General features: G+C 38.5%; 1 protein-coding gene across 1 annotated transcript; it reads left to right on the top strand.

Annotated features, from left to right (window-relative positions):
- The first annotated feature begins 29312 nt into the window (after positions 1 to 29312).
- Positions 29313 to 52931, top strand: LOC5574523 (cholesterol 7-desaturase). The gene is made up of 6 exons (XM_021838793.1): positions 29313 to 29544; positions 30008 to 30384; positions 51354 to 51558; positions 51659 to 52163; positions 52221 to 52512; positions 52574 to 52931. The coding sequence occupies exons 2-6, from the start codon at positions 30139 to 30141 to the stop codon at positions 52733 to 52735; spliced, it is 1410 nt and encodes a 469-aa protein (XP_021694485.1). The 5' UTR covers positions 29313 to 29544; positions 30008 to 30138; the 3' UTR covers positions 52736 to 52931.
- The last annotated feature ends 348 nt before the right edge of the window (positions 52932 to 53279 follow it).

The following is a 53279-nucleotide window of genomic DNA, read 5'->3' as shown; positions in this document are numbered from 1 at the left end:
TGATAAACTCTCAAGAATAATTATTCATAACCAAGGGAACTTCCGATTAAATTGAAATCTGGTTGAAAATAAAACAATGCACAGGTCAGCTATTGCCTGACAAGCATGGTTTTAAAACAATATCCTAGAGGAATTAGCTGTGGAGGGTTTTTTTTTTAAGATATTCCTCAACAATAATGTCAAACATAATAAAGAAGAGCCTAATTTTTTGACTAACCAGACTTAACTAAAAATGGAGCAAATGTCACAACTGAAAGAGCAATTTTCTCCGTTAAAATAAACAAATTAAAAAAAAAACACACACATAAGTTTGAACTTTATAAAGTAACCATGATAATTGAAAAGTTTTAAGAGGAAGACATTTTTCCATGCAATTGGAAGACATTGGAAAAAATCACCTGGCATCCCTGACTATAGGCCTATTCAAATGACGTCTGAAATCAGTTGATCGGGAAGCACTTTGACATTTCTTCTATGAAAATAACAGGCCCGTGTTAGCACCGGTCCTCCACTGATGTAAACAAATACATAGACGGATCTGTCACATGAAAAGGCCTATGTGTTGCGATCAGGGTGGACATAAGGAATGAAAGGGTTTACCATCGATGGTTTACTACACTTCGTTCTACTGCAAAACAGTGTTGCTTTGAAAGTAATTGAATGATCATCTTTAGGATAGTAAATGGCCCTCTTTCAAAGCCTTGAATTTCATCAAGTAGGCTATGTTTCGTACATGCATTTTCTAAATCAGTAGTGTGCAAAAATATCTTCGAAATCATTCAAACTTAAGTCTGATTTGCTGCTGAAAAGAAATCGCTAAAAAAAATGTCTCGCCGATTCCTCGAAGAAGTTTTCTACAGCGACTCCCGTTAGAACTGTCATTTTCTTTTCAAATGCGTACTGCGATCAGAAAAAAACGCTTTCTTGATCGTTTTCTTCTAGATCGAGATAGGTTAAGAAATTACTTGCCAGCAGTAAATCAGACTTTAGGAAGGATATATTTATTATAATTGACATCGTTTAAACGTCATAAGGCAATATTAATAAATAGCGATCCGTAAAAAAAAGCGCATCGGAAGATGAAAATGTGGCTTAGATATTGGTGAAAAATAAGGCAAACAAAGAGAGGTTCGCAATCTAAAACAGGTCGTTTAGAAAAGTTCAACGAGAAATCATTACTGGTAAGAAGACTTAGGGCAACTTGACAGATGGTCCATTTGTTGGTGTAAATTTATACCAGAAATAGACCTGTCAAAAATAGATAGATCAGTAGAAATATACCAAACCACACGCGCTATCGGTTGATGTATTTTTTTTTTTTTTCAACAATCCGTTTCGAATGTGATCAACAAAAACAAATAAATGATGATGGATGAACCCCAACGGGATTCCCGGAGAAATGCCGATACAATTTGCGGCGTAGCTCCGAAGGAATACTCGGAGATCTGGAGACTTTCCCGGAAGAACTGCTGAGAAATTTCCGGTGCATCTCCTGAGGAGCTTCGGAGGAATTCCTAGAAGGAGTGTTGAAGAATTCCTCGTTAAAATCTGGAGAAAGTCGTGAATAAACTCTGGAAGAACTCCCAGATCAACTTTGGAGGAATTGCTTAAGATATTCTGAAGGATTTCCTGGAGGAAGTCTAAAAAAATTCTTAAAGAAATTCAAAAAAAATCCTGGAAAAACCCCGGAAGAAATTCGAGAGAAACTCCGAAGGAATTCCTAGAGAAGCTCCAAAGGAATTACTAGAGGAACTCCAGAGGAATTGCTTTAGGAACCATGAAGAAAATCTGAGAGTACTACCGGTGGTGCTCTAAAGGACTTCTAGAACGAACTCTAAAGGAATTCTTGCAGGATATCTGAAAAAAAATCCTTAGCAACTCCGGAGGAATCTGTAGAGCACTGTTTCTCAACCCTGGTAACGGTGAAAAAACGGCTCGCATTGAGGTGTTCGTTTCAGCGTGCTTTTTACATGGTCGGTGGTCTGCGGAACCCCTGTTGAGAAACGTGGCGATAGAGAAACTTTGGAGCCATTCCTAAATAGCTCCAGAGGCGTTCCTGTACGAACTCAAAGGTAATTACTTAAGGAACTCCGGTTAAATTCCTGGAGAAACTATGGAGGAACCCCGAAGGAATTCTTGGTGGAGCTCCAAAGAAACTACCGGGGAATCGATGGATCAAATCCAGAGTAATTTCAGGGAAAATTCCGGAAGAATTTCTGGAAGAGCTTTGAAGCAGTTTCCGGTGAAACTCCGGAGGATCTTCCGAGGAATTGCTTTGAAGGAACTGCGGAGGAATTCTAGGCGAAATTCCCGGAGGAATTCTAGAGGATTTCCCGGAGGAAATCTAGGGGAATTCTAGGATGAACTCCTAATGGAACTCGGTAGAGATTACTGGAGGAACTCTAAAAATATTCTAGAGAAATTCCGATAAAATTCCTGGAAGATCTATGGCGGAAATCCGAAGGAAGTTTCGGTGGAGCTCCAAACGAATTTCTGCTTCCTGAGATATTATGAAGAAACTCTGGTAGGACCTCCAAAAGAATTCTTGGAGAAACTCCGAAACTCTGAACGATTTCCTAGACAATCTACAAAGGAAATCCTGAAGGAAAGTCGGAGGCGTTCTTTGAAAAACTCCGGATGTGTTTCTGGAAGAACTGCGGAGGCGTTCCTAGAAGAACTTCGAGGTAATTGCTTGATGAACTTCGGAGAAACTCCTGAAGAAACTAAGGAAGAAATTCGAAGCAATTCCCGATGGAGCTCCAGAGGATCTTTCCAGGAATTACTAGATGAAATCCAGAGGAATCGCTGTAGGAACTCCAGAGAAATTTCTGGCAGAACTTCGAAGCAATTCCCGGTGAAACTCCGAAGGATCTTCCAATGAATTGCTGAAGAGCTCCGGAGGAATTTCTGAATGAAACAAATTCCTGGAAGAACTCCGGAAGGATTCCAGAAGGAACTCTGGAGGAATTCTACTACAACTTTTTGAGAAATTCCCGGAGGAATTCTGGAGGATTTCTTGGAGCAGCTCTAGAGGATATCCTGGAAGAAACCTAGAGGAATTCTCGGAGTAACTCCAGATGAACTTCTAGTGGAACTCCGATGAATTACTGGAGGAACTCTAAAGAGTTCTTTGAGAAACTCCAATAAAATTCCTAGAGGAACTATGGCGGACCTCCGAAGGAATTCTCGGTGGAGCTCCAGAGTAATTTCAGGAGGATCTCCGAAAAAACCCATGAGGAATTATGATGAAACTCTGGGAGGACCTCGAAAAGAATTCCTGGAGGAACTCCGAAAATTTGAAAGATTTCCTAGATAATCCACAAAGAAAAACCTGAAGGAACTCTGGAGACGTTCCTTGAAAAATTCCGCATGTGTTCAGGAGGAACTTCGGAGGCGTTTCTAGAAGAACTCCGGCTTGATGAACTCCGGAGAAATTCCTGGAGAAACTAAGAAAGAAATTCGAAGGAATTGCCGATGGAGCTCCGGAGGAACTTTCCAGGAATTATTAGATGAAATCCAGAGGAATCGCTGTAGGAACTCCATAGAAATTTCTGGAAGAACTTCGAAGCAATTCCCGGTGAATCTCCGAAGGATATTCCAATGAATTGCTGGAAGAACTCCGGAGGAATTTCTGAAAGAAACAAATTCCTGGAAGATCTCCGGAGGGATTCCAGGAGGAACTCTGAAGGAACTCCGGAGGAATTCTACTTGAGCAATTCCCGGAGGAATTCTGGAGGATTTCTCGGAGCAACTCTAGAGGATATACCGGAAGAAATCTAGGGGAATTCTCGGAGTAACTCCAGATGAACTCCTAGTGGAACTTCGAAGAATTGCTGGAGGAACTCTGAAGGAAGTCTCAGTGGAGCACCAGAGGAAGTCTCAGTGGAGCTCCAGAGGAAATCTGAAAGAATTGCTGAAGGAACTCCAAAGAAATTCCATGAGGAAGTATGATGAAACTCTGGTAGGACCTCCAAAAGAGTTCCTTGGGGAACTCCGAAACTCTGAAATATTCCTTTGAGAATCCTGAAAGAAATCTGGAGGCGTTCCTTGGAAAACTCTGGATATGTTTCCGGAGGTACTCCGGAGGCGTTTCTAGAAGAACTCCGGGGTAATTGCTTGACGAACTTCGGAGAAATTCCTGGAGAAACTAAGGAAAAAATTCTAAGCAATTCCCGATGGAGCTCCGGAGGAACTTTCCAGGAATTCCTTGATGAAATCCAGAGGAATCGCTGTAGGAACTCCAGAGAAATTTCTGGAAGAACTTTGAAGCAATTCCCGGTGAAACTCCGAAGGATATTCCAATGAATTGCTGGAAGAACTCCGGAGGAGTTTTCGAAAGAAACAAATTCCTGGAGGAACTCCACAGGGATTCCAGGAGGAACTCTGAAGGAACTCCGGAGAAATTCTAGGAGAAATACTTGAGAAATTCCTGGAGGAATTCTGGAGGATTTCTCGGAGCAACTCTAGAGGATTTCCCGGAGGACATCTAGGGGAATACTCGAAGTAACTCCAGATGAACTCCAAAAAGAACTCATTAGAAATTGCTGGAGGAACTCTAATGAATTCCTTGAGAAACTCCGAAGGAATTCTCGGTAAAGCTCCAGAGGAATTGCAGGAGGAACTCTGAAGGAAGTCTCAGTGGAGCTCCAGAGGAAGTCTCAGTGGAGCTCCAGAGGAAATCTGAAAGAATTGCGGAAGGAACTCCGAAGAAATTCCATGAGGAAGTATAATGAAACTCTTGTAGGGCTTCCAAAAGAATTCCTGGAGGAACTCCGAAACCCTGAAAGATTTCTTTGAGAATCTATAAAGGAAATCCTGAAAGAAATTCGGAGGCGTTCCTTGTAAAACTCCGGATGTGTTTCTGGAGGAACTCTGGAGGCATTTCTAGATAAACTCCGGGGTAATTGCTTGACGAATTCTGGAGAAATTCCTGGAGAAACTAAGGAACAAATTCTAAGGAATTCCCGATGGAGCTCCGGGGGAACTTTCCAGGAATTCCTTTAAAAAAATCCAGAGAAATCGTTATAGCAACTCCAGAGAAATTTCTGGAAGAACTTCCAAGCAATTCCCGGTGAAACTCCGAAGGATCTTCCAATGAATTGCTGGAAGAACTCCGGAGAAATTTCTGAAAGAAATAAATTCCTGGAGGAACTCCATAGGGATTCCAGGAGGAACTCTGAAGGAACTCCAGAGGATTTCTCGGGGAAACTCTAGAGGATTTCCCGGAGGACGTCTAGGGGAATTCTTGGAGTAACTCCAGATGAACTCCTAGTGAAACTCCATTGAAATCACTGGAGAACTCTAAAGAATTCCTTGAGAAACTCCAATTAAATTCCTGGAGGAACTATGGCGGAAATCCGAAGGAATTCTCGGTGGAGCTCCAGAGGAATTGCAGGATGATCTCTAAAGAAATTTCATAAGGAATTACGAAGAAATTCTGGGAGGACCTCCAAAAGAATTCCTGGAGGAACTCCGAAACTCTGAAAAATTTCCTAGAGCTATAAAGGAAATTCTGAACGAACTCCGGAAGCGTTCACTGTAAAACTCCAAATCTGTTTCTGGAAGAACTCCGGAGGCGTTTCTAGAGGAACTCCGGGGTAATTGCTTGATGATCCGAAGGACCTTCCAATGAATTTCTGGAAGAACTCCGGAGGAATTTCTGAAAGAAACAAATTCCTGGAAAAACTCCACAGGGATTCCCGGGGGAATTCTTGTTGGAAAAAATCATTTCTGGAGGAAATCCCTGAAGATACTCCTCGGCCCCAAAGGGAATCCTTGTGAAAACCATTAGAGGAGTTCCTGGGAGAAATCCCTGGATTGATTCCTGGAGAAAATCCTTAACGCAGTTCCTAGAGGGAATCTCCAGATGAATTTCTGAAGTAAATCCCTGGAGGAAATCTCCAGAACAGTTCTTAGAGGGATTCCCGGAGGAATTTCTGTAAGAACTCCCTGCAGAAATTTATGGAGAAATCCCTGGAGGAAATCCCCGGACTAATTTCTGAAAGAAATTTTCGAGGGAGTTTATGGTGTTTTCCAGGAGGAACTCTGAAGTATTTTCCGAAGGAAATTTGAATGAATTCTTAGATAAACTTCTGAGTTATTCCTGGAGTAACTCCGCAAGAATTGCTGGAGGAATTTCAAAGGAATTTCTGGATGATCTCCGCAATAATTCCAGGAGGAACTCCTAGAGGAGCTCCCGAGGAATTTCTGGAGAAACCATGAAGAAAATCTGAGGGTACTTCCCGGAGGAACTCTGAAGGAATTCCTGGAGGATATCTGAAAAAAATCCTGGAGGAACTCCTGAGTATTCGGTGTAGAAAATCAAGAGGGACTTCAGAGTAACTTGCAAAAAAATTCTGGGTGCCAGAGGAATTGCTGGATGAAATCCAAAGGAATTGCTGTAGGAACTCCGGAGGGAGTCCATGAAGAACTCTGAAGAAACTACGGAGGAATTCTAGAAGAAACTCTTGAGAAATTCCCGACGACACTCTCTAGGATTTCTCGAAGGAACTCTGGAGGATTTACCGAAGGAAATCTGGAGAAATCTCGGAGTAACTCCAGAAGAATTCTTAGTGAAACTCCAGAGGTTTTCCGAGGAATTACTGTAGGAACTCTGAAGAATTCCTGGAGGAATCCCGAGGAATTCCTGGGGGAACCATAAAGAAAATCTGAGGGAACTACCGGTGGGGCTCCAAAGGACTTTCCGTAGGAACTCTGAAGAAGTTCCTGGAAGACTTCAGCAAAAAATCTTGGAGGAATTTTGGAGACGTTTCTGTAGGAACTCCAAGGTAATTGCTTGACGAAGTCCGGAAATATTCCTGGAGAAACTATAGAGGAAACTCAAAGGAATTGCCAGTGGAGCTCCAACGGAACTTCCGAGGTAGTGCCGAAGAATATTCAAAAGAATTGCCGGATAAACTCACAAAGAATTGATGGAAGAATTTTAGATGCAACTCCAGCGGAAAATTGCTGGATGCCAGAGGGATTGCTGTAGGAGCTTCGGAGGGATTCTATGCAAAACTCTGAAGGCACTCCGGAGAAAACCTAAAAGAAACTCTTGAGAAATTCCAGAAGGAACTTTGTAGGATGTCTCGAAGGAACTGGAGGATTTCCATAAGGAAATCTAGGAGAATCCTCGGAGTAACTCCAATAGAATTCTTAGTGGAACTCCGGAGGATTTCCGAAGAATTACTGTAGGAACTTTAAAGAATTCCTGGAGAAACTCCGATAAAATTCCTCAAGGAATTCCTGGAAGAACTATGACGGAATTCCTATTGGAGCTGCGAAAGAATTTCTGTAGTAAATCTGAAGGGATTCCAGGAGAAACTATGGAGGAAATCCAAAGGAATTCCGAATGGAGCTCCAAAGGTAGAATTACCGAGGAATTGCTAGATCAAACCCAAAGGAATCGCCAGAGGAACTCCTGAAGGATTTGTGGAAGAACAATTCTTCGTGGGACTCCGGAGGAGCTTCCGAGGAATAGCTGGATGCCAGAGGAATTGCTGGATGCCAGAGGAGTTGCTGGATGAAATCCAGAGGAATTGCGGGAAGAACTCAAGTGGAATTTCTGGAAGAAAGATTCCATGAGGAACTCTGAAGGCACTCCGGAGGAATTCTGGAAGGAACTCTGGAGAAATTCCAGAAGGAACTCTGGAGAATTTCCCGGAGGAAATCTATGGGAATTCTCGGAGTAACTCCAGAAGAATTCTTAGTGAAACCCCGGAGGTTTTTCTCGAAATTACTGTAGGAACTCTGAAGAATTCCTGGAGAAACTCCGATAAAATTCCTCGAAGAGTTCCAGGAGGAAAACCAGGAAAACCGAAGGAAATCCCCGTAGAGCCCCAAACTCCACCAACGAACTCAGAAGAAATTCCATGAGGAACTCTGAAAAAAATCTTTGAGGACCTCCATAGGAATTCCTGGAGGAACTCCGAAGGATTTGCTGGAGGAATTGCCGAATATTTTTTTAAAGAAACTACGGAGAAATTCCTATGGTGGAAATTCCGGAGGAACTCGGAAGAAATTTCTGGAGGTTTTCGGAAGGAACTCCTGAAGGAATTCCGAGGAACTTCTGGAGGAACTCCGAGAGAATTCCAGGAGAATCCGAAGGAATTCCTGGAGGAGCTCTTAAGGAATTCCTGGAGGAATTCTTAAGAAATTCCTGGAGGGGTTCTTAAGGAATTCTTGGAGGAACTCCGAAAAACTTGCTGAAGGAACTCCCGAGGAATTCATGCGAGAAATCCGTAAAATTCTTGGAGGAACTCTGGAGTAGTTCCTGAAGGAACTATGGTGGAAATTCCGGAGGAACTCGGAAGAAATTTCTGGAGGTTCTCGAAAGGAGCTCCTGGAGGAATTCCGAGGAACTTCTGGAGAAACTCCGAGAGAATTCCAGGAGAATCTGAAGGAATTCCTGGAGGAGTTCTTGAGGATTTCCTGGAGGAACTCCGGAAAACTTGCTGAAGGAACTCCCAAAGAATTCATGCGAGAAATCCGTAAAATTCTTGGAGAAACTCTGGAGTAATTCCTTAAAGAAGTACCTAGTTCCAAAAGGAACTACGGAGGAAATCCAAACTAATTCCCGATGGAGCACTGGAGAAACTTCGGAAGAGATGCTGGATAAAATCTTGAAGAATTGATGAAAGAACTCCGGAAGAATACCCGCAAGAACTCAGGAGTAACTACCAGTTAAGATGCGAAGAATCTCCCGGAGGAACTTCCAAGGGATTTCCGGAGAAACTCAGAAGGAGGATTTCCGAAAGTGGAATTCTTGGACGAGTTCCTGCAGAAATTCCGAAAGGATTCCCCGGAAAATAACCTGATGCTTGCCTTCCTTCTTAAAGCTATTAACTTTTGCATCTTCAATTTCAAGACTACCATGCTTCCCATAGGAATAAATAATGTTTAAATACTGGTTAAAGCGATGGAATATTGTCCCTGTTTAACCGCGTTCAACATTAACTAGCTCTCTAGATAATGGCTGCCGCAAACAGGCTCGCTTTCTGGTAGGGATCAGTCGATTTGACATTTGGTTCGGGTCATTTGATAGCTGATCGATGATGATCGAGCTAATCGATTTGCTGCCAAACGACCCAAGCCAAATGTCAGATCGATTGATCCCTACCAGAAAATCAGCTTGTTTGTGGCAGTCATTTCACGAGATGTTTCAAATCAGCTGATTCGGAAACGCTTTGACAGTTTTTCTATGGAAACGACAGACCCGTGTTTGCACCGGTCCTCCACCGATGTAAACAAATGCAAACACGGACCTGTCACATGAAAAGGCCTATCGAACGCATCCACGTCACCTGTGTTGGTAGACTAACACTTACATCTTGATCATTATTGTGGTTGCGATACTTTATTGTTGATTGATCGATTTAAGTAAAAATCTGATGATGGTTATATATCAGTAGGCCCAAACGTCATGTAAAAATGATATCTAATGTGTATAAATATTCGAAGGTGACCCAAGCCAAATGAAGTTCTCGTGAGTAAACTTGTTGAGATCTGCTTCGCAAAAATCCCGCATGAAATTTTGATGAAAAATCACTTGCTCACGCTGTCAAAAATGATCATGAAATCCGTGTGAATTCTGTCAAAACGCAATATTATTGTTTACATTAAAATTATTTGTTGTATTTCTAGCAGAAAAGCAAATAATTAGCGCTAAAAATAAACAAAAGAAAATTGATGCAGAATACCAAATTAGGGTACAAGATAATTTTCAATACTTACCACCTTAATAAGTTATAAAAGAGCCCTGAATAATAGGTAAACTAACTGAAATAATATTCCATGCATATCAGCATAATCTACAAACACCAAACTGAGAGTTGCATCAGGTATATCAGGTACGAACTCCAGAGCATTAATATTGACAGAAATCATGATCTCGTGCTTTATATCATGATGTATGAGCAGCAGATCAAAGAAGATAATAAACTAGAACTATTTTAATTTCCATGATGTTTGTCACGAAAAACTGTAACAGTAGACAATATATCCTGAACTGTTCAGCTTTATATACTATAGCAGCACTCCCAAGGTATGGTTAGTGTATATTATTCATCAAAAACAAACGACGGTTCTCCAAATAGTCTGCATATTCTGCGTAGACTGACAAACTTGTGACAGACTTGTAACTGCTTTCTTCAGTTGACATATGAATCACGTTTCGTAGGAACTCAAAGACAACAGACTTATCTGCATCTGCTTGATAACTTCCACAGTCTTGATACGTGAGTAGTATCCCCAAGTCTTTCGGCACAATTAGTAGGTACGTTGAATTGCTTTCCATAGAACGATAGCGTTGTGAACCATGTGCTTCCAACAACCGGTGAACGAATCATGATAGTTTGTGGTCGTGTGATCAGAGTGTTGTGAATCATTCCGAAGCTGTTTGTGTTCGATTCCCGCTGCCGTCAAGGATTTCTTTATTTAAGATTGTGTGTGTTTTCATATGTTATCTATAGTATTAAGAGGTAATTCTTTTTCAACCGAGATAAAAAATGCTTCTCAGCATAGTGTTCTCTATGAACACTTTCACAGTTATAATCTTGCCAGAATTTCTTTGCCAGAATTTAACAGCATCTATTGTGAAATTATTATTTCACCGCTGACCACATTAAAACAAATTCGTCATCCACTACCGATTGTGAAAAGACACATTTCGAAACGTCTGCCGACTAGCAACTCATGAACCACTCCAAACAAATCCTATGAATGAACAGCAAAACCCCAACAACCAAAAGGCCCTTCCAAAACAAGTGCATACTAAATAGACCAAAACACGACAAACCGCCAAACAGTGCGTATACCTGCCGACCTGCATGCGTGAGTAACGAAGTCGCAGTCGGCGGCGATTCACCGAGCAACCAACACCCGAAACCAAAACACAACATTGAACTTGAGCGCCGCGCGGCAACGGCATAAGCGCGGACATTCCACACGCAGCATGCGTGTGCGAGCGCGCGATGAAGCCAAAGCCCGATCGGCGTTGCCATTCCTTCATAGTAGGCGTTGATCGAGAGAGAGAGAGAGGAGGGAAGCCGCGGCGATGATGTTCGATTACGCCACCGCTAGTGATCGCTTTTTTACCTACGACCACGCCGACAGCGAAAGTTGCGCGAAAATCTGCTTGACGGGGAGGGGCTGCTCTCGAGAAGAAAGTTCTAGGAGCGGTTGTTTACACCTATCCGAAGGAATGGGCGAAAAACAAAAACCCGCTTGCCGCTGCTGCTCGGAAGGCAGGTGGGTGTGTGGGTGCCTGGAGAAAGTGAGAAGCAAAAGTACCGTACGAATCTCGAGAGGGTTTTTTTTTTCCGCGAGCACATTCTTGGCAATGTTTGGCGCTATGTAGCCGCGAAAAAAACAACTGGACTTGGCACTGTGGGCCAGAAATTTGAAATTCGCGTCAAAAGTCCAGACTCTTTTTTTTATAAAAACGAATTACAGCCACTCTCCATAATTCGATATTAAAGTGGCCATTGAGTTAGGGAGGTTACGAGTTATGGAACACAAAACCAGTGCAAATGCGATATGTACAAGGAACCATCAAGGTAGCCATGAAAACAAACTTTTACTATGGTTCTCTAACTCGATATCCTACCTACCTTGATACCTTGATGGCTACAGCGTAGCATCACGCCATTGCCGGGCGTATTGTAGAGCTCCATCTTCGTCGGTCTTGGGCCGCGAACGTTTAGGGTCGCCAGGTCCTCTTCCACTGCGTACAGCCAGCGTATTCGTGGTCTTCCCCGAAGCCGCCGACCTCTACCTGGTTCCCTGCTGAATATTATTTTCGCAATTCTTTTTTCCGACATTCGCACTAAGTGACCAGCCCACTGAAGTCTGCCGTATTTTACACGCTTGATAATATTCGCATCTTTGTACACTTGATATAACTCGTGATTCATGCGTTTGCGCCACTCACCATTTTCGAGTTTCCCACCGAGTATTGTCTGCAGCACTTTACGCTCGAAAACACCGAGAGCTTTCCGGTCTGACTCTTTCAACGTCCACGCTTCGTGCTCGTTGAGAGCCACCGGAAGAATCAATGTTTTATACAGGGCGAATTTTGTTTCCGTTTGCAAGCTGCGGGACCTAAGCTGGTTACGTAGTCCGTAAAAGGCCCTATTCGCAGCCGCAACACGTCTTTTCACTTCGCGGGAAACGTCGTTGTCACATGTAAACAAATTCTTCAACAACTTCAAACACATCCCCATCAAACACTACCTCAGCACCTACACCACCATGCCTGACTCTATCTCTACCTGCAACCATGTACTTCGTTTTGGTAGAACTAATGGTCAGGCCTATCCTCGCTGTCTCCCTCTTCAGAGGTACGATGGCCTCTTCCACTGACCTGCGATCGATTCCAATCAGGTCTATATCGTCCGCAAAGCCAAGGAGCATGTGCGACCTTGTGATAATAGTGCCATTTCTTTGCACGCCAGATCTCCTAATAGTACCCTCAAGTGCAATGTTGAACAGTAAATTCGAAAGTGCGCCTCCCTGATTCAATCCGTCTAACGTCACGAACTAGGTTGACACCTCGTCTGCGATCCGAACACTTGATTTCGAACCATCCAGCGTAGCACGTATCAGCCTAATTAGTTTCGCCGGAAAACCATTTTCAGACATTATCTGCCAAAGCTCATTTCTTTTCACTGAGTCGTACGCCGCTTTGAAATCAATAAACAGATGGTGAGTCTGTAAGTTATACTCCCGGAATTTGTCTAGGATCATTCGCAAGCTAAACATCTGGTCCGTTGTCGAACGGCCCTCACGAAAACCAGCTTGGTATTCGCCGACGAAGGACTCCTCGAGCGGTCTCAGTCTGTTGAACAGGATGCGCGACAGAATTTTGTACGCCAAATTCAGCAGGGTAATTCCTCTGTAATTGACACACTCCAGTCTGTGCCCTTGTAGATAGGGCGGATGAGGCCATCCAACCAGCCGGTGGGCAATTCTTCGTCCTCCCATATTTTCAGTAGTACTCGGTGGATCGACTGGTAAAGCTGCTCGCTTCCATGCTTGAGAAGCTCGACCGGGGTCTCGTCCTTCCCAGCAGCCTTACAGTTCTTCAGCTCGCTGACAGCCTTTTTAACCTTTCCTATGGTCGGTGGGTCCACAGCTAGATCGTCATCATCTATGTTCATCCTGTTCCTCGCTACATTTCCATTCTCACCGTTCAACAATTGCTGGAAGTGCTCCTTCCACCTGGCAGCCACCGCCGTTTTATCGGTCAGCAAATTCCCTTCTCGGTCATTGCACATGGCGGGCACTGATACGGTATTGTGCCGCGCACCATTGACCGTTGCATAAAATCTCCGCATATCATTCCGGTTCATGCTTTCTTGAGCGTCAGCTACCACACTTTCTTCGTGCTGCCTTTTCTTTCTGCGGTAGACAGTGCTGTAAAACGGTGAACAGAGTCTGTTCATGCACACCAGAAAAATGCCACCGCATCGGTGGTTCATTTTGTGCGATTGCGTTCTTGCTTTCTTTGCTCACGATCGCCCGAACACATATGCTGTAAAGGGCATCGCATCATTTTATTTTGACATGCAATCACGCGTCCGATTCCCTGTGATATTTCTACAATAACACCACATATCGGTCAATTTTCTCAATACTGTCGTACATTAGTTTGTAATCTATCTATTATAATCATAATCCATCCAATTATTCACAAAATTAGCTATGAAAGGAAAAAAGAACGGCTGTGAGCAGACTCTGCTCATCCAGCTATCACGCTCTTTTTACATTTGTTTTGTTCTGGTTCTCCGATGCAAGAATCTGTGACCAAATCGGTCGCTGTTGGTTCGTGAGCGTGTGAGCGTGGATCCTGCTTAATATTGGTTCATTTTGCGTAAACGGCATGATTCTTTCCACCACTGGCGGTAGATTCGCTTTTCTTCGGCTCTCGCTGTTCTGTCGAGTACTGGCCACAAGCATACGGCTTCTGGCGACATTCTTCATGTCTGTCACTCTCTGGCACTCTTCATCGAACCAGTCGTTTCGTCTTCGTCGTTGACCAGTGCCGATCACTTCCCGCGCCGTTGTGTGCTTCGTGGATAGGGTCCCACAGGCTGTCGACGTCCCCAGCAACGTTGATTCTTCCCAACTGCTCGTCTAGTTGCTGACGGTACTGCGCAGCTACCCCATCAGTCGACAAGCGTTGTATATTGAAGCGCAGCGTTATGTGTGGTGCGAAACTCGTGAAACTAGACTCGATATCACAATACAAAATATCGAGTAAAGGAGAGTTGAGTATATATGACATGAATTCCCTATTACTGAGAACATGTATGATTGTACGTAATTTTCTTATTTTTTTTAGAAAACTTCATTGCTCTTCATTGAGTGAAACCTTGGTAAAGGGAAGAGTTGGTTTATTTTCAACCTATCATGGTTTGCGGTAAAAATGGCAATAATAAACAGTTGAATACATTTTTGGAAAGCCCACTTAGTGTATTTTACATCACCGATAAAAAAAATAATTATAATAATGATAATAAAATCTACCAATAATTTCTATTTTTTTTAGTATTTATCCTTGAAAGTACTTCGCCGTATTTCAACTAAGGACTGTTCATTTTATAAAGTGGACACTTCTTTTATGCTATATCTTTTTTACTTATTGATAAAATCGAAATCGGTTTTCTGTGCATCATTCAACTATTATTCTACAATGCTATGAAAATATAAAATCTTAGAAAATGCTCTTGGTTGAAGAGCTAAATAGTTTTTCAAAAAACTCGTAAGAAAAACTGTTCGTCAAAGTTTAGCATTATTTTTCGCAAAACAAAAATCCTATTTTTTATGAACAAATTGTATGTTTGCATTCTTTACTATTCTACTAAAGGAGTAACTTTAAAAAAATCAATTATATTCCACCATTCTCTGCCATTAGGTAACTTTAGTGATTTACCCATTTATGGTCATACTTGCTGATACACCATCCTTTCACTCCCAGCAAAAGAGAAAAGTATGAAGCGTGTTAAAAACTAGTTTGGTTTACTAAAGAAACTATATTTGTACAAACGACAGCTAAATCGTGCGTTTAAACCGTGCGTTTATGGGCCTCGTGGCCGTGCGGTTAGTGTCGTCAGGCACTTAATCGCATCGTGTCATGGGGTGCGGGTTCGATTCCCGCTTCAGCCTTTGAAACTTTTCGCCAGAAATGTTTCACGGTTGTGCCACTGGAGCATGCTTGTCCGTTGTCTAGTGTTAAGTTACAGTCTGTGCAGCTAAATGGCTGAAGACGGTGTCCGTGTCTTTTTTTTTTTAAACCATAGCCTTAAGTAGAAATTTTACGGTTTATGGTAGTTTTATTAAAAAGTCTCATACTTTTAAAATCGTGTACGCATATTTATCGATCTACAGCTAATTGTAAATGGTTTTCTCCAAATATTTTAATTGGTTATCTCTGAATAATATATTATGAAAATAATATGTGGAAAATTAAATCGATTTTATTACAGCAGTGTTGCCAATTTTGATGATTGTCAATATACTTTGAAAGGTCTTCTAAGAATGAAGCAATTGTGTTTCTATTGTGCTTTCAATGTGACGTGGGGACTAAATAAGTAACTTTATGAAAGCGGAAGTTATGTTTAATATTAATACTATATTAGGACTTCCGTCAGGACTAGGGACGTTCCAATACTTCCGATATATCGGAATATCGATATTTCGCTTTCGATATTCGATATTTTGGTATCGATATTTTCTATTCAATATATCGGTGATATCGATATTTCCTTCCGATATATCGTAAACTAATATATAGAAAACAATTGTAGGGTTAAAGCATTAGCACTAGCATAAGCATAAAGCATTCGTCGGTCGTACAGCCCTAGACCGCTCTATGAGGATTGCCTCCTTCTCGTCAGTTGTCATAGGCAATGATTTGAGACAAATCTGCCTCTCAGACGAAATTGATGCATCCTTCATCAGTTAAGAATTGCCTTGGCCATGTCCTTGCGAAAGCTGAGGCATAGGAAATGATAATTGACCGGATACCTATTTACACTCAGCAGAAAACACGCCTGATTGTTACGCAAAATCTGCGTACCGTAAAACGGGGTAACTTTGATAATGCGGGTAACTTTGATAGTGCGTAACCCACCGCATACTAAATGAAATATCATAATTTCTGTTAATCAGTTAAGCAAAACTTATGCAAAACTAAAGAATATTAGTATGACACTTCATGTAAGAGCAGTTTTCATCTTAATCAAGATTATTTTAGGCATTTGATACGAATTTAAAAAAAATTACACAATTTTAGCATTTTCAAAACGCTTACAAACAATCTGTTCTACGATCACTATTTGATGTAGTTTTGAATAGTTGGCCACTTATCTTTGATAGCCTAGTTATCATAGAACTTGAATACGGTCTCAAATATCTTAGCGAAAAGCATATTCACAAACTGGGACCATTTTTGTAATCTAAGTCAGAAATTTCCATATAACGTTAAACGCCTAGAGGTATGCAATGCCCTACAAATGTTCGTTATTCATTCAATTTTGTTCGAATCATACTCCATTATCAAAGTTACCCCAAAACAGAAAACAAACTTTCGATTATATGAAAAATTATATATCCATTCAAAATGAATATTTTGCCAATTTATCGACTGAAATCGATAGCTAGGATGCCAGTACTTGTTTTAAAAATATAAATTGCAAATCTTTGAAACAGCATGCAAAAATATTCAAGTTTTCTTCGAAAAAACTATCAAAGTTACCCCGTTTTACGGTACATAAAATTTGTTTAACGATTTGACATTCTTTGAAAACGTGGACGAGACTAGCAGAGACCTCTACATGCTCTAAGTGAAAAACAATTGTATGGTTTTCTCCAAATATAATTTATTTCTTAGTACAAGAAATACAAGAAATACAAGAAATCAATTAGATTTGGAGAAAACCCAAAGTACCCGTTCGAAATTTACTAGAATGTATGTTGACTAAAGATATTTATGTAAATGTCAGTCAAAACAATAGGAAACTAAATGGCAGGTCACTAAGTGATATAGGAATTTTGCTCCATTGAAATATATTATATGATATTCCGATATATCGATATTTTGAATCAATATATCGGTGGTATCGATACTTTGTTTCGATAATCGTATCGAATCAAATATCGATACTTTGCAATATCGGAACGTCCCTAGTCAGGACATACTTTTGAACAAAACATTCTACTCATATCAGTTCCCTTTAAATTTAAAATAGTTTTCTCTAAGAAATATAGGGGGAAAATGATTTTACTATATCTGTAAAATTGTTGTTTCAAAAATAACTAGATTTTTCCCATCAGGCTTCTGATTGATGATGCTTTCGAAGAATAAGCCTTTTTTGAAAATAAAATATATAAATTGTCGAATTTCCCAGCCATTTTCTAACAATCATTGATTTTGATAACCTCCAAAAATCGATCCTTCTAATCGTTGTTCCATATTCGTGTGAAATATAATTATTTTGCAGAATTTTTATTATCACAACAATGTACAATACTAGTCGAACGATGTGCAGAAAACCGATTGAAATTCCATTGATAAATTAAAAAGATACTGCATGCACAAAGTGTCCACTTTATAAAATGAACAGTCCTTACAGGGTAGGAAGCGAGTAACTTTTTAGTGAATTTGTCATTGTTATCGATCTGTAAAAGGCAACGATAATCGGGTTCAGCCTACCAAACTCAAATAGCAGAACAGTCATGTTTTTCAGATTTGTGTTATTATAATACAAACATTTTCTTCGATTTAAACTTCAAAGTTACGAGAAAAGAAAAGATTTTTTGCTAACATTCTGGAAGAACCCAGTTTAATGTTTTGCAAACATTTCATACGGTGATGATATATAATTGTTGAATTATGGGAGAAGTTGATGATAATAATTCTGGTTAAATTTTGGAATTGTAATGTCGGCTGAAGTTACCAGCGAAGGTACATGAAAGCAGTTTGACAGAAAACCAGGACGAATTCCTGACACACATGTTGATTGAATTTATGGTAAAATCTTTGAATGGAATCTTAACAAAAGCCTTTCCAAACATGAAATTTGTTCATGAATGATACCTAGTATTTCACCAAGAAACTAGTTCAGAAATTGCATGGACTCAAGGGTTTAACAGAAATTTTAACAAATACAAAAAAATTAAGGATCCTATTCCAAACAGGTGATTTCTAAAAGAGATGTTAAACAGGCATTCGAAATCAATTTAAAATAAGTGATAGTAATGGTTGGTTTGGGTACTTCGGGTACTGAATCATATCTAGTTTTTTTCCCAGAATGTTCTGATGATTATGCACAATATTCATCCGATTCAGTTTTCTCGAGTTAATCGGATATAAAGTTTTGGAGCTACATTTGGGAAGTTAAGGCTAAATTTATCAAAAATCCTCACAGGATTTTTTTCGTCCTCAATTTTTGAATTCTCGATTCATCCAGTAGAAGCATTAGCCGTAGAAGGCCAATGTCGGGACTGTTCGTGTGACCTACATCTAGTTTGCCACGCTCTGACAGACTGAGTACCGAGTCTATAAGTGTCAAATCAAATTTTTCAACCATAATAAAACATTCTCTATAACATGGCACAAAACAAATAATCAATATCTTTAATAGTAAGTATTAATATAATAATTCTATTTTGTGATAACAGCGCCACTAGCGTTCTACTACTTATATTTCTATTATTCATCCAGGAGTACCACAAGAATGTTCAATTTATCAGATTTTAACATATTTTGAGTTTTTTTGAAAACATTATTAGTTTAATTAGTAGTAAAATATTGCATTGTCTTTAAATCAGTATGAAATATTGCAGTGTTTTTAAATTGTCAGTTGAACTAGTAATGGCCGCAAGACATTCTTCAGTTTACATTGAAGGCTTTTTATGAACTTAAAAAATTATCGGTTTATATGAATGTGCAGGTAAGATGTCTGGGTCTTTCAAGATTCTTCATTTTGCGTAGAAAATTATTCAGATTTGGAGAATTTTGAGACCTGCAAAGCACACAAGACAACGATCACCTGGTCTGGATTTTTTCACTTATTCGTTTATTTGGTAGGCTCAAACGCCATAAGGCATAACGGAGCCAAATTCATTTTATTTGGTTTACAAAATCTTGTTTGCATCCTTAAACATCTATGTTAGTATTGGGAAACTATAACAATCGCGGTTTGCTCGAGGTTAGGGAATACAATTATCTTTGGGTAATGATGGGATTTGAGGGTTTGATTGAGCACAGTTAGCAGCAAAGTGGCAGTATGATGCTGTTTGTCAATCATGCAGCAGACTTAAACGACCTGTAACGATATAACAAAAGGGTCTCAAGGGAAACTAGTCGGACAAGCGGCATGACAGACGTGGGTAATCAAGCAAAAACGTCAATTTTCCTCAAAAATTTGAAGAGGAACATGTAACCCAAATCTAACCTACCCAACACATCTCTAATGTCTTCCTTATCTGGTTTTCCTTGGGCCCTGAGGGATGCACATAAATTTGTTCTGGCAATTTCGTATTCGGGACAATACCAAACAATCCTGGTCTGGATTAACAAACTTTCATTATTAACAACACATGCAAAATTGAACTAAAGTGTATCGTAGAAATTGGTATGTGTCATACTCTGCTACATCAGAACTTATGATATCTACAAGACGAACATGGAATTGATAATAAAATGAAAAGGAATCTTGCTCCTCGGTTTAGAATCGGGGACTTTCAATGTTTAAGTAAATAGCGGGATTAGGGGCATAATGGACACATTAAGCAAATGCTTGTTTTAAGACCCTAAATTGGCAATATTTTTCAGTTATCCTCGGCTGGTTTCCTAGTTCGTGATTAGTGAGACGTGCTGCATTCACTCATGGTGAGAAAAAATCATATCAAATTTCAGAATAACAAGATAGAAAATTGTGTCGAAAACAAGGCTGGTAAAAAGGTATCGGGGCAAAATGAACACTTTCGTTTAATTTTGTGAAAACTTCATTATTGATGGGTGTCAATCGTTCTAAAAGATAAAAGGGATCCCCCTGTATCATATTAGCAAGAAAAATCTTCTCTAGGTTAGTTACTTTGCTAAAAAATAAGATTATTTCACAGCCTTGCATATAAGTAAATCGATTTGAAGTTAAGAAAAAAATAAAGTCAAACTTTAGAGGATAACACAGTGTAACAAAAATGACATTTTTGCGTGTCTCAAGGATCAAATTATGTGTCTCTAATAGATTTGGGGTTGCTGAATCTGATGCCAATCTCAAAAATGTTCCAGCACGTCACAATTTTTAGCTGCAGGTCACCAAAGTTGTATAAAGCGCTGATTTTATTGATGTTTACATGTAAATTAAAGTACGATTCATCAATCTTTTTTGTTATACAACTTAAACTTTCATTTCAGATACAATTTGATTGAAATTGCATGATAAAATTTTGATTAGGCCGATTTTTTAAACATGCTTGCAATCTCCATACAAAGCTCTTCGTTCCTCTTATATGGCAAAATACAATAATTCTCTAAACCTTCAAAATAGTTATTTAAGCAACAAGTTGCAAAATGATGACTTTTTCAGTACCAGTTGTACATTTACGTTTGTACATTGGATAAATACAACGAGTGCTGAAAAAATCGAGTTTTGCAACGAGTTGCCTACAACATTTTTTGCTATTTCGAAAAATGCTATTTCAGCTGGATGAATTCTAAAAGCACAAACAAACATTTCAAGAGAACCCACATGGGCACACATCCATGCTTTGTATCAATTCAGTATTTATCAATCACGTAGGCTGTGATACAGTAGTATCTACCCATGAATGTCACAAGTTTTCACGATCCCACCGATATCAGGTAAGACAGCATAGCATAAATGTTGGGCTTTTCGATTCCAAATCAGAATCGTCAGCCTGTGTGGGGTCGTCCATAAATCACATGATCATTCATGGGGAGTGGGAAGCTCTGGCCAATGATCATATATGGACAAATGACCACGAGGTGGAGGGGAGTGGCCTGGAATCCCAAAAAACTTATCACGTTGTTAATGGACAGCCCCTGTCGGAATCAGATCACTCAACGGATCTAGAACAAGATGCAATTATGCTTATTCTGCGCGGCAGTTGTCGACTCGCTTCCATTGGATTAACATTAGTCGCCTCACATCACCCGAGGTGAGAACGACTCGTCTCCACTCACACGCCGCGCAAATAAGCACAAATGACATGAAGAGACTGGGTTGTTCGGTTGATGCCTACCAAAACAGTACTGAAAAGTGCTACTTTTCAGCACCGAAAAGAGTGTTGAAAAGTAGCACTTTTCAGCACTGTTTTTTTAGTAGGAAAAGTAGGCCGTTATGTTGATCAACTTCTCAATGAAAAGTTGATTGATTTGCAACGGAATTGCAAAAATAAGTTTTCCGCATTGAAAGTATTATAAACTTTGATGATAAGTATTGTTATACATATAAAGTTTGAATTCTATGGCAAATTAAGCAAATAAATTGCCTCACAAGCTGGCAAACTTGCATGCAAGTTGGCTGAAATAGTCATTGTTTGCATTTTCAACAGTCAATATCTCAAAAACTAGACGTGCTATGATATTTCTGGAAACGGCAATGGATTCAGTAATCCTTAATTAAGTGAACAGCGGTACTTTGGTTCTGGAGACAAAAAAGTGTTCCGCAGTGTAATTGAAGCAAACCGTAAAATGTTGTACCGTAAAACAGTTCATATACAATACCTATTTCATACAGTGTACACAATACCCCTTTTCATGTGACAGGTCTGTTTTTGCATTTGTTTACATCATGAGAGGACCCTGGCATACACGGGGCTGTCATCATTTTTACGTGCCATACAAATTATTTTAAGTTTTCATACAAAAAATCTTACCATGGGGGAGGGGGGTTTGCAAAAGCACCAAAATTGACTTACCTAATTAATGGACCGCCCCATAATTGCTATCATTGTTGTTGTGACTTGATGGATCCTTTGAAGCTTTTCCTCTGTAACACACCGCGGTAAGGCGTGAGTAGTCACGAAGTCACGAAGTAATCGGCCAAACATAAGCGAAGAAGGTGCTACTCCAGTTGTACTATGGGGCGTAGAGTTGTATACTAATAAGAAGAACCTCAAATCCAATCAGCGCTGTCAGATTCTTGGCTTATTTGCAAATGCTTGAGTGGTCTTGTTAGCACGCTTCGTTTCTCCGTTTGCTTGAGACTAATAAGATGTATACATAAGCTTTTAAGCTGGACGATTCTATACTTTTCGCAATATCTCTTGATTTCTTCGCTAATAAACTGTGGTTCATTGTGCGACTTGATTGTCTCGGAATATCGAAATCTGCAGAACGTCTCGTGTAGAACTTCTACTTACGCTTGGCCGTAGTCTATCTTATGATTACAGCTTCTGTGAACCTGCTAAAATAAAAGATACAATACCAAATACAAAAAGAGAGTGTCCTGATGGCAAGGGATCCATAAAATCTACCACAATACCTGTACCGGTTTTGATCATTGGTCATCTGGATTCAGAGATATTCCAAAATTGCTTGAGGGACCGACGCGTAACTAAAACCCACGTAAATATCTCGGGCTACAGATTTTTCTCATACTGGGTTACTAGCCTCTCAAAATCATACTTTAAGTTGAGTCTTTTGTGAAAAAATATACAAATCGGGGCAACCGTATTTGAGTAATGAGCTTTTCTATTTTTGGGACCACTTCGGCCGTAATAAGATCTTGAATACTTCAAAAATATAAAGTAATTTTGAGATTTCTCGGACACAACTCAAGCGATGTATATGATTTTTTCAGAGAAACTCCTTATTACTCATATTTCTAGCCCATACTTATTTTAGTTTTTAAATAAATTCTCAAGAAACAAAATAGTGGGAAAAATGAAGCTGCCGGTAGAGGAGTTAATGAGACTTGTTATCAATTTGATACCATCCGGTAATCTGACTTTGCACGAGGCCTCTCTGATGTGTACTTCATAATCATTTCAAACACTACTTTTGTATGTATTTTTGAGTTTGTATTACCTTTAGATTGATGTTTGTTCATTATGAGTGCTTAAAATACTGTCGCAAAATTTTTATTTCTGTCCCATAGTGCTTGGGAACACTTCACGGCGAGAGAATTCGAGCGAACGAGTGTTTCGGATTACGTTTAAGCTCTGCGTTCAATGAGATACGGGGAGGAGGAGCGCGGCCATGGAGTCGGGTCGCTTGCGCTATGTGTCCGTCCGCTATCTGGTGGTGCTTTCTTCTGGAGTGTTTTTACGGGTTTAAGCGTTTCCTTCCTGCAACCGCCCAGCTCCTGACCCGACGAATCGTCGTCGCGCGATGCCATGCGATACCCGCTGGTCATGGGCTATTACGATCTGCTCTGCGTGGAAGGTATGAAGCGTATTAGCTGTTGGGTACCATCATCAATCGCAGCAAGCGGTTTACATACGAAAGTAAAATGGGTTACTGCGTTGTATGTTTTGAATATGTTGTTGTTTACTCCGCGAAAGAAGCGAATGGTAAACCGTTTTCGCTAAATTGAATTCTTGAGCAGCTTTGATTGATGTCTTCAAGTTAAGAGAGTGTCTTTTACGGGGTTTCTCGTCGTGTTCTTCGGCTCAGGAAGATGGGTTATTTTTAGCCACGGGGAGAATGGAGCCGGTAAAGAGAATCGTTCTGTTACTTACGATAACGGGATCTGTTTTGGAGTTGTTCCGTCTTGTGAGATGGAAGTTTACTATTCTGATGCACAGCATACAGATCATGAAACTGTATCTTTCGGCAAGTCAAAACAAAGAACATTATCTAATATTGTTGAATCATTATTTAATATTTTTACATGTCTACAAGAATTCGACTAAAAACACCTCGAAAGGATCAAGTCCAGAGATTCGACAGAATCTCGTCTAGAGATTCGAAAGAATCTTCTCTAGAGATTCGAAAGAATCTCGTCTAGAGATTCGAAAGAATCTCGTCTAGAGATTCGAAAGAATCTCGTCTAGAGATTCGAAAGAATCTCGTCTAGAGATTCGAAAGAATCTCGTCTAGAGATTCGAAAGAATCTCGTCTAGAGATTCGAAAGAATCTCGTCTAGAGATTCGAAAGAATCTCGTCTAGAGATTCGAAAGAATCTCGTCTAGAGATTCGAAAGAATCTCGTCTAGAGATTCGAAAGAATGTCGTCTAGAGATTCGAAAGAATCTCGTCTAGAGATTCGAAAGAATCTCGTCTAGAGATTCGAAAGAATCTCGTCTAGAGATTCGATAGAATCTCGTCTAGAGATTCGATAGAATCTCGTCTAGAGATTCGACAGAATCTCGTCTAGAGATTCGACAGAATCTCGTCATGAGATTCGACAGAATCTCGTCATGAGATTCGACAGAATCTCGACTAGAGATTCGACAGAATCTCGACTAGAGATTCGACAGAATCTCGACTAGAGATTCGACAGAATCTCGTCTAAAGATGCGACATAATCTCGTTTAAAGATGTGACAGAATCTCGTCTAGGGATGCGACAGAATCTCGTCTAGGGATTCGACAGAATCTCGTCTAGAGATTCGACAGAATCTCGTCTAGAGATTCGACAGAATCTCGTCTAGAGATTCGACATAATCTCGTCCAGAGATTCGACAGAATCTCGTCCAGAGATTCGACAGAATCTCGTCCAGAGATTCAACAGAATCTCGTCCAGAGATTCGACAGAATCTCGTCCAGAGATTCGACAGAATCTCGTCCAGAGATTCGACAGAATCTCGTCTAGAGATGCTACAGAATCTCGTCTAGAGATGCGACAGAATCTCATCTAGAGATTCGGCAGTATCTCGTCTAGATATTCGATACAATCTCGTCTAGAGATTCGACAGAATCACGTCTAGAGATTCGACAGAATCTCGTCTAGGGATTCGATAGAATCTCGTCTAGAGATTCGATAGAATCTCGTCTAGAGATTCGATAGAATCTCGTCTAGAGATTCGATAGAATCTCGTCTAGAGATTCGATAGAATCTCGTCTAGAGATTCGATAGAATCTCGTCTAGAGATTCGATAGAATCTCGTCTAGAGATTCGATAGAATCTCGTCTAGAGATTCGATAGAATCTCGTCTAGAGATTCGATAGAATCTCGTCTAGAGATTCGATAGAATCTCGTCTAGAGATTCGATAGAATCTCGTCTAGAGATTCGATAGAATCTCGTCTAGAGATTCGATAGAATCTCGTCTAGAGATTCGATAGAATCTCGTCTAGAGATTCGATAGAATCTCGTCTAGAGATTCGATAGAATCTCGTCTAGAGATTCGATAGAATCTCGTCTAGAGATTCGATAGAATCTCGTCTAGAGATTCGATAGAATCTCGTCTAGAGATTCGATGGATCTCGTCTAGAGATTCCATAGAATCTTGTCTAGAGATTCCATAGAATCTCGTCTAGAGATTCCATAGAATCTCGTCTAGAGATTCCATAGAATCTCGTGTAGAGATTCCATAGAATCTCGTCTAGAGATTCCATAGAATCTCGTCTAGAGATTCGATAGAAACTCGTCTAGAGATTCGAAAGAATCTCGTCCAGAGATTTAGTAGAATCTCACCTGAAGATTTTATAGAATCTCTGGACGAGATTCGATAGAATCTTGTAAGGAGAGTCGATAGAATCTTATCTACAGATTCGATAAAATCTCGTCTACAGATTCGATAGCATTTCGTCTGTAGATTCTTTAGAATCCCGTCAAGAAATTTGCTAGAATCTCGTCAAGAGACTTGGTAGAATTTCGTCAAGAGATTTGGTAGAATCTTGTCAAGAGATTTGGTACAATCTCGTCAAGAGATTCGGTAGAATCACGTCGAGAGATTCAGTAGAATCTCGTCGAGAGATTCGGTAGAATCTCGTCGAGAGATTCGGTAGAATCTCGACCAGAGAATCGGTAGAATCTCGACCAGACAATCGGTAGAATCTCGACCAGACAATCGGTAGAATCTCGACCAGACAATCGGTAGAATCTCGACCAGAGAATCGGTAGAATCTCGACCAGAGTTTCGGTAGAATCTCGTGCAGAGATTTGGTAGAATTTTGTAGCGAATCTCGACAAGAGATTCGGTAGAATCTCGTCAAGAGATTCGGTAGAATCTCGTCAAGAGATTCGGAAGAATCCCGTCAAGACATTCAATAGATTCTTGTCAGGAGATGCGATAGAATCTCGTCAAGAAATTCGGTAGAATCTCATCAAGAGATTTGGTAAAATCTCGTCAAGATTCGGCAGAATCTCGTCAAGGATTCAGTAGGATCTTGTCCAGAGATTCGGTAGAAACTTGTCAAGAGGTTCGATAGAATCTTGTCAAAAGATTCGAAAAATTCTCATCACGAAATTCGATAGAATCTCATCCGGAGATTTGGTAGGATGTCATCCAGTGAGTCGGTAGAATCTCGTCAAGAGATTTGATAGCATCTCGTCCAGAGATTTGACAGAACCTCGTCCAGCGATTCGGTAGAAACTCGTCTAGAGATTCGACAGAATCTTGTCCAGAAATTCGACAGAATCTCGTTCAGAGATTTAATAGAATTTCGACCAGATATACAGTAGAATCACAGAGAATCTACTTGTAGAAGCTTCAACAGACGAAAGACGAAAGACGAATTTGTCGACGAAAAATTGTCATACAGTGGCCCAATTTCATATTCGTACAGGATACTGTTTCCACATCAAGTTAGTAAAAAAGTATTAAATGAAGTATTGAGCTACAAATACTTTATCCACATTGAAGGTAACAGGTGTTATCTATTGTTTGCCAATCACAAAAATGTTTCCATGTACATTTATCTTTGGATTAATAGAAAAGTATTGAATTGATGTCTAAAATTCACCCAATTCCATATTCGTACACCTACCAAAATTCATACGCACAACGTTCAAAACAAAATTTAGAAGCTCTATTTGATTACTGAAATGCTTTATTATGATGTAGTGAAATACATTTGGACAATTTATTAGTGGATATATATGAAATTTAGGTAAAGTTATGAGAAATGCCAGTTTTCCAATGATTTTTGCTATTAAATCCTATACGAACAATAACGTCTATTTTTGTCATTGGATCCAATCTATAGATTATACTCGTAAGCTCTGATAGAAATTTAGTTGAAATATATATAGTTTACAGAAATCATAAACAGTTTTTATCCCTTTTGAGTTCAGAAAATTGTTGTGCCATAAGTTCAAAACTCTTCTAAAATGGTATTTTTTATCAATGTAAACCAAATTTTCATTCTAAACAACAGGTAAATGTTAATTTTAAATTTGTCTGTAAAAATAATTTGAACTACGAACTTCGTTTTACAATAAAGTACCCTAAACTACGCTGTACATACCTCCACATAATTGATGTCATCGTAATATTCAATTATCTTTGAAATAATATTCAAATTATATTCAAAATAGCACCCTATTTTGCAATTTATTGATTTTATAAGAAAAATACAAAATAACTTGAATGAGCAGAGAGCATTGATATACTATTTAATAGAATATATCCTGTTGTTTTCATCATTTTAAAAAAAGTTTGTGTTGCGGTTATGTCAATAATATGTATGCTTTAAATCTCTATAATCATGTTTGGTAGTAAAATGTAAATTAAAAATGATAATAACGCAATGTTTTGATAGGAACATTAACTATGGATTATGTATATACATTTAGGAGCCAAACATAAAGAAATTGACTAAAATTTTTGGTTTTGGATTTGTTATAAATGTTATACTACCTAAGATTCAAAAGTATAAGTTGTCGATATCCACTCCTAGCTACTCTGAAACTGATTATAATTTTTTGAAACTTGTGCAATATTCGCAGTTATCATTCTTAAGGAAGTGATGTTGAAAAAAAATGCAATTTATTGTTCGACTTACCAAATATTTTAGCAAAAAGCATGGGAAAACTGGTATTTTTCTTAAATTTACTTAAGTTTCAAATATGTCCGCTTTTAAATTTTCCAAATGTATTCTACTGCATCTGAACAACACAACGAAGAGCTTAAGTAATCATCTAGTCCATTAAAAATTAGTTTTGAATGCTGTACATTTCTTTTTTGTTAGGTGTACAAATATGGAATTGGGTCAATTATAGACACAATCTAAATACTTTTCCATTATTCCAAAGATTTAAGCAAATGAATACAGTTTGTCATTGTCAAACAATAGATGACACCTATAACCTTCATTATTGATAAAGTATATCAAAGTCCATGCACCATTTAACAGATTTATACCAACTTGATATGAAAACAGTGCCCCGTTCGCAAATGAGATTGAGTCACTGTAATTGAAAGAAAATAAATTTATAAATTTACACCAGTACGCTCAATACCGACTTCCTTTGACGGCATTTGTCGATTTTCGCTTTCACTTCCGCAATACGCCTGCAAGTTAGGCAACCATCGTGACACCCGACTTGACGCGAAAGCACATCGAAACGGTTTTCGAAGAAACATCGCATAGTGCCCAGTGCAACTGTCCTCGGAAGACGCGACGGCCAGCACGAGCGCACTTTTTATCGATGGGTCGCCCCACATCGTCGTGTGCCTTCGAATTCTCGCTTTCTGAGGCGCTTCACGAGGGAAATGCAAACTGCATTATGCAACCCAACAGAATCGTCCGAAAAACTTTCAAAGTTTTGTTCTATGATTTGATAGCACAATTTAAAGGACCCTTGTCACATCTGATTAGAAAATCTACTGTCCTCTGATTTTAGGAATAAACTAGTATGCCATGGTATAATTTAAATGTCGAGCGAAAACTTCCACGCGTACTGCGATTATTTTGGTTATCGCCATCCTGCAGAGACAAAAATAGAAATATTTCTGATAAATGATTAGGGACGACTTCCATAGTGGGTAGATTTCCGATGTTTAGGATAAAATGACAGTATGGTGTTCGAGGCGGATTGACAATTCAACAGCCACATGAATCGAAAAACGCACTCTCATTCTGCCGTCATACAACATGGTATAATCAAATCCATGGTCTGACAACGGCCAACAGATAACTTCAGAAATTATTAAACTATATGACTCACATTTGGAAGCATGGGGTTACAATGTTTACACCGGGAAATGACTCCCATTCAAATTCGTCACTTTGCCAGATAACAGGTGCCAGAAACCACCCTCCCGACTGGACTGTCAATCATCACACGCGACTTCGCGATATAGTTTTCGATCGGCTGGAATACTTGAGCGTTTCTTTATCAATTCGCACACCTGCCTTATCACACACAAACGTCACGAAACCGAGCGCGGAGGGAAGCCAGCATAAAATCCCGACTAGCCTAATGAAAAAAATGACTAAGCACTAGCCAACCTCTTTCCCCCTATTTGGTTCAGTATCAGTTGAACCTGTGTCGAGTTTGGAGCGATCCTTCCGAAGAATCGCTCAGTTGAAGATCACAAATCAAAGCAACCCGCGCACGGCACCAGGAAAAGGTCACCAAGGTGATAACGAATTCCGCTGGAGAGGATTTTCAATTTCAAGGTACGCCCGCCCAAAGGAATTATGGATGTGATATTGAGAATACTGATCGGACCGGGGAGTGACCCCAACTGACGGCATGTTTTTCCGCCAACCCCACCTTCTTCACCCACCTATTTTGAAAACGCCAGTGTAATCGATTCAGTGCTATTCAAATTGGGATTCTGGTTGCTCTCTAGTATTATTGGCGCGAGGATGTCAGAACATTTGGTTTCCTTTTCTACGTTCGGTTCGCTCGGGTTTAAATTAATTCATCACCTTTGGATATAAAGGCGATTAATACGCGGTGTTTGATTCCGCTGGGAGGAATTGGAGCAAAAGGAAAGGCGAAGGAGAACATCAATCCCTCAATCGTGGGTCAACTAGCTGTTCCGCCAAAGGAACAATCTCTGCCAGGGGAACCGACACATGATTGAGGTGCTATTGTACCTTACATTAATCCATCTATTTGCGCATTTCGTTACAGATTGGGGAGCATCTGGACGGCCCAATCAGTCCAGCGAGAACAATCGACCGGTGTGGTTCTGCGTTTGTAAGCCATAATAGTTTCCCTCACCCAAACTTATCGCAGCAAGCTTAGATATCGGCGCGCGCGCGATGGAAGATAGTGGGCTGTGTTTTGGGCAAGGCAGTAGTAGGCTAGACGCGTCGTGGAAACAGTGGATCGAATCTTTGGCGACGACGAAAAATGGCACACTAGATCGAATGTTGCTGAATTTGCTGCAAGATGAGCTGTTCCAGTGGCACGCGGTGGCGCTCAGTGTCCTCGGCTACGGAGTTACGCTGATTTTGGCCCTTTGGTTGAGCTGGAAGTTCTACTACACGCCGTTCGTCTGGAAAAGGGTGAGTTGGACATTGTTATTATCACAATCAGAGATGTTTTCTATCTTGAATTTAGGTTGGGCAAATAGTAAGACAAAACATACGTTTCGGAGTCATACACGACTAATCGATTTCTAATGAACGTTTTGGGAAATCCAATCACTTACGGTGTGACGGAAAGATCAATGAATTTTACGTATTTTATCGGTAGGTACAGGGTTCAATTATCATTTTCTTTTTCTTCTTGGCATAACGTCCCCACTGGAACGAAGCCTGCTTCTCAGCATAGTGTTCTTATGATCACTTCCGCTGTTACTAATCGAGAGATTTCTTTGCCAACCGTGTGTGGCAGGTAGGGTGCAGAACCACTTGGGCACTTCCATGATTCACTTTGGCATAGGAGGTTTTTCTAGGCCGAATTGTCTGAAACTTTGCAATAAGGAGCACTTCAGTACGACGCATATTGTGGCGAAATATGAGCTTTTAAGCTTTCAAAAACTCCCACTGCCGAAATAGCATAGCATAGCATAGCATAGCATAGACTGACTGTACATGTCAATGGTTGCTACTCCGTGATTGATCGGAACTGGTAAGAATTGCACTACGATCCAAATGAATAAGGGATGGGAGTTTCCGCTTACTCTCGAAGTGCAATTTTAGCAGATCTAATATTATTGATCAATAACGGCGCCGGCCAAGTCCTTACAGTCAGTTGGGATGGGAAGGAATGTTAGGGTGTAATGATTGTTGCTTCTAGAGACCGAGAATACCTCTGCATCTCCACAATCACCACGGGAAGGGTGTTTATTAGTGAGGGAGGAAAAGATCTGGGAGTCACCTCTGGTCGATGATGCGATCCGTGGACAAGGGGGAAATATACGACTTATATTTAAAGCTAGTGTTGTATTTTTGTCTCGAGAAGTTTTTGGTAGAAGCTTTAAAAAATACCTCAACATCTATAATGTCGAACAATTCAAAAGATGTTTTTATTAATGACGAAAACTGAAAATTACATGTACAGTTGTGTTCAGAACAACAGCAGTGAAAGCCGACTCGTTAGCGTTAGCGTAGTTACGGTATACTTCGTAGATTGGATACTAGCAACATTATAATAGCAGTGAAAGCCGACTCTCACACAAAATGCTCAACCCCGGCACGCCGCAACTCCGCTTCCATACTAGCAATCGGCATGAAACCCCGGCAGTAAACCACAAAAATACTCAATTCTATTATCACAAGACCTGAAAACCTTCACACCACCGGCTGAAAAGTCAAACACCAGGTGAAATCGCTCAAAATAATAGTAGTTTTAATAATTTCAATGTCTGCTGTATTTTGAGTTTTTGATTTTTTCTTTATTCATCGTTTCAACCACTTACACCCAAGCTATAAATGTATAAACAAGCCAATTTTTTATAAAATTCATGCTGAACAAAAATTTACAAAATAAAAACTACTTTTTTTGAGCGATCTCACCTGGTGCCTAACCCCTCAACCGGTAGCACGAACCCCCCAAATTCTGCGATAACAAAACCGAGTACATCCGTAGTTCACCCCCAAAATCTCATGCCGACTGCCCATAAGGAAACAAAGCTACAGCACGCCAAAGTTGAGCATTCCGTATGAAAACCGGCCCCACCACTATTATTCTGAACACAACTGTATATATTTTAAGTTATATGAAACAGGAATAATGCCGACACTTGTAGTGACGAACTATACATAGTTTGGTTGAAAATTACATATGAGTATTACTGTGCATTTTGTCTCGATATGGTAGAAGTTTTAAAAAATACGTCAACATTCACAATGTCGAACAATTCAAAAGATAATTTTTAATGTCAAAAAGAGACAAATATATGTATATTGAAATTGTAAAAGAAAAAAGCATAATGCCGACACTTATAGTGACGAACCATACAAAGTTTGTTTTAAAATTACTTAAAAGTTACGCTTTCAAGAAAATATGTGTTATCACAAGCATGAAACGAACTCACCAGTTGGTAATCCATCCTCGACTGAACACAAAACTGACACTGACAGCAGAACTTCTTGGCGTCCCGAAAACAAACTGTCTTGCTTGTGCCTTCCAAATACCTACCCAGCAAGACGCTCCAAAACAGAACCAAAAACTCCCACTGCCGAAATGAATCAAAAGTGACAAGAATTGGATCCGGCTCCCTACGTAGATACTCTATGCCCAGATAAATCAAGGCAATTTTTATTACAAAAAGATCCTGGATTGACTGGAACCGAACCCAGACCTCCAGCATGGCTTTGCTTTGTAGCCGCAGACGTTACATCTAGGCTGAGGAAGTCTCCTGCCTTCGCTTATCAATTATCGCTAATTATCAATAATTAATGAGAAGGTAAATAGCACTGTATAATCAACAATTGACCTACCGCAGATTATAGGTCTAGTCTAATACCTTTAGAAAACATAATTGGACAATTCAGTTTTAACTTCAAAACTTGGCATTCCATCGAATCTATATGAATAGACTCTGTCTTCATGTCTTTGGTAGGTACAAAAACTGTATTATCAAGAACAGTAAGCTCTATCCCAGTTGGGATATATCACAAGAAATAAGTAAACAAGTATTCAATGTTTACTTATTTCTGGTGATATATTCCAACTGGGATAGAGCTTAGTGTTCTTGATAATTCAGTTTTTGTACCTACCAAAGTTAAGCATTCATCGGCTCATCATTATCGAATCTATTCGGTGATTAGGTTATACCATTTTCTCTGGCACCTCCTAACTTCACAAACTGACCTCTGAGCTTTTCTCAATCTGCCAGAAGTCATTTTCTACGTAATATTTCGTTACCGATGGAGCTCGTTGACTCTACAATAGTTTCAAGCACCAATGCGTCAAAAGATCACAATATGTGCCATGCGGCCAAATCAGCTGATCCTTCTTTAGAGTGTTACCTCTGGAATGAAAATCCGTTTATTAAAATTTAATCATTCATTTTTAATTACCTGGTGGGTTTCCGTGTTGCACCCAACAGGTTGAGTCCAGAAATGACGATAAAATGGACGCAATTCTCTAACGGTCGTATACTTCCGTTTCTCATGAAACTTGTACTGCATTTCTCCAAAACAGTCATATACAACAACATACATATACAATGCAAAAAAGCGTACTAAACCAATCCACACTCTAACTTTTCACAATCACAAATTGAGATTCACGCCATTCAACCATTCACGCTAACATAAATCGATTGGTTACTAGCTGACTATGGCCAAGCCATCCAATTTTCAGCTCACAGCATTGTTTAGTTCTCTAAGTTTGTGCAATTGGGTCCCAAAATGTTTAAAGAATTCTTGTTTTTATTCAAAAATACGAAAGAACATGTTCTTGTAACTACTTTAGCAATTTTTCCAGCTCAAATAACGGCTATAACATATTTAAAATTTAATTTTAAAAATTGTTCCATATATGAACCTTGACACTTTTGATCATGGTTGACGTTCACTTTGTCGACAAAAATGCCACAGGGCTTTTAGTTTTAACACTGGGGTTATTCCCAGGCCCATGGCACGGGACGACTTTTAGCGTAGTCAACATCTCCATGTGTTTACTTATTTTCGGGTAATTTGAATCGAGAGTGCAATCAGAATGCGAAGTTTTGTTTAATGTTCATGATCCATAATCGACCAAGTATCCCAATCAAATCACTGATTGCTTGCTTGGAGGCTTGCAGGATGCCTCTTAATGTTTGCTCTCCTTCCAAAACCATCGAAATGTTGAATGTGCTTCAATATTTCGGCACATTATTAGCTGATTTAACAATATCAAAAATTGATAATCAAACCATAACAAACAATTAAACAAAAGAATGGTCTTTGTTTTCACAGTTCTTGCAACTGACAGTGGGCGATATTCACTTATCGCCCGGGACATCCTGGCTACGAAGAACACTGTGTATCGATATATGGTTGTCATGGGCCTGGTTATTCCTATCTGACATTTCGGAAGGGACACGGAAAACTAAATATACCCAAAAATTTGAGTTTAAACTAAGAGGTGTGACAAAATCTTAAAAACAAGAAAAAAAATACTTGTTTTAATTATGAATCGTGGTTTACGGCCAACCAGCCGAGTGGAAGTTTAACAACTACCGAAAAGCTAAACATTACATATAATTTGCAATTGGATTAGATGTCCATCTAATCCAATTGCAAATTATATGTAATGTTTAGCTTTTCGGTAGTTGTTAAGAAAAAAAATGTTTTATTTACTTGAACCAACGAAAATCATTTATAAATTGAGTAAACATGTGTTTTTGGCCTAAACATAAGCGTTTGGTATCAAAACTGGGACAGGGCTTTGCAAATGTGAGTGGTGATTTCAATTTAGCTTCATTTTAAGATATTACGGTTGATGTCAAAACAACTACAGTATTGGACAAAACATTTGCAACTTTTTCGATTTTCAATACAAAATGGTCAACTTAAGAGGATTATATCTGAACAATTTATGGATCGATTTGACTTCGATTTTCAGAAATAACTTGAATTTCAACATATATGTTTGAGTGATTTTTTCAATCACGAATTCAAAAGCAGTAACGATTTGACTAAAGTGAATTTTAGAGCGATTTTTTTATAATTGACATAACTAAACAAATCGAAGGAATAGCTTGATGGTATCTTCCGCAAAGTTGTAAATTTTTACGAGATGAACAAGTTAATTGAATACAATTTTTGTATAGGGCAATTAGATTTTGAGATAAATAGTTTTAAATCCCCCTCCTGTGACAACCATGGAGATGAAGAGGTGATCTCGGTCTCTAATAACAATGGTTGCCACACCAACATTCCTTCCCTTGCCCGATAACCGTAAGGACGTGGCCAGCGCCGTTATTGACTTTTTGAAATTTGAACCATCGAATTGTACACATTAAGAATGGTTCGCTAGCCCCAAGCCCCATTCATTGGTTCTCTGTGCGATTTCAATTGGTCTGGTCAATCAAAGTTGGTAATTTTGTATGGAAAATCGAAAAAGTTGCAAATGTTTTGTCCAATACTGTATATATTCTGGATTAAAAACAAAATTAAAATTTATGAATCACCATATATCCTCAAAGTTTTCATATCACTTTATCAATAGGATCCAAAATCCCTGTTCCGATTTTAATACCAAATGCTTAACTTTAGGTCAAAAACAAATGATCATTCATTTTTTGAATGTTTTTCGATGGTTTGAGTACAAAAAAAACGTCTTTTTCCGAACATCGAAATATTTGAACTCTTGGTTTAAACTCAAGTTGTGGGTGTATTTTATTTTCCGTGTCCCTTCCACAATGTCAGATAGGAATAACGCCAATGTTAAAAAATAAATCCTCAGTGAAATTTGTCGGCTAAGTGAACGTCAAACATGATCAAAAGTGTCAAGGCTCAAATTTGGACTTACTTTCTAAAGTAAAGTTTAAATATGATACAACAGCTTTTTGAGCAGAAAAGTTTACTAAAATAGTGGCAAGGACACGCCCCGTCGTGTTATTTAACTAAAACAAGATTTTATCAAATGTTTTAGGACCCTATTGCTATACTGTGTTGGCCTTTTTTCATAGAAACACGTGAATGGTTCCGTTTTACTATGTTCTGGTATTTTTATTTCCTAAACCGTGATTATCAAGAAACTTACTTCTCAATTTTCGTTAGAATTGTTGGATCGATTGACGTGTGTCGAAAATTTGTGAATTTGTGAATGGACCCTAATGGGCAGGTGCTCCGCGAAACAATTTGATTATAAAAAGTGCTCCGCGAGACAAAAACTCTGAAACCCATGCACCAAAGACAAATGTATGCACTATCGTATAAAATTTTACGTGTTTGTTGGTTAGAAAGTTCCATTTGCAAAGTTTTTTTTCCAAATACTTCCCGAAACTACTGCAAAGATTCTTTTAGTAATTATTGAAACCAAAGTTTCCTGGAATGATTCTAGGTACCTCCTAAAATATCTTCGTGCTGTGAACATTTCATTTGGATTGCCTTTCCCCACGATATAAATATGCAAAAATAATCAATTGGCTAGAGAAACTCTCAGTAACACAGTACCTTGCAAATATGACCTCAGCGCGATACGTTCGATAGATCGCCCAATTTGTGCTCTCAGAAAGAAATGCGGACAAACGAGCTTTGTAAAAACTGGACACAAAGCACTTAAGAGTCAATTGAGATTCGATTATTTGTCGAATTTTTAACCTGAATTTATCGTCATTGAAAAAATGAAGAAACCCTTTCTAAATTTGTTGATCATCCAGTTTGGCCCAGAACTGTTTTTTCAGTAACGGCATAATCCCTCGTAATTAAATGATTATCATACGCGAATGTAAACAGCTCCTTTTTTTAGATAATTAATATCAAAGATTACAAATCTACAATGGACAATTGTTTAATTTTATTCTTTATATTTAGCATCAGTCCATCAGAATCTCCTGCAAGAACATATGCCACTCCGAAACTCCATAAAATCGATAATCCCAATTGAAACATCTGAATGAATTCGATCATGACACAAGCTAGAAGCAAATAAGCAAAGATAATTCTGGAAAGTTTTATCCCAATATGCAGATACCTGTAATATTGATGGAGATATGCCGAACCAACCACGCTGCTGCCGCCATGTTTTTACTACGTTTGACAAGAATGATTTGCTATGTTGCATCAATAGCTTACCGTATGATGTTTTGAACAATAATTGAATGATTTTCGATTTGGGACATGGAAGAAAATAAAATCCTTCATAAGTTGGATGTTGTTCATTTCAGCTACAATAATTCATTTACCTGCTCACTGTTATATGTATGTATTCTGAAAATCATCGAAGAATTGAATAATTTTCGTTGAATAGACGGTGGATATATCATATTCCATCAAAATCATTCAAAATAAGTCTGGGACTTTCGTTCAGTGTACTGTAATTTCTCGATCATATCACGGACCCAAATTTTTTTGGAGTGATATACCCAAGCAAAATGTTTTTTCATCCATATATTTTTCATCAAAATTTGAGCTTCATTCTGTGAAAATAGAGCGAATTAAATGAAAAGCACGTGAGAGATGGATCAAATAGATACAGTCAGTGACATAAGTTAGTAATCAAATGCTGTTTTTCCATACAAAATGCCTAAGTTTGGGGTGCTGTATCTCAGCTTCTGGTGGTCCGAATTGGCTGAAATTTGGATGAAGTCACACAAATTTGCAGAACACAACAACTTTCCACGACTTACCGTTTTCGAATTAAATTAAAAAATCTCTCGGTTACTTACTTTTGTCTTTGAACAACCCTCTGAAACTCTATGTAAAATGACTGAAATATAATAATTCCCTTACAGGCAAAATTTCAAGTTATTTGTAGTTCGTCATCCAAATTTCAACCAATTCGGACTACCAGAAGCTGAGATGTAGCACCCCAAATTTAGGCATTTTGTATGGAAAAACAGCATTTGGTTACTAACTTATGTCACTGACTGCATATGTTGATTGATTAGGCTTATTTTTCGTTGTAACTTGTATGAAATTCAAACAATTATTATGGCGTGATAAATCGAACATGAAACCGTGCTAAAATCGAGAGTGATATAATGAAGCGATATTAAAACGAGCAGTGATAAAATCGAGAAACTACTGTACTGGTAAAAATACACAGACCGATTTTGTGCGCTCTGCACTCATTTTTGAGCGTACGAAGTTTAGCGCGAACGCAACGCGTGGTAACGGAGATGGCAAACTGAAAACTTTTATGTTATTTACTTCACCACTCTCATTCCAATTACTTCTGAAAAACTATTTTGGATGAAATAGCTGTTCAATCGGATGAAAAGACTGGTAATTTCCATTGCCGGTACTAAAATTGGGACCAGGCTTTAGGACCCTATTGCGTAAAAATCCATCAAGCAAAACGAGAAAAACAAAACGTGACAGGCAGTGGCACGGCCTACTGCGTTTTTTTTTTTCTACAATGCGATCTTTTGCCCCATACACTGAAAACAGCGTTGCGGTTGAAAATACTATATCAGAGGGTTAAATTAAATACACAACGCCACTTGATTTGTGCAGACTAAATTCTCATTTGTTTAGAATATTTTGTGCATTCAATTTTACCATGGCACCATTTGTATAGTAAAAATTACTATATCATGGTTAAAAACTTGCAGCAGACCAGAATCGAACCGAGGATCTGACGATTGCCAAGCGCGAACGCTAGCCGCTCGGCTATCGGCGCGGTTGGATTGAGAGGCAACAATACGCAAATAAAAAGCGTTCATGATAGCTCAATCGTGGTTGGAATAGTAAATTTAAAAACACGTTCATGGTTCTCATTACTGCAACGCTTGTTTCAGTGTAGTGTTGCAAAAGTTCTCATAAGACCTGTAATACTAGATGTTATATTTCTTGAAGTAGAAGTGAATTTTTAGAAAAATCAAGTATACTACGTTTTGAAGATAATATTTTGAAGTATTACTTATCTCATAAACCGGAACATAAATGGTTTAAGTTCAACAGCCATCTTCTGAGACAAGTTAGGTACAAACCTTTGACCCGCACTACTGTACGTTTTATTAAATGCAGTTCTTGAGGTACTGTAAAACTGGGTATCTTTGATAATGCGGGTAGCTTTCAACCCATATCATATTAAACGAAATTATATAATTTCTGATAATCAGCTAAGCAAAACGAATGTAAAAACAAGAAGTTTTAGTATGACACTTCATGTCAGAGCTATTTTTGTTGTAATCGAAAACATTTGAGGCTTTATATTACTGTTTGCATTTGACGTGCAAATCAAGTCTAACTGAGCTTTAAATGCGGTAACGCAAAGTTTCCAAAGGATCATTGGCAACTTAGGAAAGAAAATCAAACTTTGACTTCGCCTTCCCTGTTAAAAATCTTACCGCATTAGGTGTTCCCGCATTTGATATTTGCATTTCAAACGCACACAGCAATATTTTGTGGGCTTCGTGGCCGTGCGGTTATTGTTACCAGGCATTTAGCCACATCGAGTCAAGGAGTTCGATTCCCGCTTCAGTCCGGAAAACTTTTCGTCAGAAACGTATTTTGACTGTGTCACTGGGCGTTGCATGCTAGTCCGTTGTCTAGTGAGGTGCTTCCTTCAAAGGACATAATCGTCCACTGGAAGCATTAACGTGTCGCTAGCTTAAAAAAATGAAACATTAAAAATTGATGAGTTTTTAGCGTGTTCGAAACGCTTACAAACAATCGGTTCTACGATTACTAGTTGATGAAGTTTTCAAAAGTTTGACACTTATCTTTGACAGTCCAGTTACAGTTCTATTGTCTGTGATTTCGGTTTCAAATCTCTTAGCGAAAAGCATTTTTACAAATTGAAGCCAATCAAAGTCAGGAATTTCCATATAACCTTAAACACAGCATTGTTTTATCCAGTTTCAATTGTAATTATGTAAAAAAGTTGTTTGGTTGTGGATTTCCATGTGTTTACATACTCATTACCAAAGTAACCCCAAAACCGGAAATCGACTTTCGATTATATGAAAAATTATAGGTGCCATGAAAATGAATAGCCATGCACTCTTTCAATTTCTTTGATAACTTTGATGATCTTTGATTCAGAAATAATTAGATTTACTTTCAAAAAACTATCAAAGTTATCCCGTTTTACGACACACTAAAAAAAGCAGGTTAAACACTGTATAGGGGACTATGCACCTGAAAATAAAAAGTACACTGGTCCCACAGTTATGCATCATTTAAGGCTCAGCTTAAATTTGAAAAATTATAGAGAGCAAAATTAACAATGTTTTTTGTTGAAATCAATGCCAAATGGTAAAGTGTGGTTTATACCTGCAGTTCAGTCTTCTAAGATCATCCTTCTGCTCCAAGATTTAAACAAGCATGCTTTGAATTCATCTTAATAAGCGGGATTGTTTTTAATCCGGATTTTTTTAATCTCAGCGTGCGGGATTTGTGCCAGGATTCAATCTCAGGATTGAATCACTGTCATTAGGCTCGCAGAAGATCAATTGAATACAAAAATACCTACAACATGCTCCCTGAAAGTACTAATTGTTCCTCGTGTCCAATATATTCGACGTTTCAATGGAGATTGGGATGAACCAAACCTATGGAACGAGAGGTGCAGGAAAACAATAAAATTATATCGGTTTAGAAACGTCCAAGAGTTGCATCAAACCACTCTAATGGTTGACTCTTCTGGCGGTCATTACCAGTTTTGGTGAGGTGTATGAAGTCGAATATTTGACCGTCACAGCATAATATTTAGTAAATCCAGACATGCTCTTGTGGAAGTTAATTCTAAAATTCTGATAGCATATCATTCATGTGCTCTGATTGAAAGGAAGGAGTCTAGTCTAAATGGGAAGTCATTACACTTCATTTAAGTAGATCAGAAGGCTATCAAAAATCGACGATAGACTCATCCCAAACGTCCTGTCAGACATAAATTTTCAGTTAACATTGCCAGAAATATCGTTGCTGACTAGATTTATTTTATCACCAAACAATTAATCAAGGATTGAATCCTGGGATTCAATCCTCCCATACACGTGGCATGATTCATTGCATGCCTGGATTTGAACCGAAAATGTGCGCGTAGCAAATCTTGCTCTGGTGATTTTAAATCTCAGCAGCTCTTGGATTGGGATTATTTGAAGACTGCTGCAGTTCATGAACAATGTTGTTATTGAAATTGTTGAAAACATTTGAAATTTTCACTTATTTGAACATTGTCTTAAACCAAAATTTATGAATCGGCAAAAAAGTTGTCCACAAATATGAATCAATCTTCTTCTTCTTTCTGGCGTTACGTCCCCACTGGGACAGAGCCTGCTTCTCAGCTTAGTGTTCTTATGAGCACTTCCACAGTTATTCACTGAGAGCTTACTATGCCAATGACCATTTTGCATGTGTATATCGTGTGGCAGGTACGAATATACCCAGGGAAGTCGAGAAAATTTCTAATCCGAAAAGATCCTCGACCGGTGGGATTCGAACCCACGACCCTCAGTGAATGTCAAACATGATCTAAAGTGTCAAGGTTCAAATTTGAACCTATTTTTAAAATTAAATTTCAAATGTGATATAACCGCACAAGAACATGCTCTTTCGTCTTATTAAATTAAAACAATATTTCATTAAAAACTTTAGGACCCTATTTGTGCTCTCAGAAAGAAATGCGGACAAACGAGCTTTGTAAAAACTGGACACAAAGCACTGAAGACTCAATTGAGATTCGATTATTTTTAACCTTAATTTATCGTAATTGAAAATATGAAGAAACCCTTTCTAAATTTGTTGATTATCCAGTTTGGCCCAGAACTGTTTTTTTTTTCAGTAATCTCTCGAAATTAAATGATATCAGACGCGAATGTAAACAACTCCTTCTCTTTGATAGTTAATATTAAAGAATACAAATCTAAAAAATAATTACTAATCGTGATGGTTCCATGGACAATTGTTTAGTTTTATTCGTATACGGAGATCAAATCAGATATGCCGTATATAAATATATACAGTATATTAAATCAACATATGCCGAAACCATAAAATCGATGATCCAAATTGAAACATCTGGATGAATTCGATCTATATACGAAGCAAATACGCAAAGATAATTCTGGATATTTTTTCATCACATGCAAATGCAAAATACCTGTAATATTGACGAAGAAGTGCTGAACCAACCACGCTGCAGCCGCCATGTTCTTACTACGTTTGACAAGAATGATTTGCTATTTTGCATCAATAGCCTACCGTATGATGTTTTGAACAATAATGGAATGATTTTCGATTTGAGACATGGAAGAAAATAAAATCCTTCTTAAGTTGGATGTTATTCATTTTGACTGCAGTAATTTATTTACCTGCTCATTCTCATATGTATGTATTTATGATTTTCCATCGAAGAACTGATTGATTTTTCGTTGATCAGACGGTGGATTTATCATATTCCATCAAAATCATTCAAAATATCGAATATGGAGATTTGCCTCCAAGCGAATTATGAATCATTCAAAATAAGTCTGAAACTTTCTTTCAGTATGCTGGTAAAAATAGGCGCCAACTTGTGACGTAGTTGGGGGTGATACACGGGAAAAAAATCTGTAGTGAAAACTACTATTTTAGCTGACTACGCCCATTCTCAAAACTACCATGGAATTTCATGCCATTTTACCATGTTTACGGTACATCCCACCACATTACTGGTACATTCGACAGAAATCATTTTCAACAATCTGATCTCGACTAGGGGAAAAGCACTAATTTTCGACCCATCCATACGATTTTGGCCTACTTTGTATGAAAATCCGAAAATTGGCACAGAATTCTTGTAGGTCGAAAATTAGTGCTTTTCCCCTACAGACATGGTAAAATCAAGCGCATTTCTTGTTTGCTGGAAATTGCCGGTGTGCGCGCTTAAGTTAACCCCCTAAAATGGTAGTTTTTACCACACATTTTTTTTTGCGTGTAAGGTTCCTAGTACCGCCTTTTTCTGACGAGTACCGGTAAAATACCGGTATTGGAAGATTTTCATTTGCAAATAATATAAAGAATACAGTATTGGACCAGAAATTTCCAACTTTTTCAAATTAATCAATAAACACCAGTTCACTGAAGCTTATTCTTCGCTTTTTTGAATTATAACACTAAGAAAATATGTTCTTAAATAATGAGTAAACCTTTAGAACTCATGAAATACTCAAAAATATGTGTAGAAATTCGAGTGTTGACCGTTTTACAGAAAATTCGGAAAAATTGCAGATGTATTGTGTAATTTTGTTTGTGGTGCGGAATATCGTTCAAAATGAATAATTTATGAACCATCACCTTGCTTTCCATTTATAAAGTAGGATTTAAAAATGCAAAGCATGTTCAAAGTTCAATGTTGAACTGCGTGTGCGTGTTTTTATAACGAAACTATCAGACACGGAGAAGGCTCTTCTTGGGTCCATCCGGATGTTGCTCTTACATCGTGTGATGGCAACAAATATTTCGCTTTAAAACATTTCTTTTTAAATATATTTTTCCTCAATCTCCAAGTGTCGCGACTAGCATTTGAATAGTGCGCTGTGTTCATAAACATCGTAAGAATGCAGCGCCACACATGTCATTATGACAGTTATGTCGGGAACGAGTCACACATCGCGTGGTCCACACGCGCGTTCCGATTTGGTGGGCGTGCGACAATAGATATGTAATACGATAATCCTGTTGGTAACCATAGACTATGGTCCGTTCAATAACTTTACCCTTAGATTTGGTTTGAATGTTCTAAAACATGTTTTTAATGGAAACATTACTTCGAGCATTTTTATGTTTCCGTCATTTGTGTTGAAAGGAATAAGCCTTTGTTTCATTCTAAAGCAATGTCTCATAGGACTGGTCTAGTTCTCAGTAAGTGCTTACTAGTATTTGTTACAAGAAAATGTAAAAAAACGATCAGCGGATAGTGAACCTTTTAAGAATTTTGTTTGCAGGTTGCCATAATGACTTTATCTTCGGCAACTTCGTGAACTTTCTGTAGAAGCGCATTTGCTTGAAACACATGGCATTTGGTTCAGTATGGAGAGCTTTATAAGCGCTGGACACACTGTATGGGTTTGATACTTAATTAGGTCAGCTGTACACAAATACAAACACAAACAATTTCATCGAAGTAGGTATTACGAAGTCATAAATAAAAATAAGTTTTGAGCCATTTCGATCTAATATTGTAAAAGTGTTCAATAAAAAATGTTGATGGTAAAAGTTAAGCCTAAGAAACTCTAGTAACTTTTTTTTGTGTTTTATAGTAATTGATTGTCAGATGACGTAAAAAAATAATTACTTCAACTATTTTAATTTGACACATTAATGTAAAAAATTACTACAGGAAATGGATTAAATAGGTATACAAAACTTAGAGATAGAACATTATGACAAGAAATGTAAACAGAATTTTTGAAGGAGCCGAAAAACTGTCTTAATTTTTAATGCCAAAAATTTCTTCTCGACGTTTCATGGTAAAGGAAAGTAAACGATTGTTAAAAAAAATCATCAAACACAATTTGCACGTCATAACTCGTAGAATGCGGACTTTTGTCCCATAGTTGCGTTGCGTGGTAACGGAGTGTTTCGTAGATTGCATACTGAAAACTGCCATGTTATTTTCTTTGCCACTCTCGTTCCAATGCCTTCTGAAAAACTATTTTGGATGAAATAGTGTAGTAGGCTTTGGTGCATACTTCCAGAGATAAGTAGGCAATGACTTGGGGAATGACAAATAAAACCATTCTGAAATAAATGTTGAAAAGATAACATCGCCTTTTATTCTTACAACGTCAGAAGTGTGATACACTAGCAGCTACATCTGAAAATCTATACAGGAGAATATCGAAGCCAACAGAGCTGAATTTCGTTCGTTCTGATGTAGCTGCAAGACATCACCTGTGGAATCTATTCTAGGGAATGGAAAATCTGACATGTTTTCAGAAGCAATTCAATTCGGACAAGCGGATTACAATCTAGGGTTTGAAAGCCACGCCCATATTCTCCGTTACAAGGAAAGGGAAGCAAATGATTCCGTTTATTACGGTCATTAGTCATCGCTAAAAGCAGCGACTAATGCTGTATATGAAAAACGATGCTTTCCAACAGGTTTTCCATTATGTGCTGTACCTACGAACTACAACAGCACAACGTTTTCCACAATTATTCTCAATCACTTTGGGCAGAAAGAGTTGGCCTGGACAATTGATTATGGATTAATATAATCACTTCTAAACGAAGCGGTTTCCACAACTCAAAACGTATTCTTTGCACCAGAAGAAAGCATCAAATGGCACTTTCAAATGTAAAAACCTGGGAGGGAGAAACCGATACGAAATTTATGTGCGTCAAGGTGAGCCGAGATTCTGCTGCCACGAACTGTCACTGTGAGCCCAGATCTAAAACAATGGACAAACATGGTAAAAGCGCATAATTCATCAATACATATTTTGCATTTTATCAAATGTGACAAAAAATCGATTGAAAAGCTATTCATGCTTATTCAAAAGTAATGTCACAATAGCATCATTTTACTTTTTCCAATAAAAACAAATATGAAATGCATAGAAAACTTTGGCCCTTTTTTTCATGTTTGGCCAGAACGATCGAAGGAACACAACAAAAGAAAACTAGCGATTTTCATCAAGTCTGCCTTGATTGTCGTTGGCAAGCTAGAGTTTTCTTGCAGTTCGAATAACTTTGTGTCATATTTCGTGTGTAATATCGGTGCCTCCCTCCCAAGTAAAAACTATATAATCATAGACAAATACTGCTGTAATTTCACATCAGAAATAGACCTGTGCGCCGCCGCGCCACGCCGCCGTCGCCGATTCATTTTACGTCACGCCGACGCCGATTGACTTATCGGCGGCGCGCCATACGCCAGTTAGCGTCCCGCAGCCGATTATGTATTCTCACGCCGATTAGTATTTCAGCTCGAAGAATTCAATAGTATTTGAAAAATGGCCTAGGAAATATTTAGACATTACTTTAGGATTTTTTGCAGGACATCGTACTTATAATGCGTCAAGGGATTTCTTCATAAAGTCCTTCAGAGAATTACTTATTGTATTCTCCAGGAATTGTAATACGGATTGCATCGAGAATCAGAAACTCTTCTGACAATTTCTCAATAAATGTGAATTTGTTCAGAATTGTTTCCAGGATTTTTGTCTACAATTTTTTTTTTTTTCAAATATAAAGTTTAAGTATTTGTTCATAAACTTCTGCTTAAGTTACACCAGAAATTCCTCCAAGAACTCCAAGTTTATATTCAGGAACTTATTTCAAGAAATCTCTTGAATGATTTTTCCAATATGTTTTTCATTGATACTTCCAGTGACTTTTTCATAAATTGCTTCAAAAATGTGTCTTTCAGGCTCTACCAGGAATTTGTGGATTTTGAAGGATGAATTCTTTAAGGAACTCATCGTAGGATTGCTTCATATATTTCTGGAACACTTGATTTTTTAATTCGATTCTTCTTCAAGAATTATTTTTGATATTACTTCATGAATGCTTTTGAAAACGTTCCAAAAATTATTCATGAAAATTGTCCAAGCATTTTACAAAAAATATCTAAGAACTCTTTCAAAAACTTTCCAAAGATTTGTTTGGATATATTTTTATAAATTTATGCACGCAATTAACCAAAAATGCATGCATTTAACTCCTAGGTCTTTTCCAACAATTACTCCATGTCGTAATGAAACCTTTTTTTTTTTTTAATCCACCGAAAACCAAAATTCACCTGATTCTACCTTCGTTTCTGCACCTCACTTTTTACGTCAATCGGATTCAAATATGTACGTCCGATCGCGCAAACATACGCCAACAGAATCTAATGTTTGCGCGATCGGACGTACATATTTGAATCCGATTGACGTAAAAAGTGAGGTGCAGAAACGAAGGTAGAATCAGGTGAATTTTGGTTTTCGGTGGATTAAAAAAAAAAAAAAGGTTTCATTACGACACTCCATACGTGCGTCTAGTGATACATCTAGAAATCAGTAAAAGGAATACTCAAAGGAATCTCTTCGGTGATTCTGTCAAATGTTTTTCGTTGTTTTTTTTCCCAAGAGATTCTTTCTAGTATGACTTGAATAAAGGATGCTTTAATTTCTTCAAAGAATTTATGTGGAAATACGACACCTCTTAGAATCTCCAGAAAATAAAATAAATTCAGGAATGAAAGTTCATTCTTCATTGAGTTTTTACAAGGATTCTAACAAAAATAAGCGATTTCTACAAATAAAATGTTCAAACATTCGTTTACAGATATCTCCCCGAATTCTATCTAGAATTGCTTCTCGGCCCTCACCATTTCTCGGTTAAGCCATTCAAAGGTTGTTCCAGAATTAAATTATCGGATTGCTCAACTGATTTCTTCGTAAATAATCTTAGAATTCCACTGCTAATTGCTTCGGAGATTCTTTCAAGAAACTAACCGAATCTTTTAAGAATATCACTATAAGTAAAACTCAAATTAATCAAACTACTCTTGTGAAGATTAATTGGCAGTAAAATTCTAATCCTAGAGTAAAAACATTCAATAATGTACAAATTTACAGCGAGGCATTTCCAGATTGTTTCCGGTATTGGTGCCGTCTTTTAATATTGGGTAATTTGGTACCGTAAAACGGGGTAACTTTGATAGTTTTTTCTAAGAAAACTTGAATATTTATGCATGCTGTTTCAATGAATAATAATTTGTATTTTTAAAACAAGTACTGGCATAATAGCTATCGATTGCAGTCGATAGATTTCCAAAAGATTTATTATGAATGGATATATTATTTTTCGTATAATCGGAAGTTGGTTTTCTGTTTTGGGGTAACTTTGATAATGGAGTATGAATCGAACAAAATTGAATGAATAACGAACATTTGTAGGGCATTGCATACCTCTAGGCGTTTAACGTTATATGGAAATTTCTGACTTAGATTACAAAAATGATCCCAGTTTGTGAAAATGCTATTCGCTAAGAGATTTGAGATCGTATTCAAGTTCTATGATAACTAGGCTGTCAAAGATAAGTGGCCAACTATTCAAAACTACATCAAATAGTGATCGTAGAACAGATTGTTTGTAAGCGTTTCGAAAATGCTAAAATTGTGTCAATTTTTAATATTCGTATAAAAAGCCTCAAATGCACTTGATTCCAATGAAAATAGCTTTGACATGAAGTGTCATACTAATACTCTTTGCATTTGCATTTGTTTTGCTTAACTGTTTAACAGAAACTTCGTTATTTCGTTTAATATGTTGTGGGTCTCGCACTATCAAAGTTACCCGCATTATCAAAGTTACCCCGTTTTACGGTACTAAAATACAGTGATGCATTTTGAACTGAACGCGAGCCAAAAGTGAACGGATCCCGAGCCAAATTTGCACGAGAACGCAGTAGTCAATGAACTTGCGAGCAAGAGCATGTCGTTGCTCAAGAACGGCTCGTTCAGTTGGCAATTATGATCGGAGCTCTCGCTTGGGAAACAATTGAGTGAATCACCGTAAACTTTCATGAAGGGAACAAACATACAGCTCTTGATATTATGCACATAAAAAAAGCTTTGGCATTATTTTTTGTCGTAAACCAGTCAACATTTACTGGGTTCAGTTTTTGGCTCGCACGGGTTCATATTTTTGAACTGAACAATGTTCAAGCCTACTTGAACACTGCGTTCAACAAATTGAACTGGAACGCGAACTGAACGCGTTCAAATGCATCACTGCTAAAATACATCATCGAAATGCAATGTTAAAATTCATAGTTATATTTTCAAATTTATTTATGTACGCTACCGCAAGACCGCATAAAATAAATAGTTTTTGAATAACGAATTTAGCAGCTAAGGTGTCCGGTACTGGAAAAACTTCCGATACATATTATTTTTTTTTTTTTTTCAAAAATATATGAAAATTTTCCTCTAAATATATTTTTTAAATTCTCTAAGCAGGTATCTAAGATATTTCTTGAGGAATCCTGCCAAAGATTCTTTCTGGATTTATGTAATAGATTAGTTCAAGCGTCACTTCAAGAATTCCTCATCAAATTCCCCTAAGCGTTCTTCTAATAGTATTTCAACACATTTCTTTAATTTCTCAGTCATTTCTTCAGGGATTCCTCAGATGACTTCTGCACAAATTCTTTCTTGGAAGTTTTTGGGTGATTTCTCCATATGTACCGGCTAGAGTGTTTCGGGTTTTCTTGAATTTATTCTGGGGTTCCATGTGGATTTTATTTTTGAACATTTATGTTCTTGTATCCTTAGGGATTCATGCAAAAAAAAATCAAATTACCAATTATTCCCTATGAAACCTCTCTAGTATATAATTCATGGGTTTCTTAGAAGATTCCTCCATATATTCCAGCGATAATTTCTTCAGGTTTGTCCATGTATCTTTCAAAGTTTATTCCAATTTTTCTCCAAATGAATCCCTATGAATCCTATCAGGGATTGTTACAGATAAACAAATGTAGGGCAACAATTTTGATTGCTCAATTATTTAAAGAACACTGACCCTACAGTTATAAATATGGTTCAATGTTTGATGAAATGCAGAAATATTCATCATTTATTTTGAGGACTGGGCAAGAGACATAAATACTTGCTCATTATTTTTTCTTAGATAATGTTAGAAACATTTAGCATATGTTAGCTTAAAATCCATAAAGCTTTGCTTAGAATTCGATACATTTTCACGTCGAAGAAGCTAGAATTTTGAAATTGTAATTTTGTATGTATAGCTTTTACCATCTAGTTTGTTCCCTACCGTGTGAGCATGCTGTTCTCAGGTTGTAATAAATTATTAGTTGAACCAAAAACATTCGTTCCTTGTTCTTCTTTCCGGCCCAGTAAAGTCGGTAACGTACGAGAAGACATCCTGGCCGCTCGAAACTGTGAGTACTGGCACTATGAATGAATCAAAGATAAGGCCAAATATAATGCAATCTCTAAAAAAAACATGCAAAATTCTACCGCAAAACCCTTAACATAATTTGCGCTAAATAAAATTATTCATTTAGCAGCTTTGCTCATAAAATATTGAGTATCAAGGTTTGATAATGTATCTTTTTCTTATAAATTTTTATTTGAATATAAAATACCTAGCCAAAGATTCATTATAAAGAAACCTTGAATGCCACCTTTGATTTCTTACCAAAATGTCCGAAAATTTGGAAAAAAAATTATTTCATCAAGAAATGGGAATAGGGTTTTGAAAGTTTTTTGTTGTTTGACCCTTATGTTAATTTTGTTGTTCAATTTTCCCCACGCCGATATACGCCGCCGCCGCCGGTGCAAAAATGCCCTGACGCCGCCGCCGATTGGAAATATTTCGGCGCACAGGTCTAATCAGAAACACATCTCACAAACGAAAGAAAAATTATCCAGGTGGCGTAGCACTGGCCGTACCACCAGCCGAATCACGTAAAAATTCATTATTCTACAATGCGATCTTTTGCCAAATAACGTTTAAGGGGGCAGGATTTGTCATTGATTCCCAAATTTTCAAAAGCAGTTTTTTCGTTCAAAATCAAGAAAATTTACAGGAAAATGTGTTCACTGTATTCTGTTCTCCAACCGAAACACTGTGAACACATTTTCATCGAATAATTTTCATTTTTGAACAGAAAAACTGCTTTAGAAGTTTCGGTGATGACGATGATTACGATGACGGAGCGTTGATCGTTAACGCCTTTTCTTAGATTGCAGTACGCAGTTGAAAAGAAATATCATTTAAAGGCGAAGTAGGCTCATTGAAATTTGTACGCACCGTTGATGATTGTTGCTAATTCATCTCACGATTTCGAATTAAAGAAAATCAGTTGGTTTTGCACTGACACAGCTGAAAAAGTATCAGCTTTTTTATGTATGTTGGCGCGTACAGTGATAATTTTTCAAGCCAATATAAACTATCAAGAATGAGTTTTATCACTTTGAAAGTGCACGCAGCAAAGTCATCATTGATGCCAAATTGAATGACGGGCTACTTCGCATTAAACGGAGCTTGCTGTAGAAAATTTCCTAATCATTTCATTTCTTTCGAATAAATTGTACTTGATTTGAAATGCTCTTGATATGTTCATTTGAAAGCTAGAGAACAACTTTTGAAGACCAATGTTCTACAACTCTTCCGAATAACCTAGGGAACTCTTGAGAGTAACCTAAGGATTCAATATTACGCTCTTGACAACAAAGCAATGGACCGATGCACGAGTTCACGAATTTGACGTTCGAGCGGTGCCGAATTCACTCGTTGCCATGGTCACGTAAATAACACGGCACCGCTCAAACGTCAAATGGTGAACTCGTGCATAGGTCCATAGAAGACATCACTTGTACATCACGTACAAACTTACAAATAATAGAATGTTTCGAAATCATGCATTCGTACCATTTGTACATTTTGTACCAGTTTATTTTATATAACTCTCCAATTCACAGGACCTCACCGACATCGGTTACAATCACGTCTTGGACAATGAGAAAATCAGCCGAAACGACAAAAAGCGTGCCCATACCATCAATCGATTGCGACGGCTTCGGAAGACTGGCCAACGAATCCCACCGCCATACCCCAACGGATGGTACGGCGTTCTGGAGTCGGAAGCCCTGGCCGTCGGTCAGGCCAAAAGCGTCGACTGTCTTGGTGAGTGAATGCACTCGATTGCAACAGAGCAGATCCCGCCCATTCCTAGGGTGAATCACGAATTCGTTAGCATAACTTTACATCCATTTGCGCATTGCAGGTCAAAATTTCGTAGTCTTCCGCGGTGAGACCGGCGAGGTCAACGTCCTGGACGCGTACTGTCCCCATTTGGGAGCGAACCTCGGGGTTGGTGGCGTCGTGCGGGGTGACTGCATTGAGTGTCCGTTCCATCATTGGTCCTTCAGCGGACGGGATGGACAGTGCACCAATATTCCGTACATGAAATCCGGATCGATTCCCAAGATGGCCAAGCTGAAGAAGTGGAAATCGCTGGAAGCCAATGGATTCATCTTTGTGTGGCACCATGTGGATGAGTCAGTCGAACCGTGGGAGATGAAGATCGTCCCTGAAGTCGAAGACGGTCAATGGGTTTACTACGGCCGAAACGAGTTCTTGGTCAATGCACACATTCAGGATATCCCGGAAAATGGAGCGGACGTGGCACACTTATCAGCGGTTCATGGACCGAACTGCATGTCCGGCAGTGACCTGCGATATGCCAGACCGGCTTGGGCAGAGTTCGGCATGCATGCCTGGAATGCGAGGTATGTTCTTCGGCCTTGAGAATAGAAACTTTCACCACATTGAATCAATCATTTCAGCTGGTTTGCTCCGGAAGAGTCCGATCCACCACACATTGCCCGTATGGATCTGAAGCACTCGTTCAAGTTCTTCAAAAAATTCGAGTTCTGCACGGTTGACGTCAAGGCGTACCAAATCGGACCCGGTTACGTGCAGTTGATGATGCAAACGGGACTTGGCCCGATGGTGGCCCTGCAGACTGTCACTCCGGTTGAACCCCTGGTACAAAAGGTCATCCATCGATTCTATGCGCCACGGAATTTGGGCAATGCCTTCTTCCAGAAGTTTGCCATCTGGGCCGAAAGTGTTATGGTAAAATATCATTCTTCATAAACTAAACCTTGAAATGACCTTCAAATTTCCCCACTTCCAGTTTGAACGGGACATGATGATTTGGAACCACAAGCAGTTCATCGACAGCCCCCTGCTGATCAAGGAGGATCGCCTAATCAAGTCCTACCGCAAGTGGTACAGCCAGTTCTACTCCGAGAATAGCACCAGCTATACGCTGGCCAAGGAGAACCTGGATTGGTGAAGCGGAGACGGAAGTTGCATATAGCAGCGCTCCTTTGAATGAATAAACCTAACGATCTTAGATGATGCATTAGATTAGGATTAGATGCTTAAACCAGAGGCTACCTGTGATTACCAAACGTTGAAATACTGCCTGCCTGCATGCTGCTGTACAATGGTGGTGAAGCTATGCAAAAATAAATGCTTTTTAAAACGGATTTCTATCGAGTTTTTATAAATCCAATTTATCATCAGTTGATAATTGGGTGTTAAGTTCGTTCATCATGCTTCGTGACGTTCTAGAAATTCTTGAAATTGTTGGCTCTTGCTAAATTCATTGAAAATTGAAATGGAAAAAAACAAGTTTTCAGTAGACGCTTTGCCGAAGGTCCAAATATTTGGCTAGGCAATGATCATCAGACAAACAATGGTTCCAACACTGACATTTTTTTTTTTTGCGATGTCAATCATTTGTTTGGCTCTGTACCAAATATTTGCCATGGTGTACTAATTGCTTTAGCACAGATAATTCTGGGTAGAATACACCCTACACAATTTTTAGAAGA

Source organism: Aedes aegypti, chromosome 1, assembly GCF_002204515.2.
Source record: "Aedes aegypti strain LVP_AGWG chromosome 1, AaegL5.0 Primary Assembly, whole genome shotgun sequence".
In the NCBI taxonomy this organism is placed as follows: Eukaryota; Metazoa; Arthropoda; class Insecta; order Diptera; family Culicidae; genus Aedes; species Aedes aegypti.
The sequence above is the reverse complement of the archived record's forward strand: the minus strand, read 5'-3'. Positions and strand labels throughout refer to the sequence as shown.

What these genes read in the sequence shown, in the direction of transcription:
- LOC5574523 (XM_021838793.1), top strand. Translation starts at nt 30,139, where the DNA reads ATGGAAGATAGTGGGCTGTGTTTTGGGCAAGGCAGTAGTAGGCTAGAC. An exon ending in CGCCGTTCGTCTGGAAAAGG is followed by an intron (nt 30,385 to 51,353) that starts GTGAGTTGGACA and finishes TCCAATTCACAG; the next exon opens with GACCTCACCGACATCGGTTA. An exon ending in TCTGGGCCGAAAGTGTTATG is followed by an intron (nt 52,513 to 52,573) that starts GTAAAATATCAT and finishes CCCCACTTCCAG; the next exon opens with TTTGAACGGGACATGATGAT.